Here is a 72,089-nt window from a genome sequence, read left to right on the forward strand (position 1 = left end):
TAGGGGGCGGCAGGTAGCCCATAGGGGGCGGCAGGTAGCCAATAGGGGGCGGCAGGTAGCCAATAGGGGGCGGCAGGTAGCCAATAGTGGGTGGCAGGTAGCCAATAGGGGGCGGCAGGTAGCCAATAGGGGGCGGCAGGTAGCCCTTAGGGGGCGGCAGGTAGCCAATAGGGGGCGGCAGGTAGCCAATAGGGGGCGGCAGGTAGCCAATAGTGGGTGGCAGGTAGCCAATAGGGGGCGGCAGGTAGCCAATAGGGGGCGGCAGGTAGCCAATAGGGGGCGGCAGGTAGCCAATAGGGGCGGCAGGTGGCCTAGTGGTTCGAGCGTTGGGCCGATAACCGAAAGGTTGCTGGATCGAATCCCTGAGCTGACAAAAGTAAAAAATATGTCGTTCTACCCCTGAACAAGGCAGTGAACCCACTGTGTCCCAGCAGGCTGTCATTGTAAATAAGAATTTGTTCTTATTAACTGACTTACCTAGTTAAATAAAGAATTACATTCAAATAGGGCTTGAGTCAAAAGTAGTCTTAATATAGGGAATAGGGTGCGATTTAGGACACAGCCAGCCACGGAGATAGATACACCTGTGATACAGAGCGTAGCCGGAGTGGTTTGTAATTAAAGACAAAGACAGGGGACTTGTGGCTCTCGGTGACACAGTAATTCACTGGCACCTAATTCAACGGTGACTGTAGCCTCTAAATCTGCAGGCCGAACACGTTGTCACGCGTTCCTCTGTTTAATCATGCATGGGCCCTTGGTTCACGACGCACGCACCCACAAGGACAGAGACTCAAACACACATTAGGACAAATTCAGAGAGGAGACATGGAAGACTGATTACTTTGCAATGGATACGCAGCAGGAACACTACTGTAAAATAGCTGGTGTATATTGGATATGCAGCAGGAACACTACTGTAAAATAGCTGGTGTATGTTCGATATGCACTATGGCTGTCCTCTGGCAGTCTCTATGGGGGTGCCACAGGGTTCAATTCTCGGGCCGACTCTTTTCTCTGTATATATCAATGATGTTGCTCTTGCTGCGGGTGATTCCCTGATCCACCTCTACGCAGACAATACCATTCTGTATACTTCCGGCCCTTCCTTGGACACTGTGCTATCTAACCTCCAAACGAGCTTCAAAACTATACAACACTCCTTCCGTGGCCTCCAACTGCTCTTAAACGCTAGTAAAACCAAATGCATGCTTTTCAACCGTTCGCTGCCTGCACACGCACGCCCGACTAGCATCACCACCCTGGATGGTTCCGACCTAGAATATGTGGACATCTATAAGTACCTAGGTTTCTGGCTAGACTGTAAACTCTCCTTCCAGACTCATATCAAACATCTCCAATCTAAAATCAAATCTAGAGTCGGCTTTCTATTCCGCAACAAAGCCTCCTTCACTCACGCCGCCAAAATTACCCTAGTACCTCTAGTGGTTACCATGGTTGTGGTGATACCTCTAGTGGTTACCATGGCTGTGGTGATACCTCTAGTGGTTACTATGGTTGTGGTGATACCTCTAGTGGTTACCATGGTTGTGGTGATACCTCTAGTGGTTACTATGGCTGTAGTGATACCTCTAGTGGTTACCATGGCTGTGGTGATACCTCTAGTGGTTACCATGGTTGTGGTGATACCTCTAATAGTTACTATGGTTGTCGTGATACCTCTAGTGGTTACTATGGTTGTGGTGATACCTCTAGTGGTTACTATGGCTGTGGTGATACCTCTAGTGGTTACCATGGTTACCATGGTTGTGGTGATACCTCTAGTGGTTACCATGGTTGTGGTGATACCTCTAATAGTTACTATGGTTGTTGTGATACCTCTAGTGGTTACTATGGTTGTGGTGATACCTCTAGTGGTTACTATGGCTGTGGTGATACCTCTAGTGGTTACCATGGCTGTGGTGATACCTCTAGTGGTTACCATGGTTGTGGTGATACCTCTAGTGGTTACCATGGCTGTGGTGATACCTCTAGTGGTTACTATGGCTGTGGTGATACCTCTAGTGGTTACCATGGTTGTGGTGATACCTCTAGTGGTTACCATGGTTGTGGTGTGGATGAGAGCAGATGTGAAGAGAGGCAGTTAGAAGATACCTGTTTTATTGGAGATCCAGAGGATGACTTCCGATGATTTGTAAGTCGAATTCCCCACTGCTAAAGTCAGAGGAATCTGCCACTGTAGACTAGAGGGGATAGGTGGGAGGGGATAGGTGGGAGGGGAGAGGATGGAGAGAGAGTGGGGAGAGAGAGAGAGAGAGAGAGAGAGAGAGAGAGAGAGAGAGAGAGAGAGAGAGAGAGAGAGAGAGAGAGAGAGAGAGAGAGAAAGAGAGAATAGTAAAATTCCACAGTGTTCCATCACAGCAGCAAGATGTGTGACCCGTTGCCACAAGAAAAGGTCAACCAGTGAAGAACAAACACCACTGTAAATACAACCCATATTAATGTTTATTTATTTACTTTTGTACTTTAACTATTTGCACATCATTACAACACTGTATATATACAAGATATGACATGTAATATGTCTTAAATCTTTTATAACTTTTGTAAGTGTAATGTTTATTGTACATTTGTAAAGTACGGTACATCAGATAAACTGATGCAGTAACCAGCAGAATAATAATGCTTGGTACTGCTAATAATGCTCACTCTCTCTCCATCCTCTCTCTCTCTCTCTCTCTCTCTCTCTCTCTCTCTCTCTCTCTCTCTCTCTCTCTCTCTCTCTCTCTCTCTCTCTTGCTCTCCCTCTCTCTCTCTCTCTCTCTCACTCTCTCCCTCTCTCTCTTGCTCTCCCTCTATCGCTCTCCCTCTCTCTCCCTCTCTCTTGCTCTCCCTCTCTCACTCTCTCTCTCTCTCCCTGTCTCTCTCTCTCTCCATCCTCTCCCCTCCCTCTCTCTCTCTCTCGCTCTCTCTCCCTCTCCCTCTCTCTCTTGCTCTCCCTCTCTCTCTCTTGCTCCCCCTCTCTCACTCCCCCTCTACCTCTCTCTCTCTCTCTCCCCCTCTCTTTTCCTCTCTCTCTCCATCCAGGGGATTGGATTTTCTCAATCTTAAGGAGCTGTGACACCTCGTTGAATTCTCTCTTCTTCTATTTGTCGGCCACTGGGCCTCCTGATGAGACATATAGAAGATGACTGTTAACTAAGGACTGGCTGGCCTCTCAAATGACATCCTATTCAATATTAGGGCTTCAGACCCATGGTAGGTTACATTAGGGGTTCAGACCCATGGTAGGATACATTAGCGGTTCAGACCCATGGTAGGATACATTAGGGGTTCAGACCCATGGTAGGATACATTAGGGGTTCAGACCCATGGTAGGATACATTAGGGGTTCAGACCCATGGTAGGTTACATTAGGGCTTCAGACCCATGGTAGGATACATTAGGGGTTCAGACCCATGGTAGATACATTAGGGGTTCAGACCCATGGTAGGATACATTAGGGGTTCAGACCCATGGTAGGTTACATTAGGGGTTCAGACCCATGGTAGGACACATTAGGGGTTCAGACCCATGGTAGGTTACATTAGGGGTTCAGACCCATGGTAGGATACATTAGGGGTTCAGACCAATGGTAGGTTACATTAGGGGTTCAGACCCATGGTAGGATACATTAGGGGTTCAGACCAATGGTAGGTTACATTAGGGGTTCAGACCCATGGTAGGATACATTAGGGGTTCAGACCCAGGGTAGGATACATTAGTACATTAGGATTTCAGGATCTGACTGAACACCCCCCCCCCCACCACACCCCCACCCCCACCCCCGGCCGTCCCTCGGCAGGTGAAACTGTCACAATTCACACACACACAATGCTGTCTGACAGCTGTTTCACCGCCCCGCTCCTCCATGACGCCTGCTGGTCTGAATTAATGTCTGTCAAAATCAAAATGGCCGCTGTACACCTGGGTGTGCTGACTGGCTCTTCTGTTAGCTGCCATCTCTGATTACCTCCATCAACAGGACGTCCATGTCAGGGCGGAGTGACGTGATTCGGAGGACCAGAGAGGTGGGACCAACCACTGAGCAATTAACTCCTAAATCTTTCTCTCACACACACACAGACAGACAGAGCGGGAGGACTGAGCAAATTAACTATTTTTGTTATCTAAGAGAAGGAGGGAGGGGAACCTGGTGTGCCTCTGTCTGAAGTATCCATTGTTCTGCTCCTAACAACCTTAATTACGTTGATTTGATTACTTAATTACGTTGATTATCCGGTTTGATGAAACCAGATGCCTGTGGGGTCAGTGCATTCTGAATATCGCAGGGATCATGATCAAGAGAGCAGAATTATCTCTGGATGCAGCCTGGTCTCATAGACGAGATGTAACACAGTAAATGTAAATCCGACACATTCAGATTCGTATGATATGTTACGTTTGGTATTGACACATAAGAAATAACCCATTTAGCTAACACTTCCTAACCTTAACACTTTAACCTAACTCCTAAACTTGACCCTAACTAACGTTAGCCACATTTAGTTTTTGCCGCCAAGCTAATGTTAGCCACAACAAATTGGCATTCGTAACATGACATACATTTGCAAATTGAGACCATATTGTAAATTTAGAAAATTTGTAACATATATGAATTGGAATTCGTAACGAATCAAATATGAAATGGATGACGAACATCCACAAACAAATACATACCATACCAAACGTAAAATATCATTCTCAATGGAGTGTCGGAATTACGTTCCAAATTATACGAAATGCTCTGAGACCAGGTTGGGGAATAAGACCGTCTGTCAAGTCACAGAATGAGAACTGTTGACCTAATACCAACATGTAGTTAATCTATCATCAACCCTAGACCTAATACCAACATGTAGTTAATCTATCATCAACCCTAGACCTAATACCAACATGTAGTTAATCTATCATCAAACCTAGACCTAATACCAACATGTAGTTAATCTATCATCAAACCTAGACCTAATACCAACATGTAGTTAATCTATCATCAAACCTAGACCTAATACCAACATGTAGTTAATCTATCATCAAACCTAGACCTAATACCAACATGTAGTTAATCTATCATCAACTCTTGACCTAATACCAACATGTAGTTAATCTATCATCAAACCTAGACCTAATACCAACATGTAGTTAATCTATCATCAAACCTAGACCTAATACCAACATGTAGTTAATCTATCATCAACCCTAGACCTAATACCAACATGTAGTTAATCTATCATCAAACCTAGACCTAATACCAACATGTAGTTAATCTATCATCAAACCTAGACCTAATACCAACATGTAGTTAATCTATCATCAACTCTTGACCTAATACCAACATGTAGTTAATCTATCATCAAACCTAGACCTAATACCAACATGTAGTTAATCTACCATCAACCCTAGACCTAATACCAACATGTAGTTAATCTATCATCAACCCTAGACCTAATACCAACATGTTGTTAATCTATCATCAAACCTAGACCTAATACCAACATGTAGTTAATCTATCATCAAACCTAGACCTAATACCAACATGTACAGTAGTTAATCTATCATCAAACCTAGACCTAATACCAACATGTACAGTAGTTAATCTACCATTAAACCTAGACCTAATACCAACATGTACAGTAGTTAATCTACCATCAAACCTAGACCTAATACCAACATGTAGTTAATCTATCATCAAACCTAGACCTAATACCAACATGTACAGTAGTTAATCTACCATCACACCTAGACCTAATACCAACATGTAGTTAATCTATCATCAAACCTAGACCTAATACCAACATGTAGTTAATCTATCATCAAACCTAGACCTAATACCAAGATGTAGTTAATCTATCATCAAACCTAGACCTAATACCAACATGTAGTTAATCTATCATCAAACCTAGACCTAATACCAACATGTAGTTAATCTATCATCAACCCTAGACCTAATACCAACATTTAGTTAATCTATCATCAAACCTAGACCTAATACCAACATGTAGTTAATCTACCATCAACCCTAGACCTAATACCAACATGTAGTTAATCTATCATCAACCCTAGACCTAATACCAACATGTAGTTAATCTACCATCAACCCTAGACCTAATACCAACATGTAGTTAATCTATCATCAACCCTAGACCTAATACCAACATGTAGTTAATCTATCATCAAACCTAGACCTAATACCAACATGTATTATCTATCATCAACCCTAGACCTAATACCAACATGTAGTTAATCTATCATCAACCCTAGACCTAATACCAACATGTAGTTAATCTATCATCAACCCTAGACCTAATACCAACATGTAGTTAATCTATCATCAACCCTAGACCTAATACCAACATGTAGTTAATCTATCATCAACCCTAGACCTAATACCAACATGTAGTTAATCTATCATCAACCCTAGACCTAATACCAACATGTAGTTAATCTATCATCAAACCTAGACCTAATACCAACATGTAGTTAATCTACCATCAAACCTAGACCTAATACCAACATGTAGTTAATCTATCATCATCCCTAGAACTAATACCAACATGTAGTTAATCTATCATCAACCCTAGACCTAATACCAACATGTAGTTAATCTATCATCAACCCTAGACCTAATACCAACATGTAGTTAATCTATCATCAACCCTAGACCTAATACCAACATGTAGTTAATCTATCATCAAACCTAGACCTAATACCAACATGTAGTTAATCTATCATCAAACCTAGACCTAATACCAACATGTAGTTAATCTATCATCAACCCTAGACCTAATACCAACATGTAGTTAATCTATCATCAAACCTAGACCTAATACCAACATGTAGTTAATCTATCATCAAACCTAGACCTAATACCAACATGTAGTTAATCTATCATCAAACCTAGACCTAATACCAACATGTAGTTAATCTATCATCAAACCTAGACCTTATACCAACATGTAGTTAATCTACCATCAAACCTAGACCTAATACCAACATGTAGTTAATCTACCATCAAACCTAGACCTAATACCAACATGTAGTTAATCTATCATCAAACCTAGGCCTAATACATACATGTACAGTAGTTAATCTACCATCAAACCTAGACCTAATACCAACATGTAGTTAATATATCATCAAACCTAGACCTAATACCACCATGTAGTTAATCTATCATCAAACCTAGACCTAATACCAACATGTAGTTAATCTATCATCAAACCTAGACCTAATACCAACATGTAGTTAATCTATCATCAAACCTAGACCTAATACCAACATGTAGTTAATCTATCATCAAACCTAGACCTAATACCAACATGTAGTTAATCTATCATCAACCCTAGACCTAATACCAACATGTAGTTAATCTATCATCAAACCTAGACCTAATACCAACATGTAGTTAATCTATCATCAAACCTAGACCTAATACCAACATGTAGTTAATCTATCATCAAACCTAGACCTAATACCAACATGTAGTTAATCTATCATCAAACCTAGACCTAATACCAACATGTAGTTAATCTACCATCAAACCTAGACCTAATACCAACATGTAGTTAATCTACCATCAAACCTAGACCTAATACCAACATGTAGTTAATCTATCATCAAACCTAGGCCTAATACATACATGTACAGTAGTTAATCTACCATCAAACCTAGACCTAATACCAACATGTAGTTAATATATCATCAAACCTAGACCTAATACCAACATGTAGTTAATCTATCATCAAACCTAGACCTAATACCAACATGTAGTTAATCTATCATCAAACCTAGACCTAATACCAACATGTAGTTAATCTATCATCAAACCTAGACCTAATACCAACATGTACAGTAGTTAATCTATCATCAAACCTAGACCTAATACCAACATGTACAGTAGTTAATCTACCATTAAACCTAGACCTAATACCAACATGTACAGTAGTTAATCTACCATCAAACCTAGACCTAATACCAACATGTAGTTAATCTACCATCAAACCTAGACCTAATACCAACATGTAGTTAATCTATCATCAAACCTAGACCTAATACCAACATGTACAGTAGTTAATCTACCATCAAACCTAGACCTAATACCAACATGTAGTTAATCTATCATCAAACCTAGACCTAATACCAACATGTACAGTAGTTAATGTACCATCACACCTAGACCTAATACCAACATGTAGTTAATCTATCATCAAACCTAGACCTAATACCAACATGTAGTTAATCTATCATCAAACCTAGACCTAATACCAACATGTAGTTAATCTATCATCAAACCTAGACCTAATACCAACATATAGTTAATCTATCATCAAGCCTAGACCTAATACCAACATATAATTAATCTATCATCAAACCTAGACCTAATGCCAACATGTACAGTAGTTAATATATTATCAAACCTAGACTTAATACCAACATGTAGTTAATCTATCATCAAACCTAGACCTAATACCAACATGTAGTTAATCTACCATCAAACCTAGACCTAATACCAACATGTAGTTAATCTACCATCAAACCTAGACCTAATACCAACATGTAGTTAATCTATCATCAAACCTAGGCCTAATACATACATGTACAGTAGTTAATCTACCATCAAACCTAGACCTAATACCAACATGTAGTTAATATATCATCAAACCTAGACCTAATACCAACATGTAGTTAATCTATCATCAAACCTAGACCTAATACCAACATGTAGTTAATCTATCATCAAACCTAGACCTAATACCAACATGTAGTTAATCTATCATCAAACCTAGACCTAATACCAACATGTAGTTAATCTACCATCAAACCTAGCCCTAATACAAACATCTAGTTAATCTATTATCAAACCTAGACCTGATACCAACATGTAGTTAATCTATCATCAAACCTAGACCTAATACCAACATGTAGTTAATCTACCATCAAACCTAGACCTAATACCAACATGTAGTTAATCTATCATCAAACCTAGACCTAATACCAACATGTACAGTAGTTAATCTACCATCAAACCTAGACCTAATACCAACATGTAGTTAATCTATCATCAAACCTAGACCTAATACCAACATGTACAGTAGTTAATCTACCATCAAACCTAGACCTAATACCAACATGTAGTTAATCTATCATCAAACCTAGACCTAATACCAAGATGTAGTTAATCTATCATCAAACCTAGACCTAATACCAACATGTAGTTAATCTATCATCAAACCTAGACCTAATACCAACATATAGTTAATCTATCATCAAGCCTAGACCTAATGCCAACATGTACAGTAGTTAATATATTATCAAACCTAGACCTAATACCGACATGTACAATAGTTAATATATTATCAAACCTAGACTTAATACCAACATATAGTTCATTTACATTCAAACCTAGACCTAATACCAACATATAGTTAATCTATAATCAAACCTAGACCTAATACCAACATTTAGGTAATCTACCATCAAACATAGACCTAATACCAACATATAGTTCATCTACCATCAAACCTAGACCTAATACCAACATATAGTTAAACTATCATCAAAACTAGACCTAATACCAACATATAATTAATCTATCATCAAACCTAGACCTAATACCAACATCTAGTTAAATTATCATCAATCCTAGACCTAATATCAACATCTAGTTAAATTATCATCAATCCTAGACCTAAAACCAACATATAGAGAAACAACAATCCTGCATTTCATACATAGTGAGGATGTTATCATTAGAATGAAGGGCAACCATATTACCATAACCAGTCACAGAGTTGGTGGTGATGAAATATTGTTAAAAGAAAAAATAAATACAAATTAAATATGGGTGAATAATTGGGGGGGAAACTGTGAATAGAATGACATAACAGTGTTTGTCGCGAGGATAGAGAGAAAGTGTTGTGCAAGGCAAACACTTACACATTTATCTGGGGCAAAGCCTGCTTTTCTCTTGAAGCAACACATTTCCATTACACAGCTGAGTTAGAGGAAGGACTAAGTACTGTGCTCCAGGCCTGTTCATACCCTCTGAGTACTACATGATTAACCAGGAGGATCAATCCTCTGAGTACTATATGATTAACCAGGAGGATCAATCCTCTGAGTACTATATGATTAACCAGGAGGAACAACCCCCTGAGTACTATATGATTAACCAGGAGGAACAATCCTCTGAGTACTATATGATTAACTAGGAGGAACAACCCCCTGAGTACTATATGATTAACCAGGAGGATCAATCCTCTGAGTACTATATGATTAACCAGGAGGATCAATCCTCTGAGTACTATATGATTAACCAGGAGGATCAATCCTCTGAGTACTATATGATTAACCAGGAGGATCAATCCTCTGAGTACTATATGATTAACCAGGAGGATCAATCCTCTGAGTACTGCATGATTAACCAGGAGGATCAATCCTCTGAGTACTATATGATTAACCAGGAGGAACAATCCTCTGAGTACTATATGATTAACCAGGAGGATCTATCCTCTGAGTACTATATGATTAACCAGGAGGATCAATCCTCTGAGTACTGCATGATTAACCAGGAGGATCAATCCTCTGAGTACTATATGATTAACCAGGAGGATCAATCCTCTGAGTACTATATGATTAACCAGGAGGATCAATCCTCTGAGTACTGCATGATTAACCAGGAGGATCAATCCTCTGAGTACTATATGATTAACCAGGAGGATCTATCCTCTGAGTACTATATGATTAACCAGGAGGATCAATCCTCTGATTACTATATGATTAACCAGGAGGATCAATCCTCTGAGTACTATATGATTAACCAGGAGGATCAATCCTCTGAGTACTGCATGATTAACCAGGAGGATCAATCCTCTGAGTACTATATGATTAACCAGGAGGATCAATCCTCTGATTACTGTATGATTAACCAGGAGGATCAATCCTCTGATTACTGTATGATTAACCAGGAGGAACAATCCTCTGAGTACTATATGATTAACTAGGAGGAACAACCCCTGAGTACTATATGATTAACCAGGAGGATCAATCCTCTGAGTACTATATGATTAACCAGGAGGATCAATCCTCTGAGTACTATATGATTAACCAGGAGGATCAATCCTCTGAGTACTATATGATTAACCAGGAGGATCAATCCTCTGATTACTATATGATTAACCAGGAGCATCAATCCTCTGAGTACTATATGATTAACCAGGAGGATCAATCCTCTGAGTACTGCATGATTAACCAGGAGGATCAATCCTCTGAGTACTATATGATTAACCAGGAGGATCAATCCTCTGATTACTGTATGATTAACCAGGAGGATCAATCCTCTGATTACTGTATGATTAACCAGGAGGAACAATCCTCTGAGTACTATATGATTAACCAGGAGGAACAATCCTCTGAGTACTATATGATTAACCAGGAGGAACAATCCTCTGAGTACTATATGATTAACCAGGAGGAACAATCCTCTGAGTACTATATGATTAACCAGCAGCTGAACTACATAACAGAAAACCATGCGTTCCAAGTGGTGAGTGAAGCTGAGAGGTTTTAGTTCTGAACAGGAACATCAGTGCGGCAGAGAGAAGAGGAGTCAAGCTTTAGTTAACTGTTGAAGCTGTCACACAAATTACTTTGTAATTGTGGCTCTGTGACAAGATCCAGTTGGCGACTCAGCCTGTACTAAACTACCTTGTTTGAACTGCTATGTAGTTAACTGTGATTCTATTTTGTCTGGTCTGGTCCGGTCTGGTCTGTCCCTCTGGTCTGAACTCGTCTGGATTAGTCTAGTCTGGTCTGGTCTGGTCTGTCCCTCTGGTCTAGTCTGGTCTGGTATGTCCCTCTGGTCTAGTCTGGTCTAGTCTGGTCCGGTCTGGTCTGGTCTGGTCTGTCCCTCTGGTCTAGTCTGGTCTGGTTTAGACTGGTCTGGTCTGGTCTGTCCCTCTGGTCTAGTCTGGTCTGGTCTGGTCTAGTCTGGTCTGGTCTGGTCTGGTCTGTCCCTCTGGTCTAGTCTAGTCTGGTCTGGTCTAGTCTAGTCTAGTCTGGTCTGGTCTGGTCTGGTCTGGTCTGTCCCTCTGGTCTAGTCTAGTCTGGTCTGGTCTAGTCTAGTCTGGTCTGGTCCGGTCTAGTCTAGTCTGGTCTGGTCTGGTCTGGTCTGTCCCTCTGGTCTAGTCTACTCTGGTCTGGTCTGGTCTAGTCTAGTCTGGTCTGGTCCGGTCTGGGCTGGTCTGTCCCTCTGGTCTGGACTCGTCTGGATTAGTCTAGTCTGGTCTGGTCTGTCCCTCTGGTCTAGTCTGGTCTGGTCAGTCCCTCTGGTCTAGTCTGGTCTAGTCTGGTCTAGTCTAGTCTGGTCTGGTCTAGTCTAGTCTGGTCTGGTCTAGTCTGGTCTGTCCCTCTGGTCTAGTCTGGTCTGGTCTAGTGTGGTCTGGTCTAGTCTGGTCCGGTCTAGTCTGGTCTGTCCCTCTGGTCTGGTCTGTCTCTCTGGTCTAGTCTGGTCTAGTCTGGTCCGGTCTGGTCTGGTCTGGTCTGGTCTGTCCCTCTGGTCTGGTCTAGTCTGGTCCGGTCTGGTCTGTCCCTCTGGTCTGGTCTGTCCCTCTGGTCTAGTCTGGTCTGGTCTAGTCTGGTCTGGTCTGGTCTAGTCTGGTCCGGTCTGGTCTGTCCCTCTGGTCTGGTCTGTCCCTCTGGTCTAGTCTGGTCTGGTCTGGTCTAGTCTGGTCTGGTCTGGTCTGGTCTGGTCTGGTCTGTCCCTCTGGTCTAGTCTGGTCTGGTCTGGTCTGTCCCTCTGGTCTGCTCTGTCCCTCTGGTCTAGTCTAGTCTAGTCTAGTCTGGTCTGGTCTGGTCTAGTCTGGTCTGGTCTGGTCTGGTCTGGTCTGGTCTGGTCTAGTCTAGTCTGGTCTGGTCTGGTCTGTCCCTCTGGTCTGGACTTGTCTGGATTAGTCTAGTCTGTTCTGGTCTAGTCTAGTCTGGTCTGGTCTGGTCTGGTCTGGTCTGTCCCTCTGGTCTGGACTCGCCTGGATTAGTTTAGTCTGTTCTGGTCTGGTCTAGTCTGATCTGTCCCTCTGGTCTGGTCTGGTCTAGTCTAGTCTGGTCTGGTCTGGTCTGGTCTGTCCCTCTGGTCTGGACTCGCCTGGATTAGTCTAGTCTGGTCTAGTCTAGTCTGGTCTGGTCTGGTATGTCCCTCTGGTCTGGACTCGCCTGGATTAGTCTGGTCTGGTCTAGTCTAGTCTAGTCTGGTCTGGTCTGGTCTGGTCTGGTCTGGTCTGGTCTGGTCTAGCGTGGTCTGGTCTGGTCTGGTCTGGTCTGGTCTAGTGTGGTCTGGTCTAGTCTGGTCTAGTCTAGTCTGGTCTGGTCTAGTGTGGTCTGGTCTAGTCTAGTCTGGTCTGGTCTGGTCTGGTTTAGTGTGGTCTGGTCTGGTCTGGTCTAGTCTAGTCTGGTCTGGTCTAGTGTGGTCTAGTCTGGTCTGTCCCTCTGGTCTGGTCTAGTCTGGTCTGGTCTAGTCTAGTCTAGTCTGGTCTGGTCTAGTGTGGTCTGGTCTGGTCTGGTCTGGTCTGGTCTAGTCTAGTCTGGTCTGGTCTGGTCTGTCCCTCTGGTCTGGACTTGTCTGGATTAGTCTAGTCTGTTCTGGTCTAGTCTAGTCTGGTCTGGTCTGGTCTGGTCTGTCCCTCTGGTCTGGACTCGCCTGGATTAGTCTAGTCTGTTCTGGTCTGGTCTAGTCTGATCTGTCCCTCTGGTCTGGTCTGGTCTAGTCTAGTCTGGTCTGGTCTGGTCTGGTCTGTCCCTCTGGTCTGGACTCGCCTGGATTAGTCTAGTCTGGTCTAGTCTAGTCTGGTCTGGTCTGGTATGTCCCTCTGGTCTGGACTCGCCTGGATTAGTCTGGTCTGGTCTAGTCTAGTCTAGTCTGGTCTGGTCTGGTCTGGTCTGGTCTGGTCTAGTGTGGTCTGGTCTGGTCTGGTCTGGTCTGGTCTGGTCTGGTCTAGTGTGGTCTGGTCTAGTCTGGTCTAGTCTAGTCTGGTCTGGTCTAGTGTGGTCTGGTCTAGTCTAGTCTGGTCTGGTCTGGTCTGGTCTAGTGTGGTCTGGTCTGGTCTGGTCTAGTCTAGTCTGGTCTGGTCTAGTGTGGTCTAGTCTGGTCTGTCCCTCTGGTCTGGTCTAGTCTGGTCTGGTCTAGTCTGGTCTAGTCTAGTCTGGTCTGGTCTGGTCTGGTCTAGTGTGGTCTGGTCTGGTCTGGTCTAGTCTAGTCTGGTCTGGTCTAGTGTGGTCTAGTCTGGTCTGTCCCTCTGGTCTGGTCTAGTCTGGTCTGGTCTAGTCTAGTCTAGTCTGGTCTGGTCTAGTGTGGTCTGGTCTGGTGTGGTCTAGTCTGGTCTGTCCCTCTGGTCTGGTCTAGTCTGGTCTGGTCTAGTGTGGTCTAGTCTGGTCTGTCCCTCTGGTCTGGTCTAGTCTGGTCTGGTCTAGTCTAGTCTAGTCTGGTCTGGTCTAGTGTGGTCTGGTCTGGTCTGGTCTGGTCTAGTCTGGTCTGGTCTAGTCTAGTCTAGTCTAGTCTGGTCTGGTCTAGTGTGGTCTGGTCTAGTCTGGTCTGTCCCTCTGGTCTGGTCTAGTCTGGTCTGGTCTTGTCTAGTCTGGTCTGGTCTAGTGTGGTCTGGTCTAGTCTGGTCTGTCCCTCTGGTCTGGTCTAGTCTGGTCTGGTCTAGTGTGGTCTAGTCTGGTCTGTCCTCTGGTCTGGTCTAGTCTGGTCTGGTCTAGTGTGGTCTGGTCTGGTCTAGTCTGGTCCGGTCTGGTCTGTCCTCTGGTCTGGTCTAGTCTAGTCTGGTCTAGTGTGGTCTGGTCTAGTCTGGTCTAGTGTGGTCTGGTCTGGTCTAGTCTGGTCCGGTCTGGTCTGTCCCTCTGGTCTGGTCTAGTCTAGTCTGGTCTAGTGTGGTCTAGTCTAGTCTGGTCTAGTGTGGTCTGGTCTGGTCTAGTCTGGTCCGGTCTGGTCTGTCCCTCTGGTCTGGTCTAGTCTAGTCTGGTCTAGTGTGGTCTGGTCTGGTCTGGTCTGGTCTAGTCTGGTCTAGTGTGGTCTGGTCTGGTCTGGTCTGGTCTAGTCTGGTCTAGTGTGGTCTGGTCTAGTCTAGTCTGGTCTGTCCCTCTTGCCTCATGAAATGCAGCCTGCTGCTTCATTAAATGAATTCAGAATCCTCTTCAGGAAGAGTCTTTGACCGCTCCTCCCCCCCTCCCCCCTCCTCCCCCTCCCCCTCCTCCTCCTCCCTCCCCCCTCCCCCTCCCCCTCCCCCTCCTCCTCCCCCTCCCCCTCCCCCTCCCCCTCCCCTCCTCCTCCCACTCCCCCTCCCCTCCCCCTCCCCCTCCTCCCCCCCCCCTCCTCCTCCCCTCCCCCCTCCCCCTCCCCCTCCCCCTCCCCCCTCCCCCTCCCCCTCCCCCCCCCTCCCCCCCCCCTCCCCCCCCCTCCCCCTCCCCCTCCCCCTCCCCCCTCCTCCCCCTCCCCCTCCCCCTGGGAAAGAAATGGTACACCTCCACAAGTCTGGTTCTTCCTTGGGAGAAATTTCCAAATGCCTGAAGGCACCACATTCATCTGTACAAACAATAGTACGCAAGTATAAACACCATGTGACCACGCAGCCGTCATACCGCTCAGGAAGGAGTCGTGTTCTGTCTCCTAGAGATGAATATACTTTGGTCTGAAAAGTGCAAATCAATCACAGAACAGCAGCAAAGGACCTTGTGAAGATGCTGGAGGAAACAGATACAAACTAATCTATATCCACAGTAAAACAAGTCCTATATCGAACCCGAAAGGCCACTCAGCAAGGAAGAAGCCACTGCTCCAAAACTGCCATAAAAAAGCCAGACTACAGTTTGCAACTGTACTTTTTGGAGAAATGTTCTCTGGTCTGATGAAACAAATATAGAACTGTTTGGCCATAATGACCATCGTAATGTTTGGAGGAAAAGGGGGAAGGCTTGCAAGCCGAAGAACACCATCCAAACCGTGAAGCACGTAGGTGGCAGCATCATGCTGTGGAGGGGCTTTGCTGCAGGAGGGACTGGTGCACTTCACAAAATAGATGGCATCATGAGGTAGGAATACTATGTGGATTATATTGAAGCAACACTTCAAGAATTCAGTCAGGAAGTTAATGCTTGGTCGCAAATGGGTCTTCCAAATGGACAATGACCCAAGCATACTTTCAAAGTTGTGGCAAAATGGTTTAAGGACAACAACGTCACGGTATTGGAGTGGCCATGACAAAGCCCTGACCTCAATCCTATAGAAAATATATGGGCAGAACTGAAAAAGCGTGTGAGAGCAAGGAGGCCTACAAACCTGATTCAGTTACAGCAGCTCTGTCAGAAGGAATGGGCCAAAATTCACCCAGCTTATTGTGGGAAGCTTGTGGAAGGCTACCCAAAACATTTGACCCAAGTTAAACAACTTACAGGCAATGCTACCAAATACTAGTTGAGTGTATGTAAACTTCTGACCCACTGGGAATGTGATGAAATAAATAAATAGCTGAAATCAATCATTCTCTCTACTATTATTCTGATATTTCACATTCTTTAAATAAAGTGGTGATCCTAACTGACCTAAAACAGGGAATATTTACTCAGATTAAATGTCAGGAATTATGAAAAACTGAGTTTAAATGTTTTTGGCTAAGGTGTATGTAAACTTCCGACTTCAACTGTATATATATATATATATTTATATATATATATATATATATCTGTCTCACTATCTCCCCCCCTCTCTCTCAATCTCTTTATCTCTCTCTCCTCAGGATCGATGTTCCTTGACTATGAGTGGCTGCATCATGTCTCTATCATCACCCCCTAGGTGGGTCCATCGATCTGTCCGGGCGGCCGGAGTCAGCTGAGTGCCACTTCACTGGAGGGTCCGACTGGGACAGACCAGGCTGGTGAGCGTCCCAAATGGAACTCTATTCCCTTTAAAGTGCACTACTTTTGATCAGAGCCCTATGGGGATTAAGTTGCCATTTGGAATGCGCACTGAGGCATGCTGGGGCAGGGCGAGGTGGGCAGCCTGGCTCTTCTTGGGTCAGGGGTGCAATATGAAGGGTAATGAGGTGTGAGGTTGCTGGAGGGACCAGGGATGACGAGCTCCAGGGGAGGTCCACCACAGTCTCTGTCTCTCTCTCTGTCGATGTCGCTCTCTCTCTTCTTCTCTCTCTGTCTCTCTGTCGATGTCGCTCTCTGTCTGTCTCTGTCTCTCTGTCGATGTCGCTCTCTGTCTGTCTCTCTCTGTCTCTCTGTCGATGTCGCTCTCTGTCTCTCTCTCTGTCTCTCTGTCGATGTCGCTCTCTGTCTGTCTCTCTCTGTCTCTCTGTCGATGTCTCTCTCTGTCTCTCTCTGTCTCTCTGTCGATGTCGCTCTCTGTCTTTCTGTCGATGTCGCTCTCTGTCTGTCTCTCTCTGTCTCTCTGTCGATGTCTCTCTCTGTCTCTCTCTGTCTCTCTGTCGATGTCGCTCTCTGTCTTTCTGTCGATGTCGCTCTCTGTCTGTCTCTCTCTATCTCTCTGTCGATGTTGCTCTCTGTCTGTCGCTCTCTGTCTTTCTGTCGATGTCGCTCTCTGTCTGTCTCTCTCTGTCTCTCTGTCGATGTCGCTCTCTGTCTTTCTGTCGATGTCGCTCTCTGTCTGTCTCTCTCTGTCTCTCTGTCGATGTCGCTCTCTGTCTGTCTCTCTCTGTCTTTCTGTCGATGTTGCTCTCTGTCTGTCTCTCTCTGTCTCTCTGTTGATGTCGCTCTCTGTCTTTCTGTCGATGTCGCTCTCTGTCTGTCTCTCTCTGTCTCTCTGTCGATGTCGCTCTCTGTCTTTCTGTCGATGTCGCTCTCTGTCTGTCTCTCTCTGTCTCTCTGTCGATGTCGCTCTCTGTCTGTCTCTGTCTCTCTGTCGATGTCGCTCTCTGTCTGTCTCTCTCTGTCTCTCTGTCGATGTCGCTCTCTGTCTGTCTCTCTCTGTCTCTCTGTCGATGTCACTCTCTGTCTGTCTGTCTCTCTGTCTCTCTCTGTCTGTCTCTCTGTCTCTCTCTGTCTGTCTCTCTCTGTCTCTCTCTGTCTCTCTCTGTCTGTCTCTCTGTCTCTCTCTGTCTGTCTCTCTGTCTCTCTCTGTCTGTCTCTCTCTGTCTCTCTCTGTCTGTCTCTCTGTCTCTCTGTCGATGTCGCTCTCTGTCTCTCTGTCGATGTCGCTCTCTGTCTGTCTCTCTGTCGATGTCGCTCTCTGTCTGTCTCTCTGTCGATGTCGCTCTCTGTCTGTCTCTCTCTGTCGATGTCGCTCTCTCTCTTCCTCTCTCTCTGTCTCTCTGTCAATGTCGCTCTCTGTCTGTCTCTCTCTGTCTTTCTGTCGATGTTGCTCTCTGTCTGTCTCTCTCTGTCTCTCTGTCGATGTCGCTCTCTGTCTGTCTCTCTCCGTCTCTCTGTCGATGTCGCTCTCTCTCTTCCTCTCTCTCTGTCTCTCTGTCGATGTCGCTCTCTGTCTGTCTCTCTCTGTCTTTCTGTCGATGTCGCTCTCTCTCTCTTCCTCTCTGTCTGTCTCTCTGTCGATGTCGCTCTCTCTCTTCTTCTATCTCTCTCTCTCTGTCGATGTCGCTCTCTGTCTGTCTCTCTGTCGATGTCGCTCTCTGTCTGTCTCTCTCTGTCTCTCTGTCGATGTCGCTCTCTGTCTGTCTCTCTCTGTCGATGTCGCTCTCTCTCTTCCTCTCTCTCTGTCTCTCTGTCAATGTCGCTCTCTGTCTGTCTCTCTCTGTCTTTCTGTCGATGTTGCTCTCTGTCTGTCTCTCTCTGTCTCTCTGTCGATGTCGCTCTCTGTCTGTCTCTCTCTGTCTCTCTGTCGATGTCGCTCTCTCTCTTCCTCTCTCTCTGTCTCTCTGTCGATGTCGCTCTCTGTCTGTCTCTCTCTGTCTTTCTGTCGATGTCGCTCTCTCTCTTCCTCTCTGTCTGTCTCTCTGTCGATGTCGCTCTCTGTCTTCCTCTCTCTCTGTCTCTCTGTCGATGTCGCTCTCTGTCTTCCTCTCTCTCTGTCTCTCTGTCGATGTCGCTCTCTCTCTTCTTCTCTCTCTGTCTCTCTCTCGATGTCGCTCTCTCTCTTCCTCTCTCTCTCTCTCTTGATGTCGCTCTCTCGTTCTTTCTCTCGCTCTCTCTCCCTCTCTTTTTCTCTCTCTGAGATGGCTTTATGTCCTTATAGCTTCAGAGACACACTTGAGGCTGAGTCTTGATATAGTCTTTAATCAAACAGTGTGTGTCCAAGTAGCAGCGTAACAGGACCTCAGAGGAGCACTAACATCTATTGCTAAAATATATTTTCTTTCCTCAAAACACAATAAAACAGGCAACCCATACAGCGACACCTGCATGGAATCCATTACGTTCAGATTATAGACGTCTATCGCTGGAGTCCATCACACTGGCAGGTAGTTGCACTGGTGTGTTCATAATATAGTCAGTGGATTTTGTGGTTATATCATTTCCCTCTGCGGTTTTCACTTAATGTCCAGTTTCATACAGAATACTTAAAGGTACTGTTGAAGTAGGTATAACAGAATAATTCAATACTGTGTGTAACCTTTATTTAACTAGGCAAGTCAGTTAAGAACAAATACTTATTTACAATGACGGCCTAGGAACAGTTTGTTAACTGCCTTGTTCAGGGGAAAAATTACAGATGTCGGGGATTCGATCCATCAACCTTTCGGTTACTGGCCCAACGTGCAAACCACTAGGCTATCTGCTGCCTTGAGTTATAACATAAGACTTCAATACTACCTTGAGTTATAACAGAATACTTCAATACTACCTTGAGTTAAAACAGAATACTTCAATACTACCTTGAGTTATAACAGAATACTTAAATACTACATTGAGTCATAACAGAATACTTCAATACTACCTTGAGTTATAACAGAATACTTAAATACTACATTGAGTTATAACAGAATACTTAAATACTACATTGAGTCATAACAGAATACTTCAATACTACCTTGAGTTATAACAGAATACTTCAATACTACCTTGAGTTATAACAGAATACTTCAATACTACCTTGAGTTATAACAGAATACTTCAATACTACCTTGAGTTAAAACAGAATACTTCAATACTACCTTGAGTTATAACAGAATACTTAAATACTACATTGAGTCATAACAGAATACTTCAATACTACCTTGAGTTATAACAGAATACTTCAATACTACCTTGAGTTATAACAGAATACTTCAATACTACCTTGAGTTATAACAGAATACTTCAATACTACCTTGAGTTAAAACAGAATACTTCAATACTACCTTGAGTTATAACAGAATACTTAAATACTACATTGAGTCATAACAGAATACTTCAATACTACCTTGAGTTATAACAGAATACTTAAATACTACATTGAGTTATAACAGAATACTTAAATACTACATTGAGTTATAACAGAATACTTCAATACTACCTTGAGTCATAACAGAATACTTCAATACTACATTGAGTTATAACAGAATACTTAAATACACATTGAGTCATAACAGAATACTTGAGTTATAACAGAATACTTCAATACTACCTTGAGTTATAACAGAATACTTCAATACTACCTTGAGTTAAAACAGAATACTTCAATACTACCTTGAGTTATAACAGAATACTTAAATACTACATTGAGTCATAACAGAATACTTCAATACTACCTTGAGTTATAACAGAATACTTCAATACTACCTTGAGTTATAACAGAATACTTCAATACTACCTTGAGTTATAACAGAATACTTCAATACTACCTTGAGTTATAACAGAATACTTCAATACTACCTTGAGTTATAACAGAATACTTAAATACTACATTGAGTCATAACAGAATACTTCAATACTTCCTTGAGTTATAACAGAATACTTCAATACTACATTGAGTCATAACAGAATACTTCAATACTACCTTGAGTTATAACAGAATACTTCACTACTACCTTGAGTTATAACATAATACTTAAATACTACCTTGAGTTATAACAGAATACTTCACTACTACCTTGAGTTATAACAGAATACTTCACTACTACCTTGAGTTATAACAGAATACTTCACTACTACCTTGAGTTATAACAGAATACTTCACTACTACCTTGAGTTATAACATAATACTTAAATACTACCTTGAGTTATAACAGAATACTTCACTACTACCTTGAGTTATAACAGAATACTTCACTACTACCTTGAGTTATAACAGAATACTTCACTACTACCTTGAGTTATAATAGAATACTTCAATACTACCTTGAGTTATAACAGAATACTTCAATACTACCTTGAGTTATAACAGAATACTTAAATACTACATTGAGTCATAACAGAATACTTCAATACTTCCTTGAGTTATAACAGAATACTTCAATACTACATTGAGTCATAACAGAATACTTCAATACTACCTTGAGTTATAACAGAATACTTCACTACTACCTTGAGTTATAACATAATACTTAAATACTACCTTGAGTTATAACAGAATACTTACAGTTATAACAGAATACTTCACTACTACCTGAGTTATAACAGAATACTTCACTACTACCTTGAGTTATAACAGAATACTTCACTACTACCTTGAGTTATAACATAATACTTAAATACTACCTTGAGTTATAACAGAATACTTCACTACTACCTTGAGTTATAACAGAATACTTCACTACTACCTTGAGTTATAACAGAATACTTCACTACTACCTTGAGTTATAACAGAATACTTAAATACTACATTGAGTCATAACAGAATACTTCAATACTACCTTGAGTTATAACAGAATACTTCAATACTACCTTGAGTTATAACAGAATACTTCAATACTACCTTGAGTTATAACAGAATACTTCAATACTACCTTGAGTTATAACAGAATACTTCAATACTACCTTGAGTTATAACAGAATACTTAAATACTACATTGAGTCATAACAGAATACTTCAATACTTCCTTGAGTTATAACAGAATACTTCAATACTACATTGAGTCATAACAGAATACTTCAATACTACCTTGAGTTATAACAGAATACTTCACTACTACCTTGAGTTATAACATAATACTTAAATACTACCTTGAGTTATAACAGAATACTTCACTACTACCTTGAGTTATAACAGAATACTTCACTACTACCTTGAGTTATAACAGAATACTTCACTACTACCTTGAGTTATAACAGAATACTTCACTACTACCTTGAGTTATAACAGAATACTTCACTACTACCTTGAGTTATAACAGAATACTTCACTACTACCTTGAGTTATAACAGAATACTTCACTACTACCTTGAGTTATAATAGAATACTTCACTACTTCCTTGAGTTATAACAGAATACTTCACTACTACCTTGAGTTATAACAGAATACTTCACTACTACCTTGAGTTATAACATAATACTTCACTACTACCTTGAGTTATAACAGAATACTTCACTACTACCTTGAGTTATAACAGAATACTTCACTACTACCTTGAGTTATAACAGAATACTTCACTACTTCCTTGAGTTATAAAGATAGTTTTCCCCAGCCTACCCGTAGTCGTAGTGATTATTGAGCTGTGAATTCCATCTCATGCTGAACGTTAATTTCATCTTTCAGGTCCTCTGACTGTGCTCACATCTAACCTGAGGCTCCAACATTCCCTATACGAAAGTATCGTTGCCATTCATTTCTAACAGCTCAAGTCAATTCTTCATCCATAAAACCCCCATGATGCACTCTGACAATCTCCCAGACTCGTAGTCAGAATTTCAGACACAATAAACTAGGCCTGTGTCCCAAATGGCGTCCAACGGGCCCTGGTCAAAAGTAGTGCACTATACAGGGAATATGGTATACAGCCTCGGATTAGATGTTCGGGAAACATCCGGGGGGGGAGTAGAAGGTAATTAGCGGGTGTAATTGCAACGCCCCTGTCATAGTCACGCATCACAGTTCTCTGCAGGTGACCAGGAAATCAATTTACCACTAATTTCATTTAGCAATTTATTTTCTCCATGACTGGTATCAGGGAGTGTGGATAGTCGCCTAGAGCAGTCTACATCTATGTTCTGTTGCCATGGGGCGGAGAGAACCTGAGCAGTCTACATCTATGTTTTGTTGCCATGGGGCGGAGAGAACCTGAGCATTCTACATCTATGTTTTGTTGCCATGGGGCAGAGAGAACCTGAGCAGTTTACATCTCTGTTTTGTTGCCATGGGGCGGAGAGAACCTGAGCAGTCTACATCTCTGTTTTGTTGCCATGGGGCAGAGAGAACCTGAGCAGTCTACATCTCTGTTTTGTTGCCATGGGGCAGAGAGAACCTGGGCAGTTTACATCTATGTTTTGTTGCCATGGGGCGGAGAGAACCTGAGCAGTTTTATAGCTAATCTCATGGTATTGTAAACATTTTGCCATGAGGCTGAGAGAAAATCTTACTGTTTTAGAGCTAATTTCCTGCTATTCTACACATGTTACTATTAAACTGAGAGAACATGGGCAGTTTCATTGCACTAAATATATTTTTAGGGGGGTGTTTATGATGAAACCCTCATATTAAACACCAATGGTATTCACAATGTTGGTGGTTTACAGGGCATTCTGGAATGATTCCGACCACTTCCCTTGTTCCACATTTTCTTATGTTACAGCCTTATTCCATAACGGATTAAATATAACCTTTTTTTCTCAGCAATCTACACACAATAACCCATCATGACAAAGCAAAAAACAGGTTTATTTATGTTTTGCAAATTTATTACAAGTAAAATAAAATAAATATCTTATTTACATAAATATTCAGACCCTTTGCTATGAGACTCAAAATGTAGCTCAGGTGCATCCTGTTTCCATCGATCATCCTTGAGATGTTTCTACAACTTGATTGGAGTCCACCTGTGGTAAATTCAATTGATTGGACATGATCTGGAAAGGTACACACCTGTATATATAAGGTCCCACAGTTGACAGTGCATGTCAGAGCAATAACCAAGCCATGAGGTCGAAGGAATTGTCCGTAGAGCTCCGAGACAGGATTGTGTCGAGGTACAGATCTGGGTAAGGGTACCAAAAAATGTCCGCAGCATTGAAGGTCCCCGAGAACACAGCAGCCTCCACCATTCTTAAATGGAAGAAGTTTGGAACGACCAAGACCCTTCTTAGAGCTGGCCACCTGGCCAAACTGAGCAATTGGGGGAGAAGGGCCTTGGTCAGGGAGGTGACCAAGAACCCGATGGCCACTCTGACAGAGCTCTAGAGTTCCTCTGTGGAGATGGGAGAACCTTCCAGAAGGACAACCATCTCTGCAGCACTCCACCAATCAGGCCTTTATGGTAGAGTGGCCAGACGGAAGCCACTCCTCAGTAAAAGGCACATGACAGCCTGCTTGGAGTTTCCCAAAAGGCACCTAAAGACTCTCAGACCATGAGAAACAAGATTCTCTGGTCTGATGTAACCAAGATTGAACTCTTTGTCCTGAATACCAAGCATCACATCTGGAGGAAACCTGGCACCATCCCTATAGTGAAGCATGGTGGTGGCAGCATCATACTGTGGGGATGTTTTTCAGGGGCAGGGACTGGGAGACTAGTCAGGATCAAGGTAAAGATGAATGGAGCAAAGTACAGAGAGATCCTTGATGAGAAAACCTGCTCAGGACCTCAGACTGGTCAAAGGTTCACCTTCCAACAGGACAACGACCCTAAGCACACAGCCAATACAACGCAGGAGTGTCTCCGGGACAAGTCTCTGAATGTCCATCAAATTGCCCAGCCTGAGCCTGGACTTGAACCCAATATAACATCTCTGGAGAAACCTGGAAATAGCAGTGCAGCGACACTCCCCATCCAACCTGACAGAGCTTGAGAGGATCTGCAGAGAAGAATGGGAGAAACTCCCCAAATACAGGTGTGCCAAGCTTGTAGCGTCAAGACTCAAGAGTGGAGGCTGTATTCACCGCAAAAGCTGCTTCAACAAAGTACTGAGAAAAGGGTCTGAATACTTACGTAAATGTGATATTTCCTTTTTTATTTTTCATAAACTAGCAAACTGTCACGAATCTCGCCAAGGATGGTGCCTCTTCCTGTTCGTGCGGGGCTCGGCGGTCGTCGTCTCCGGCCTATTAGCTGCCATCGATTCACTTTCCGTTTGTTTCTGTTTATTGGGTGATTGGGTACACCTGTTTTGTATTAGGGTTTGTTTGTAGGGTATTTAAGGGCACTAGGCCCGCTGGGTATTTGTGCAGGCTTGTTTTTTGTTACTCTGTGTTGGATGGTGTTATTTTGTTCATATCCTTATTCGCCGGACTATTTCTGTCCTATTGTTTGGACTGGCAACTTATATATGCCCTGTGTGTTGGCGTAACCGTTTTTGTTGCGCTGGGGAATAAATTTGACAAAACGACTGAACCCTGCTCTCTGCGCCTGATTCCACCCACCACTCCTAGTTATCGTCACACAAACATTTTCTAAAAACCTGTTTGTTGTTATGGGGTATTGTGTGTAGATTGATGAGGGGGAAAAAAAGATTTAATACATTTTAGAATATGGCTGTAACGTAACAACATGTGGAAAAAGTCAAGGGGTCTGAATACTTTCCACAGGCACTGTATATTTAGAACAATGTTTTACAGCTTCGTCATTCAATTTGTTATTTGTAAATAAACGGATTATTATATATTATTTATATTTGACATGTGATAAGGCCACACAGAGGGACAGATATAATTACGGACCCCTGGGATGATCTGAAGTACCCAAAAGGGCCACTAGATGTCTTGGGATAAATTACATAACATTCTGGTAGTTTACAGGTACTATTTTCCAGTAATACAGCATTACCTCCATTTGTCACCCTAGTGTGGAGTGGGGGACATTCATTTTGTTTTCAACCCAGATGACTCTCCTCTGTGTTACGAAGGCTGTCCTCACTGCCAAAGCGGACTCTCTCTCCTCTGTTCTCATCCTCCTAGATCTATCCTCTGCCTTCGACACCGTGAACCATCAGATGCTCCTCTCCACCCTCTCAGGGCTGGGTGACTCAGGCTCTATCAGATCCTCCTCTCCACCCTCTCAGGGCTGGGTGTCTCAGGCTCTATCAGACCCTCCTCTCCACCCTCTCAGGGCTGGGTGTCTCAGGCTCTATCAGACCCTCCTCTCCACCCTCTCAGGGCTGGGTGTCTCAGGCTCTATCAGACCCTCCTCTCCACCCTCTCAGGGCTGGGTGTCTCAGCCTACCTGGCAGGCCGCTCCTACCATGTATCACTACTGGTGTCCCCCAGGGCTCGGTTCTAGGCCCTCTTCTCTCTCAACACCAAGTCACTCGACTACGTCATATTTTCAGATTAACCTGCCCACCACCTCAAGCTCAACCTCGACAAGACAGAGCAGCTCTTCCTCCTGGGGAAGTGCCTGCCCGCTCCAAGACCTCTCCACAAGGTTGACAACGCCACTGTGTCCCACTCCTAGAGTGTAAAGAACCTTGTTGTGACCCTGCAAAAACACCCTAATGGTAGAACCAACCCCCTCCCCCCCAAAAAAAAAAAGTTAGGACAGAGTCCCTGCCCATCTTCTGAAAACATCTGAAACCTTACATCCTCAAAGAGTATGTTACATAATCCCACAGTACCTCCCACCCACCCTTTCAGGAACTAACACTCAACATTATTTCCCTTTTACTAGCACTGACTTTGCTGAGCTACTTTATTGAGGAGGAATGTACTGGCTGTGATTATCTTACCTAGTTATCTTAAGATTGTTGCACTAATTGTAAATTGCTCCGGATAAGAGTGTCTGCTAAATTACTTTAATGTAATGTAAAATATATATATTTTTTGTTCAAGAGCGACAAACTTGACTTTTAAAAGAACAGATAGTCTATCGCTGGGCAAAAATGAAGGAAAGAAGAATATCAATTGTGGAGTGGAGTCAGAAACTCAACCATCATCCACTTGACTTTCAGAGAGAAGATACTACCCTGCTGGCCTGACGTGCATAGAGCCTGTTCAATGTTTCATGTGTTGTGGAGTAGGGTAGCTATTATTATTTATCTCTGGTAAGTGTGCCTCTAGTCTAGCATGACCAGGAAACACCAAAGGACTCTACCGTCTGTAGTGTCGCACTCTCCCTCTATCTCTCTCTCTCTCTCTCCCCTCTCCTTCTACCTCTCTCCCTCTCTCTCTCTCTCTCTCGCTCTCTCTCTCGCTCTCTCTCTCTCGCTCTCTCTCTCTCTCCATCTCTCCCTCTCTCTCTCCCCTCTCCTTCTACCTCTCCACCTCTCTACCTCTCTCCCGCTCCCTCTCCTTCTACCTCTCCACCTCTCCCTCTCCTTCTACCTCTCCACCTCTCCCTCTCCTTCTACCTCTCCACCTCTCCCTCTCCTTCTACCTATCTACCTCTCCCTCTCCTTCTACCTCTCCACCTCTCCCTCTCCTTCTACCTCTCCACCTCTCCCTCTCCTTCTACCTCTCCACCTCTCCCTCTCCTTCTACCTCTCCACCTCTCTACCTCTCTCTCCCTCTGTCCCTTGCTGGCCTGCATTTAATCAATAATAGGTGACGATACACTGTTGTTCATCCACCCACAGCCTTATGAATATCCTGTAGGACTGTTGATGCTAGTTCAGAATAATCAAAGCACGACTGTAATGTCATGCAAATGGATGCACACGTTAGAATGTATGAACGATGCCGGCACCACCTCCAAGCTTGGCTTGAGACTGTACTGAACAGAGTGAAATAGTTTACAAGTATTTAAATCTTCTCTCTCTCTCTCTCTGGCCTCATCACACCAAGTGAAGCATCAGGCCTCATCACACCAAGTGGAGCATCACACCAAGTGGAGCATCACACTAAGTGGAGCATCGGGCCTCATCACACCAAGTGGAGCATCGGGCTTCATCATACCAAGTGGAGCATCACACCAAGTGGAGCATCAGGCCTCATCACACCAAGTGGAGCATCAGGCCTCATCACACCAATTGGAGCATCTGGCCTCATCACACCAAGTGGAGCATCAGGCTTCATCACACCAAGTGGAGCATCGGGCCTCATCACACCAGTGGAGCATCGGGCTTCATCACACCAAGTGGAGCATCGGGCCTCATCACACCATGTGGAGCATCAGGCCTTATCACAGCAAGTGGAGCATCAGGCCTCATCACACCAAGTGGAGCATCGGGCCTCATCACAACAGTGGAGCATCGGGCTTCATCACACAAAGTGGAGCATCGGGCCTCATCACACCAGTGGAGCATCGGGCCTCATCACACTAGTGGAGCATCACACCAAGTGGAGCATCCGGCCTTATCACACCAGTGGAGCATCACACCAAGTGGAGCATCGGGCCTCATCACACCAAGTGGAGCATCAGGCCTCATCACACCAAGTGGAGCATCAGGCCTCATCACACCAAGTTGAGCATCAGGCCTCATCACACCAAGTTGAGCATCAGGCCTCATCACACCAGTGGAGCATCAGGCCTCATCACACCAAGTGGAGCATCATCACACCAAGTGGAGCATCAGGCCTCATCACACCAAGTGGAGCATCAGGCCTCATCACACCAAGTGGAGCATCATCACACCAAGTGGAGCTTCAGGCCTCATCACACCAAGTGGAGCATCATCACACCAAGTGGAGCATCATCACACCAAGTGGAGCATCGGGCCTCATAAATAGTAACAGTACAATTACATAAAATAACGAGGCTTCTTATTAACAGATTCTACCCCCAACCTATCAGACTCCTGAACAGCTAATCAAACGGCCACCCAGACTATTTGCATTGACCCCCCCCCCCCCCCACACATGTACTGTACACATTACCTCAATGACCTCAACTTACTATTTTATTGTTGCTCTTTCATTAGTTGTTGTTTTTCAATTTTTCTTTTTGATTGATTGATTTTTTTAAATTTTATTCAGTTTATTTTAGTAAATACTTTCTCAACACTTATTTTTTATTTAAACTGCGTTGTTGGTTAAGGGACTGTAACTCAGCATTTCACTGTTGTATTCGGCGCAGGTAAAAAAAAAGAAAGAAAGAAAAAGATTTGATTAAAGAAAAAATCTTTGTCCAGTTCGAGGTGAGTAATCACTGTCCTGATGTCCAGAAGAGTTGGTTCAGAGCATGTAAAACAGCATCTCTCTCTCTGTCTCTCTCTCTCTCTCTCTCTCTCTCTCTTCTCTGTCTCTCTCTCTTTTCTCTCACTCTTCTCTCTCTCTCTTCTCTCTCTCTCTCTCTCTCTCTCTCTCTCTGTCTCTCTCTCTCCTCTCTCTCACTCTTCTCTCTCTCTTCTCTCCCTCTCTCTCTCTGTCTCTCTCTCTCTTCTCTGTCTATCTCTCTCTCTCTCTCTCGCTCTCTGAGAGGAGAAAGAGGGAGAGGTGTGGGGGAGCCTGCTAGCTTACCTATTGATTCCTTAAAAAGCCTTTTCTCATTATTTCCCGGTGCAGGCCAAGGTAGCCAGCCACGATGGGTTGGGGGGGAATGTAAAGGGTTAATGGTGTTTACTAGTTTTAAATGGTAAACTGAGAAAGCTGAGGTGTTTGAGTCACCACCATTAGCAGTTCTGTTTTCTACTTCTTTCTCCAGTAAGCTTTCAGAAGAAGCACGCTAAGACCGAAAACGTGTCGACCAAAAGCAGGTGAGGACGGGAGATAAAGGTTGCCGTTGACAACCGAGAGGGGGTCACGTGCCCTGTCAGTACAGTATGTGCCCTGCAGAAGAGCATTTTAGAAATAGTATGCAGCATCGATTGGACAGGCTATATTAACTACAGCCTTCAGTGGTGTGAGGTTTCCCCTATATTAACTACAGCCTTCAGTGGTGTGAAGTTTCCCCAACATTATCTACAGCCTTCAGTGGTCTGGTGTTTCCCCTACATTATCTACAACCTTCAGTGGTCTGGTGTTTCCCCTACATTATCTACAGCCTTCAGTGGTCTGATGTTTCCCCTTCATTATCTACAGCCTTCAGTGGTCTGAAGTGTCCCCTACATTATCTACAGCCTTCAGTGTTGGGATGTTTCCTCTACATTATCTACAGCCTTCAGTGGTGTCAAGTTTCCCCTACATTATCTACAGCCTTCAGTGGTCTGATGTTTCCCCTTCATTATCTACAGCCTTCAGTGGTCTGATGTTTCCCCTACATTATCTACAGCCTTCAGTGGTCTGATGTTTCCCCTTCATTATCTACAGCCTTCAGTGGTCTGATGTTTCCCCTACATTATCTACAGCCTTCAGTGGTGTGAAGTTTCCCTACATTATCTACAGCCTTCAGTGGTCTGGTGTTTCCCCTACATTAACTACAGCCTTCAGTGGTCTGAAGTGTCCCCTACATTATCTACAGCCTTCAGTGTTGGGATGTTTCCTCTACATTATCTACAGCCTTCAGTGGTGTCAAGTTTCCCCTACATTATCTACAGCCTTCAGTGGTGTCAAGTTTCCCCTACATTATCTACAGCCTTCAGTGGTGTGAAGTTTCCCCTTCATTATCTACAGCCTTCAGTGGTGTGAAGTTCCCCTACATTATCTACAGCCTTCAGTGGTGTGAAGTTTCCCCTACATTAACTACAGCCTTCAGTGGTGTGAAGTTCCCCTACATTATCTACAGCCTTCAGTGGTGTGAAGTTTCCCCTTCATTATCTACAGCCTTCAGTGGTGTGATGTTTCCCCTACATTATCTACAGCCTTCAGTGGTGTGAAGTTTCCTCTACATTATCTACAGCCTTCAGTGGTGTGAAGTTTCCCCTACATTATCTACAGCCTTCAGTGGTATGAAGTTTCCCCTACATTATCTACAGCCTTCAGTGGTGTGAAGTTTCCCCTACATTATCTACAGCCTTCAGTGGTGTCAAGTTTCCGCTACATTATCTACAGCCTTCAGTGGCGTGAAGTTTCCCCTACAATATCTACAGCCTTCAGTGTTGTGAAGTTTCCCCGATTACCCTTTTCCCCTTCCTCCCTCCTCGTCTTCGAAGAAGGGGAGATTTATTTTTGCAAAACATTGAGACAATAGTTTTTTCTTAAGTAAAAATGGGATTTTTGGAGGAAAACTCCTTCCCCAGGGAAGATGTAAAGCATGGAGAGAAGAACAGTATTAGGATGCAGAGACGATGTCCCTCTCCTCTCCTCTCCTCGCCTCGCTAGCGGCCTTGCCGGCCCGAATCAGAGGAACACGAGGGAGGGATACCAGATTGGTTCAGAATGAATTATTAGCCTCACCTTCATGGAAGATTAAACTAATCCATCCACATGTTGCCAGGGCTTCTCCTGAACACTACTGCTTCTAAACACAGTTCTACCCTTCTAAACACAGTTCTACCCTCTGAACACAGCTCTACCCTCTGAACACAGCTCTACCTTCTAAACACAGTTCTACCCTTCTAAACACAGTTCTACCCTTCTAAACACAGCTCTAACCTTCTGAACACAGCTCTACCCTCTGAACACAGCTCTACCCTCTGAACACAGCTCTACCTTCTAAACACAGTTCTACCCTTCTAAACACAGTTCTACCCTTCTAAACACAGTTCTACCCTTCTAAACACAGCTCTAACCTTCTAAACACAGTTCTACCTTCTAAACACAGTTCTAACCCTCTGAACACAGCTCTACCCTCTGAACACAGCTCTACCCTCTGAACACAGCTCTACCTTCTAAACACAGCTCTACCTTCTAAACACAGTTCTAACCCTCTGAACACAGCTCTACCTGTCTGAACACAGCTCTACCCTCTGAACACAGCTCTACCCTCTGAACACAGCTCTACCCTCTGAACACAGCTCTAACCTTCTGAACACAGCTCTACCCTCTGAACACAGCTCTACCCTCTGAACACAGCTCTACCCTCTAAACACAACTCTACCGTTCTGAACACAGCTCTACCGTTCTGAACACAGCTCTACCCTCTGAACACAGCTCTACCCCTCTGAACACAGCTCTACCTTCTAAACACAGTTCTACCCTCTGAACACAGCTCTACCCTCTGAACACAGCTCTACCTTCTAAACACAGTTCTACCCTCTAAACACAGTTCTACCCTCTGAACACAGCTCTACCTTCTAAACACAGTTCTACCCTCTGAACACAGCTCTACCCTCTGAACACAGCTCTACCCCTCTGAACACAGCTCTACCCCTCTGAACACAGTTCTACCCTCTGAACACAGCTCTACCCTCTGAACACAGCTCTACCCTCTGAACACAGCTCTACCCTCTGAACACAGCTCTACCCTCTGAACACAGTTCTACCCTCTGAACACAGCTCTACCCTCTGAACACAGCTCTACCCTCTGAACACAGCTCTACCCTCTGAACACAGTTCTACCCTCTGAACACAGTTCTACCCTCTGAACACAGCTCTACCCTCTGAACACAGCTCTACCCTCTGAACACAGCTCTACCCCTCTGAACACAGCTCTACCCTCTGAACACAGTTCTACCTTCTGAACACAGCTCTACCCTCTGAACACAGCTCTACCCTCTGAACACAGCTCTACCCTCTGAACACAGCTCTACCCTCTGAACACAACTCTACCCTCTGAACACAGCTCTACCTTCTAAACACAGTTCTACCCTCTGAACATAGCTCTACCCTCTGAACACAGCTCTAACCTTCTGAACACAGCTCTACCCTCTGAACACAGCTCTACCCTCTGAACACAGCTCTACCCTCTGAACACAGCTCTAACCTTCTGAACACAGCTCTACCTTCTGAACACAGCTCTACCCTCTGAACACAGCTCTACCCTCTGAACACAGCTCTACCGTTCTGAACACAGCTCTACCCTCTGAACACAGCTCTACCCTCTGAACACAGCTCTAACCTTCTAAACACAGCTCTACCCTCTGAACACAGCTCTACCTTCTGAACACAGTTCTACCCTCTGAACACAGTTCTACCCTCTGAAGACAGCTCTACCTGTCTGAACACAGTTCTACCCTCTGAACACAGCTCTACCCCTCTGAACACAACTCTACCCTCTGAACACAGCTCTACCTGTCTGAACACAGTTCTACCCTCTGAACACAGCTCTACCCCTCTGAACACAACTCTACCCTCTGAACACAGCTCTACCGTTCTGAACACAGCTCTACCTGTCTGAACACAGCTCTACCCTCTGAACACAGCTCTACCCCTCTGAACACAGCTCTACCCTCTGAACACAGCTCTACCCTCTGAACACAGCTCTACCCCTCTGAACACAGCTCTACCTGTCTGAACACAGCTCTACCCCTCTGAACACAGCTCTACCCCTCTGAACACAGCTCTACCCTCTGAACACAGCTCTACCCTCTGAACACAGCTCTACCTGTCTGAACACAGCTCTACCCTCTGAACACAGCTCTACCTGTCTGAACACAGCTCTACCCTCTGAACACAGCTCTGCATAAGCGAGAGAGAGATATTAGATTAGATTGTATTAGTCCCATGAACAGGGACACAGATGTTGGTGCAGTGAAATGCTTCAGCTCCGGCACTGCAGGTGTGAATAACACATGCAAATGAAACAATACAAACTTTAAATAATAATATTTACATATTTACAACGAAAGAGAGAGAGATCATCTGGGAGAGAACAGTTTGGTAATACAGTAGACCTGATCGACAGCTGTATGTTACCTCCACTATGTGGACAGGAGAAGACTAGTTGTCTGTATGTTACCTCCACTGTGTGGACAGGAGAAGACTAGTTGTCTGTCTGTTACCTCCACTGTGTAGACAGGAGAAGACTAGTTGTCTGTTACCTCCACTATGTGGACAGCAGAAGACTAGTTGTCTGTCTGTTATCTCCACTGTGTGGACATGAGAAGACTAGTTGTCTGTTACCTCCACTGTGTAGACAGGAGAAGACTAGTTGTCTGTATGTTACCTCCACTGTGTGGACAGGAGAAGACTAGTTGTCTGTTCCCTCCACTGTGTGGACAGGAGAAGACTAGTTGTCTGTCTGTTCCCTCCACTGTGTAGACAGGAGAAGACTAGTTGTCTGTATGTTACCTCCACTATGTGGACAGGAGAAGACTAGTTGTCTGTATGTTACCTCCAATGTGTAGACAGGAGAAGACTAGTTGTCTGTTACCTCCACTATGTAGACAGGAGAAGACTAGTTGTCTGTTATCTCCACTGTGTGGACAGGAGAAGACTAGTTGTCTGTCTGTTACCTCCACTGTGTGGACATGAGAAGACTAGTTGTCTGTTACCTCCACTGTGTAGACAGGAGAAGACTAGTTGTCTGTATGTTACCTCCACTGTGTGGACAGGAGAAGACTAGTTGTCTGTTCCCTCCACTGTGTGGACAGGAGAAGACTAGTTGTCTGTCTGTTACCTCCACTGTGTGGACAGGAGAAGACTAGTTGTCTGTTACCTCCACTATGTAGACAGGAGAAGACTAGTTGTCTGTTATCTCCACTGTGTGGACAGGAGAAGACTAGTTGTCTGTTACCTCCACTGTGTGGACAGGAGAAGACTAGTTGTCTGTTCCCTCCACTGTGTGGACATGAGAAGACTAGTTGTCTGTTACCTCCACTCTGTAGACAGGAGAAGACTAGTTGTATGTTCCCTCCACTGTGTGGACAGGAGAAGACTAGTTGTCTGTCTGTTACCTCCACTGTGTGGACAGGAGAAGACTAGTTGTCTGTTACCTCCACTGTGTAGACAGGAGAAGACTAGTTGTCTGTCTGTTACCTCCACTGTGTGGACAGGAGAAGACTAGTTGTCTGTTACCTCCACTGTGTGGACAGGAGAAGACTAGTTGTCTGTTACCTCCACTATGTAGACAGGAGAAGACTAGTTGTCTGTTACCTCCACTGTGTAGACAGGAGAAGACTAGTTGTCTGTTACCTCCACTGTGTGGACAGGAGAAGACTAGTTGTCTGTATGTTACCTCCACTGTGTGGACAGGAGAAGACTAGTTGTCTGTCTGTTACCTCCACTCTGTAGACAGGAGAAGACTAGTTGTCTGTTACCTCCACTGTGTGGACAGGAGAAGACTAGTTGTCTGTCTGTTACCTCCACTGTGTGGACAGGAGAAGACTAGTTGTCTGTTACCTCCACTGTGTAGACAGGAGAAGACTAGTTGTCTGTCTGTTACCTCCACTCTGTAGACAGGAGAAGACTAGTTGTCTGTTACCTCCACTCTGTAGACAGGAGAAGACTAGTTGTCTGTTACCTCCACTGTGTAGACAGGAGAAGACTAGTTGTCTGTCTGTTACCTCCACTCTGTAGACAGGAGAAGACTAGTTGTCTGTTACCTCCACTGTGTGGACAGGAGAATACTAGTTGTCTGTCTGTTACCTCCACTCTGTAGACAGGAGAAGACTAGTTGTCTGTCTGTTACCTCCACTGTGTGGACAGGAGAAGACTAGTTGTCTGTATGTTACCTCCACTGTGTAGACAGGAGAAGACTAGTTGTCTGTTACCTCCACTGTGTGGACAGGAGAAGACTAGTTGTATGTATGTTACCTCCACTGTGTAGTCAGGAGAAGACTAGTTGTCTGTTACCTCCACTCTGTAGACAGGAGAAGACTAGTTGTCTGTTACCTCCACTGTGTGGACAGGAGAAGACTAGTTGTCTGTTACCTCCACTGTGTGGACAGGAGAAGACTAGTTGTCTGTATGTTATCTCCACTGTGTAGACAGGAGAAGACTAGTTGTCTGTTACCTCCACTGTGTGGACAGGAGAAGACTAGTTGTCTGTCTGTTACCTCCACTCTGTAGACAGGAGAAGACTAGTTGTCTGTTACCTCCACTGTGTGGACAGGAGAAGACTAGTTGTCTGTCTGTTACCTCCACTCTGTAGACAGGAGAAGACTAGTTGTCTGTCTGTTACCTCCACTGTGTGGACAGGAGAAGACTAGTTGTCTGTATGTTACCTCCACTGTGTAGACAGGAGAAGACTAGTTGTCTGTTACCTCCACTGTGTGGACAGGAGAAGACTAGTTGTCTGTATGTTACCTCCACTGTGTAGACAGGAGAAGACTAGTTGTCTGTTACCTCCACTCTGTAGACAGGAGAAGACTAGTTGTCTGTTACCTCCACTGTGTGGACAGGAGAAGACTAGTTGTCTGTTACCTCCACTGTGTGGACAGGAGAAGACTAGTTGTCTGTATGTTACCTCCACTGTGTAGACAGGAGAAGACTAGTTGTCTGTTACCTCCACTCTGTAGACAGGAGAAGACTAGTTGTCTGTTACCTCCACTGTGTGGACAGGAGAAGACTAGTTGTCTGTTACCTCCACTGTGTGGACAGGAGAAGACTAGTTGTCTGTATGTTATCTCCACTGTGTAGACAGGAGAAGACTAGTTGTCTGGTACCTCCACTGTGTAGACATGAGAAGACTAGTTGTCTGTCTGTTACCTCCACTATGTGGACAGGAGAAGACTAGTTGTCTGTCTGTTACCTCCACTGTGTAGACAGGAGAAGACTAGTTGTCTGTCTGTTACCTCCACTATGTGGACAGGAGAAGACTAGTTGTCTCTCTGTTACCTCCACTGTGTAGACAGGAGAAGACTAGTTGTCTGTCTGTTACCTCCACTGTGTAGACAGGAGAAGACTAGTTGTCTGTCTGTTACCTCCACTATGTGGACAGGAGAAGACTAGTTGTCTGTCTGTTACCTCCACTGTGTAGACAGGAGAAGACTAGTTGTCTGTCTGTTATCTCCACTGTGTAGACAGGAGAAGACTAGTTGTCTGTATGTTACCTCCACTGTGTGGACAGGAGAAGACTAGTTGTCTGTCTGTTACCTCCACTGTGTGGACAGGAGAAGACTAGTTGTCTGTTACCTCCACTGTGTGGACAGGAGAAGACTAGTTGTCTGTATGTTACCTCCACTGTGTGGACAGGAGAAGACTAGTTGTCTGTATGTTACCTCCACTGTGTGGACAGGAGAAGACTAGTTGTCTGTTACCTCCACTATGTAGACAGGAGAAGACTAGTTGTCTGTTACCTCCACTATGTGGACAGGAGAAGACTAGTTGTCTGTCTGTTACCTCCACTGTGTGGACAGGAGAAGACTAGTTGTCTGTTACCTCCACTGTGTGGACAGGAGAAGACTAGTTGTATGTCACCTCCACTGTGTAGACAGGTGAAGACTAGTTGTCTGTTACCTCCACTATGTGGACAGGAGAAGACTAGTTGTCTGTCTGTTACCTCCACTGTGTGGACAGGAGAAGACTAGTTGTCTGTATGTTACCTCCACTGTGTGGACAAGAGAAGACTAGTTGTCTGTCTGTTACCTCCACTGTGTGGACAGGAGAAGACTAGTTGTCTGTTCCCTCCACTGTGTGGACAGGAGAAGACTAGTTGTCTGTTACCTCCACTATGTAGACAGGAGAAGACTAGTTGTCTGTTACCTCCACTGTGTGGACAGGAGAAGACTAGTTGTCTGTCTGTTACCTCCACTGTGTGGACAGGAGAAGACTAGTTGTCTGTCTGTTACCTCCACTATGTAGACAGGAGAAGACTAGTTGTCTGTTCCCTCCACTGTGTGGACAGGAGAAGACTAGTTGTCTGTTATCTCCACTGTGTAGACAAGAGAAGACTAGTTGTCTGTATGTTACCTCCACTGTGTGGACAGGAGAAGACTAGTTGTCTGTTACCTCCACTGTGTAGACAGGAGAAGACTAGTTGTCTGTTACCTCCACTGTGTGGACAGGAGAAGACTAGTTGTCTGTCTGTTACCTCCACTGTGTGGACAGGAGAAGACTAGTTGTCCGTTACCTCCACTGTGTAGACAGGAGAAGACTAGTTGTCTGTTACCTCCACTGTGTGGACAGGAGAAGACTAGTTGTCTGTATGTTACCTCCACTATGTGGACAGGAGAAGACTAGTTGTCTGTCTGTTACCTCCACTGTGTGGACAGGAGAATACTAGTTGTCTGTCTGTTACCTCCACTGTGTAGACAGGAGAAGACTAGTTGTCTGTTACCTCCACTATGTGGACAGGAGAAGACTAGTTGTCTGTCTGTTATCTCCACTGTGTGGACATGAGAAGACTAGTTGTCTGTTACCTCCACTGTGTAGACAGGAGAAGACTAGTTGTCTGTCTGTTACCTCCACTGTGTGGACATGAGAAGACTAGTTGTCTGTTACCTCCACTGTGTAGACAGGAGAAGACTAGTTGTCTGTATGTTACCTCCACTGTGTGGACAGGAGAAGACTAGTTGTCTGTTCCCTCCACTGTGTGGACAGGAGAAGACTAGTTGTCTGTTACCTCCACTATGTAGACAGGAGAAGACTAGTTGTCTGTTATCTCCACTGTGTGGACAGGAGAAGACTAGTTGTCTGTTATCTCCACTGTGTGGACAGGAGAAGACTAGTTGTCTGTTACCTCCACTGTGTAGACAGGAGAAGACTAGTTGTCTGTTATCTCCACTGTGTAGACAAGAGAAGACTAGTTGTCTGTATGTTACCTCCACTGTGTGGACAGGAGAAGACTAGTTGTCTGTTACCTCCACTGTGTAGACAGGAGAAGACTAGTTGTCTGTTACCTCCACTGTGTGGACAGGAGAAGACTAGTTGTCTGTTACCTCCACTGTGTAGACAGGAGAAGACTAGTTGTCTGTTACCTCCACTGTGTGGACAGGAGAAGACTAGTTGTCTGTATGTTACCTCCACTGTGTGGACAGGAGAAGACTAGTTGTCTGTCTGTTACCTCCACTCTGTAGACAGGAGAAGACTAGTTGTCTGTTACCTCCACTGTGTGGACAGGAGAAGACTAGTTGTCTGTCTGTTACCTCCACTCTGTAGACAGGAGAAGACTAGTTGTCTGTCTGTTACCTCCACTGTGTGGACAGGAGAAGACTAGTTGTCTGTATGTTACCTCCACTGTGTAGACAGGAGAAGACTAGTTGTCTGTTACCTCCACTGTGTGGACAGGAGAAGACTAGTTGTCTGTATGTTACCTCCACTGTGTAGACAGGAGAAGACTAGTTGTCTGTTACCTCCACTCTGTAGACAGGAGAAGACTAGTTGTCTGTTACCTCCACTGTGTGGACAGGAGAAGACTAGTTGTCTGTTACCTCCACTGTGTGGACAGGAGAAGACTAGTTGTCTGTATGTTATCTCCACTGTGTAGACAGGAGAAGACTAGTTGTCTGTTACCTCCACTGTGTGGACAGGAGAAGACTAGTTGTCTGTCTGTTACCTCCACTCTGTAGACAGGAGAAGACTAGTTGTCTGTTACCTCCACTGTGTGGACAGGAGAAGACTAGTTGTCTGTCTGTTACCTCCACTCTGTAGACAGGAGAAGACTAGTTGTCTGTCTGTTACCTCCACTGTGTGGACAGGAGAAGACTAGTTGTCTGTATGTTACCTCCACTGTGTAGACAGGAGAAGACTAGTTGTCTGTTACCTCCACTGTGTGGACAGGAGAAGACTAGTTGTCTGTATGTTACCTCCACTGTGTAGACAGGAGAAGACTAGTTGTCTGTTACCTCCACTGTGTAGACAGGAGAAGACTAGTTGTCTGTTACCTCCACTGTGTGGACAGGAGAAGACTAGTTGTCTGTTACCTCCACTGTGTGGACAGGAGAAGACTAGTTGTCTGTATGTTATCTCCACTGTGTAGACAGGAGAAGACTAGTTGTCTGGTACCTCCACTGTGTAGACAGGAGAAGACTAGTTGTCTGTCTGTTACCTCCACTATGTGGACAGGAGAAGACTAGTTGTCTGTCTGTTACCTCCACTGTGTAGACAGGAGAAGACTAGTTGTCTGTCTGTTACCTCCACTATGTGGACAGGAGAAGACTAGTTGTCTGTCTGTTACCTCCACTGTGTAGACAGGAGAAGACTAGTTGTCTGTCTGTTACCTCCACTGTGTAGACAGGAGAAGACTAGTTGTCTGTCTGTTACCTCCACTATGTGGACAGGAGAAGACTAGTTGTCTGTCTGTTACCTCCACTGTGTAGACAGGAGAAGACTAGTTGTCTGTCTGTTATCTCCACTGTGTAGACAGGAGAAGACTAGTTGTCTGTATGTTACCTCCACTGTGTGGACAGGAGAAGACTAGTTGTCTGTCTGTTACCTCCACTGTGTGGACAGGAGAAGACTAGTTGTCTGTTACCTCCACTGTGTGGACAGGAGAAGACTAGTTGTCTGTATGTTACCTCCACTGTGTGGACAGGAGAAGACTAGTTGTCTGTATGTTACCTCCACTGTGTGGACAGGAGAAGACTAGTTGTCTGTTACCTCCACTATGTAGACAGGAGAAGACTAGTTGTCTGTTACCTCCACTATGTGGACAGGAGAAGACTAGTTGTCTGTCTGTTACCTCCACTGTGTGGACAGGAGAAGACTAGTTGTCTGTTACCTCCACTGTGTGGACAGGAGAAGACTAGTTGTATGTCACCTCCACTGTGTAGACAGGTGAAGACTAGTTGTCTGTTACCTCCACTATGTGGACAGGAGAAGACTAGTTGTCTGTCTGTTACCTCCACTGTGTGGACAGGAGAAGACTAGTTGTCTGTATGTTACCTCCACTGTGTGGACAAGAGAAGACTAGTTGTCTGTCTGTTACCTCCACTGTGTGGACAGGAGAAGACTAGTTGTCTGTTCCCTCCACTGTGTGGACAGGAGAAGACTAGTTGTCTGTTACCTCCACTATGTAGACAGGAGAAGACTAGTTGTCTGTTACCTCCACTGTGTGGACAGGAGAAGACTAGTTGTCTGTCTGTTACCTCCACTGTGTAGACAGGAGAAGACTAGTTGTCTGTTACCTCCACTCTGTAGACAGGAGAAGACTAGTTGTCTGTTACCTCCACTGTGTGGACAGGAGAAGACTAGTTGTCTGTTACCTCCACTGTGTGGACAGGAGAAGACTAGTTGTCTGTATGTTATCTCCACTGTGTAGACAGGAGAAGACTAGTTGTCTGTTACCTCCACTGTGTGGACAGGAGAAGACTAGTTGTCTGTCTGTTACCTCCACTCTGTAGACAGGAGAAGACTAGTTGTCTGTTACCTCCACTGTGTGGACAGGAGAAGACTAGTTGTCTGTCTGTTACCTCCACTCTGTAGACAGGAGAAGACTAGTTGTCTGTCTGTTACCTCCACTGTGTGGACAGGAGAAGACTAGTTGTCTGTATGTTACCTCCACTGTGTAGACAGGAGAAGACTAGTTGTCTGTTACCTCCACTGTGTGGACAGGAGAAGACTAGTTGTCTGTATGTTACCTCCACTGTGTAGACAGGAGAAGACTAGTTGTCTGTTACCTCCACTCTGTAGACAGGAGAAGACTAGTTGTCTGTTACCTCCACTGTGTGGACAGGAGAAGACTAGTTGTCTGTTACCTCCACTGTGTGGACAGGAGAAGACTAGTTGTCTGTTTGTTACCTCCACTGTGTGGACAGGAGAAGACTAGTTGTCTGTATGTTACCTCCACTGTGTAGACAGGAAAAGACTAGTTGTCTGTTACCTCCACTCTGTAGACAGGAGAAGACTAGTTGTCTGTTACCTCCACTGTGTGGACAGGAGAAGACTAGTTGTCTGTTACCTCCACTGTGTGGACAGGAGAAGACTAGTTGTCTGTATGTTACCTCCACTGTGTGGACAGGAGAAGACTAGTTGTCTGTATGTTACCTCCACTGTGTGGACAGGAGAAGACTAGTTGTCTGTTACCTCCACTATGTAGACAGGAGAAGACTAGTTGTCTGTTACCTCCACTATGTGGACAGGAGAAGACTAGTTGTCTGTCTGTTACCTCCACTGTGTGGACAGGAGAAGACTAGTTGTCTGTTACCTCCACTGTGTGGACAGGAGAAGACTAGTTGTATGTCACCTCCACTGTGTGGACAGGAGAAGACTAGTTGTCTGTATGTTACCTCCACTGTGTAGACAGGAAAAGACTAGTTGTCTGTTACCTCCACTCTGTAGACAGGAGAAGACTAGTTGTCTGTTACCTCCACTGTGTGGACAGGAGAAGACTAGTTGTCTGTTACCTCCACTGTGTGGACAGGAGAAGACTAGTTGTCTGTATGTTACCTCCACTGTGTGGACAAGAGAAGACTAGTTATCTGTCTGTTACCTCCACTGTGTGGACAGGAGAAGACTAGTTGTCTGTTACCTCCACTGTGTGGACAGGAGAAGACTAGTTGTCTGTTACCTCCACTATGTAGACAGGAGAAGACTAGTTGTCTGTTACCTCCACTGTGTGGACAGGAGAAGACTAGTTGTCTGTCTGTTACCTCCACTGTGTGGACAGGAGAAGACTAGTTGTCTATCTGTTACCTCCACTATGTAGACAGGAGAAGACTAGTTGTCTGTTCCCTCCACTGTGTGGACAGGAGAAGACTAGTTGTCTGTTATCTCCACTGTGTAGACAAGAGAAGACTAGTTGTCTGTATGTTACCTCCACTGTGTGGACAGGAGAAGACTAGTTGTCTGTTACCTCCACTGTGTAGACAGGAGAAGACTAGTTGTCTGTTACCTCCACTGTGTGGACAGGAGAAGACTAGTTGTCTGTCTGTTACCTCCACTGTGTGGACAGGAGAAGACTAGTTGTCCGTTACCTCCACTGTGTAGACAGGAGAAGACTAGTTGTCTGTTACCTCCACTGTGTGGACAGGAGAAGACTAGTTGTCTGTCTGTTACCTCCACTCTGTAGACAGGAGAAGACTAGTTGTCTGTCTGTTACCTCCACTGTGTGGACAGGAGAAGACTAGTTGTCTGTATGTTACCTCCACTGTGTAGACAGGAGAAGACTAGTTGTCTGTTACCTCCACTGTGTGGACAGGAGAAGACTAGTTGTCTGTATGTTACCTCCACTGTGTAGACAGGAAAAGACTAGTTGTCTGTTACCTCCACTCTGTAGACAGGAGAAGACTAGTTGTCTGTTACCTCCACTGTGTGGACAGGAGAAGACTAGTTGTCTGTTACCTCCACTGTGTGGACAGTAGAAGACTAGTTGTCTGTATGTTATCTCCACTGTGTAGACAGGAGAAGACTAGTTGTCTGTTACCTCCACTGTGTAGACAGGAGAAGACTAGTTGTCTGTCTGTTACCTCCACTATGTGGACAGGAGAAGACTAGTTGTCTGTCTGTTACCTCCACTGTGTAGACAGGAGAAGACTAGTTGTCTGTCTGTTACCTCCACTATGTGGACAGGAGAAGACTAGTTGTCTGTCTGTTACCTCCACTGTGTAGACAGGAGAAGACTAGTTGTCTGTCTGTTATCTCCACTGTGTAGACAGGAGAAGACTAGTTGTCTGTATGTTACCTCCACTGTGTGGACAGGAGAAGACTAGTTGTCTGTCTGTTACCTCCACTGTGTGGACAGGAGAAGACTAGTTGTCTGTTACCTCCACTGTGTGGACAGGAGAAGACTAGTTGTCTGTATGTTACCTCCACTGTGTGGACAGGAGAAGACTAGTTGTCTGTATGTTACCTCCACTGTGTGGACAGGAGAAGACTAGTTGTCTGTTACCTCCACTATGTAGACAGGAGAAGACTAGTTGTCTGTTACCTCCACTATGTGGACAGGAGAAGACTAGTTGTCTGTCTGTTACCTCCACTGTGTGGACAGGAGAAGACTAGTTGTCTGTTACCTCCACTGTGTGGACAGGAGAACACTAGTTGTATGTTACCTCCACTGTGTAGACAGGTGAAGACTAGTTGTCTGTTACCTCCACTATGTGGACAGGAGAAGACTAGTTGTCTGTCTGTTACCTCCACTGTGTGGACAGGAGAAGACTAGTTGTCTGTATGTTACCTCCACTGTGTGGACAAGAGAAGACTAGTTGTATGTTACCTCCACTGTGTAGACAGGTGAAGACTAGTTGTCTGTTACCTCCACTATGTGGACAGGAGAAGACTAGTTGTCTGTCTGTTACCTCCACTGTGTGGACAGGAGAAGACTAGTTGTCTGTATGTTACCTCCACTGTGTGGACAAGAGAAGACTAGTTGTATGTTACCTCCACTCTGTAGACAGGTGAAGACTAGTTGTCTGTTACCTCCACTATGTGGACAGGAGAAGACTAGTTGTCTGTCTGTTACCTCCACTGTGTGGACAGGAGAAGACTAGTTGTCTGTTACCTCCACTATGTGGACAGGAGAAGACTAGTTGTCTGTCTGTTACCTCCACTGTGTGGACAGGAGAAGACTAGTTGTCTGTATGTTACCTCCACTGTGTGGACAAGAGAAGACTAGTTGTATGTTACCTCCACTGTGTAGACAGGTGAAGACTAGTTGTCTGTTACCTCCACTATGTGGACAGGAGAAGACTAGTTGTCTGTCTGTTACCTCCACTGTGTGGACAGGAGAAGACTAGTTGTCTGTTACCTCCACTGTGTGGACAGGAGAAGACTAGATGTCTGTCTGTTACCTCCACTATGTGGACAAGAGAAGACTAGTTGTCTGTATGTTACCTCCACTGTGTGGACAAGAGAAGACTAGTTGTCTGTATGTTACCTCCACTGTGTGGACAGTAGAAGACTAGTTGTCTGTCTGTTACCTCCACTATGTGGACAGGAGAAGACTAGTTGTCTGTATGTTACCTCCACTGTGTGGACAAGAGAAGACTAGTTGTCTGTATGTTACCTCCACTGTGTGGACAGGAGAAGACTAGTTGTCTGTATGTTACCTCCACTATGTGGACAGGAGAAGACTAGTTGTCTGTTACCTCCACTATGTGGACAGGAGAAGACTAGTTGTCTGTATGTTACCTCCACTGTGTGGACAGGAGAAGACTAGTTGTCTGTATGTTACCTCCACTGTGTGGACAGGAGAAGACTAGTTGTCTGTATGTTACCTCCACTGTGTGGACAGGAGAAGACTAGTTGTCTGTTACCTCCACTGTGTAGACAGGAGAAGACTAGTTGTCTGTATGTTCCCTCCACTGTGTGGACAAGAGAAGACTAGTTTCTTCATACATGGTATTAGCTTCTCGCTTTGCACTCTTTGTTGTTGTGGAAGTGAGACCAATAAAAGAAGAAGAACATTAATAAGATAAAGAAGGGTTAAAAACCAGAATAAAAAGGTCTGCAGGCCTCAGCTGACAGTACCTACCTTCTGTTGGAAAGGTCAGAGTCTCTGAACTTGGCGTCCCTGTCGTAGACAAAGTGTTCCTGTGTGATGGTGACGCTGTGGTCCAGACTGTAGTTCTTGCTGATGGTCACAACAGGATAACCCATCTGGAGGGTCCAGCAGTCCATCACCTCCTTAATGTTGATGTCCTTCCCTTCCTTCTGCATGGCCTGGGGGGGATATGGGGAATCAATTAACCAATTCACCAGTTAATCAGTCAGACATCGGTCTGTCGGTCAAATCATATCAAATGTTATTGGTCACTTTCACATATCTTACAGATATCGCAGGTGCAGCGAAATGCTTGTGTTTATAGCTCCAACAGTACAGTAATACATAATGCTTGTGTTTATAGCTCCAACAGTACAGTACGGTAATACATAATGCTTGTGTTTATAGCTCCAACAGTACAGTAATACATAATGCTTGTGTTTATAGCCCCAACAGTACAGTACGGTAATACATAATGCTTGTGTTTATAGCTCCAACAGTACAGTAATACATAATGCTTGTGTTTATAGCTCCAACAGTACAGTAATACATAATGCTTATGTTTATAGCTCCAACAGTACAGTAATACATAATGCTTGTGTTTATAGCTCCTACAGTACAGTAATACATAACGCTTGTGTTTATAGCTCCAACAGTACAGTAATACATAATGCTTGTGTTTATAGCTCCAACAGTACAGTAATACATAATGCTTGTGTTTATAGCTCCAACAGTACAGTAATACATAATGCTTGTGTTTATAGCTCCAACAGTACAGTAATACATAATGCTTGTGTTTATAGCTCCAACAGTACAGTAATACATAATGCTTGTGTTTATAGCTCCAACAGTACAGTAATACATAATGCTTGTGTTTATAGCTCCAACAGTACAGTAATACATAATGCTTGTGTTTATAGCTCCAACAGTACAGTACGGTAATACATAATGCTTGTGTTTATAGCCCCAACAGTACAGTACGGTAATACATAATGCTTGTGTTTATAGCTCCAACAGTACAGTAATACATAATGCTTGTGTTTATAGCTCCAACAGTACAGTAATACATAATGCTTGTGTTTATAGCTCCAACAGTACAGTAATACATAATGCTTGTGTTTATAGCTCCTACAGTACAGTAATACATAACGCTTGTGTTTATAGCTCCAACAGTACAGTAATACATAATGCTTGTGTTTATAGCTCCAACAGTACAGTAATACATAATGCTTGTGTTTATAGCTCCAACAGTACAGTAATACATAATGCTTGTGTTTATAGCTCCAACAGTACAGTAATACATAATGCTTGTGTTTATAGCTCCAACAGTACAGTAATACATAATGCTTGTGTTTATAGCTCCAACAGTACAGTAATACATAATGCTTGTGTTTATAGCTCCAACACTACAGTACAGTAATACATAATTCTTGTGTTTATAGCTCCAACAGTACAGCAATACATAATGCTTGTGTTTATAGCTCCAACAGTACAGTAATACATAATGCTTGTGTTTATAGCTCCAACAGTACAGTAATACATAATGCTTGTGTTTAAAGCTCCAACAGTACAGTACAGTAATACATAATGCTTGTGTTTATAGCTTCAACAGTACAGTAATACATAATGCTTGTGTTTATAGCTCCAACACTACAGTACAGTAATACATAATGCTTGTGTTTATAGCTCCAACAGTACAGTAATACATAATGCTTGTGTTTATAGCTCCAACAGTACAGTAATACATAATGCTTGTGTTTATAGCTCCAACAGTACAGTAATACATAATGCTTGTGTTTATAGCTCCAACAGTACAGTACAGTAATACATAATGTTTGTGTTTATAGCTCCAACAGTACAGTAATACATAATGCTTGTGTTTATAGCTCCAACAGTACAGTAATACATAATGCTTGTGTTTATAGCTCCAACAGTACAGTAATACATAATGCTTGTGTTTATAGCTCCAACAGTACAGTACAGTAATACATAATGCTTGTGTTTATAGCTCCAACAGTACAGTAATACATAATGCTTGTGTTTATAGCTCCAACAGTACAGTAATACATAATGCTTGTGTTTATAGCTCCAACAGTACAGTAATACATAATGCTTGTGTTTATACCTCCAACAGTACAGTAATACATAAGCTTGTGTTTATAGCTCCAACAGTACAGTAATACATAATGCTTGTGTTTATAGCTCCAACAGTACAGTAATACATAATGCTTGTGTTTATAGCTCCAACACTACAGTACAGTAATACATAATGCTTGTGTTTATAGCTCCAACAGTACAGTAATACATAATGCTTGTGTTTATAGCTCCAACAGTACAGTAATACATAATGCTTGTGTTTATAGCTCCAACAGTACAGTACAGTAATACATAATGTTTGTGTTTATAGCTCCAACAGTACAGTAATACATAATGCTTGTGTTTATAGCTCCAACAGTACAGTAATACATAATGCTTGTGTTTATAGCTCCAACAGTACAGTACAGTAATAATTTGTAAGTCGCTCTGGATAAGAGCGTCTGCTAAATGACTTAAATGTAAATGTAAATGTGTTTATAGCTCCAACAGTACAGTAATACATAATGCTTGTGTTTATAGCTCCAACAGTACAGTAATACATAATGCTTGTGTTTATAGCTTCAACAGTACAGTAATACATAATGCTTGTGTTTATAGCTCCAACAGTACAGTAATACATAATGCTTGTGTTTATAGCTCCAACAGTACAGTAATACATAATGCTTGTGTTTATAGCTCCAACAGTACAGTAATACATAATGCTTGTGTTTATACCTCCAACAGTACAGTAATACATAATGCTTGTGTTTATACCTCCAACAGTACAGTAATACATAATGCTTGTGTTTATAGCTCCAACAGTACAGTAATACATAATGCTTGTGTTTATAGCTCCAACAGTACAGTACAGTAATACATAATGCTTGTGTTTATAGCTCCAAACAGTACAGTAATACATAATGTTTGTGTTTATAGCTCCAACAGTACAGTACAGTAATACATAATGCTTGTGTTTATAGCTCCAACAGTACAGTAATACATAATGCTTGTGTTTATAGCGCCAACAGTACAGTAATACATAATGCTTGTGTTTATAGCTCCAACAGTACAGTACAGTAATACATAATGCTTGTGTTTATAGCTCCAACAGTACAGTAATACATAATGCTTGTGTTTATAGCTCCAACAGTACAGTACAGTAATACATAATGCTTGTGTTTATAGCGCCAACAGTACAGTAATACATAATGCTTGTGTTTATAGCTCCAACAGTACAGTGATACATAATGCTTGGGTTTATAGCTCCAACAGTACAGTAATACATAATGCTTGTGTTTATAGCTCCAACAGTACAGTAATACATAATGCTTGTGTTTATAGCTCCAACAGTACAGTAATACAATACATAATGCTTGTGTTTATAGCTCCAACAGTACAGTAATACATAATGCTTGTGTTTATAGCTCCAACAGTACAGTAATACATAATGCTTGTGTTTATAGCTCCAACAGTACAGTAATACATAATGCTTGTGTTTATAGCTCCAACAGTACAGTAATACATAATGCTTGTGTTTATAGCTCCAACAGTACAGTAATACATAATGCTTGTGTTTATAGCTCCAACACTACAGTACAGTAATACATAATGCTTGTGTTTATAGCTCCAACAGTACAGTAATACATAATGCTTGTGTTTATAGCTCCAACAGTACAGTAATACATAATGCTTGTGTTTATAGCTCCAACAGTACAGTAATACATAATGCTTGTGTTTATAGCTCCAACAGTACAGTAATACATAATGCTTGTGTTTATAGCTTCAACAGTACAGTAATACATAATGCTTGTGTTTATAGCTCCAACACTACAGTACAGTAATACATAATGCTTGTGTTTATAGCTCCAACAGTACAGTAATACATAATGCTTGTGTTTATAGCTCCAACAGTACAGTAATACATAATGCTTGTGTTTATAGCTCCAACAGTACAGTAATACATAATGCTTGTGTTTATAGCTCCAACAGTACAGTACAGTAATACATAATGTTTGTGTTTATAGCTCCAACAGTACAGTAATACATAATGCTTGTGTTTATAGCTCCAACAGTACAGTAATACATAATGCTTGTGTTTATAGCTCCAACAATACAGTAATACATAATGCTTGTGTTTATAGCTCCAACAGTACAGTACAGTAATACATAATGCTTGAGTTTATAGCTCCAACAGTACAGTAATACATAATGCTTGTGTTTATAGCTCCAACAGTACAGTAATACATAATGCTTGTGTTTATAGCTCCAACAATACAGTAATACATAATGCTTGTGTTTATAGCTCCAACAGTACAGTACAGTAATACATAATGCTTGTGTTTATAGCTCCAACAGTACAGTAATATATAATGCTTGTGTTTATACCTCCAACAGTACAGTAATACATAATGCTTGTGTTTATAGCTCCAACAGTACAGTAATACATAATGCTTGTGTTTATAGCTCCAACAGTACAGTAATACATAATGCTTGTGTTTATAGCTCCAACACTACAGTACAGTAATACATAATGCTTGTGTTTATAGCTCCAACAGTACAGTAATACATAATGCTTGTGTTTATAGCTCCAACAGTACAGTAATACATAATGCTTGTGTTTATAGCTCCAACAGTACAGTAATACATAATGCTTGTGTTTATAGCTCCAACAGTACAGTACAGTAATACATAATGTTTGTGTTTATAGCTCCAACAGTACAGTAATACATAATGCTTGTGTTTATAGCTCCAACAGTACAGTAATACATAATGCTTGTGTTTATAGCTCCAACAGTACAGTAATACATAATGCTTGTGTTTATAGCTCCAACAGTACAGTACAGTAATAATTTGTAAGTCGCTCTGGATAAGAGCGTCTGCTAAATGACTTAAATGTAAATGTAAATGTGTTTATAGCTCCAACAGTACAGTAATACATAATGCTTGTGTTTATAGCTCCAACAGTACAGTAATACATAATGCTTGTGTTTATAGCTTCAACAGTACAGTAATACATAATGCTTGTGTTTATAGCTCCAACAGTACAGTAATACATAATGCTTGTGTTTATAGCTCCAACAGTACAGTAATACATAATGCTTGTGTTTATACCTCCAACAGTACAGTAATACATAATGCTTGTGTTTATACCTCCAACAGTACAGTAATACATAATGCTTGTGTTTATAGCTCCAACAGTACAGTAATACATAATGCTTGTGTTTATAGCTCCAACAGTACAGTACAGTAATACATAATGCTTGTGTTTATAGCTCCAACAGTACAGTAATACATAATGCTTGTGTTTATAGCGCCAACAGTACAGTAATACATAATGCTTGTGTTTATAGCTCCAACAGTACAGTACAGTAATACATAATGCTTGTGTTTATAGCTCAAACAGTACAGTAATACATAATGCTTGTGTTTATAGCTCCAACAGTACAGTACAGTAATACATAATGCTTGTGTTTATAGCGCCAACAGTACAGTAATACATAATGCTTGTGTTTATAGCTCCAACAGTACAGTGATACATAATGCTTGGGTTTATAGCTCCAACAGTACAGTAATACATAATGCTTGTGTTTATAGCTCCAACAGTACAGTAATACATAATGCTTGTGTTTATAGCTCCAACAGTACAGTAATACATAATGCTTGTGTTTATAGCTCCAACAGTACAGTAACACATAATGCTTGTGTTTATAGCTCCAACAGTACAGTACAGTAATACATAATGCTTGTGTTTATAGCGCCAACAGTACAGTAATACATAATGCTTGTGTTTATAGCTCCAACCCTACAGTACAGTAATACATAATGGTTGTGTTTATAGCTCCAACAGTACAGTACAGTAATACATAATGCTTGTGTTTATAGCTCCAACAGTACAGTAATACATAATGCTTGTGTTTATAGCGCCAACAGTACAGTAATACATAATGCTTGTGTTTATAGCTCCAACAGTACAGTACAGTAATACATAATGCTTGTGTTTATAGCCCCAACAGTACAGTAATACATAATGCTTGTGTTTATAGCTCCAACAGTACAGTAATACATAATGCTTGTGTTTATAGCTCCAACAGTACAGTAATACATAATGCTTGTGTTTATAGCTCCTACAGTACAGTAATACATAATGCTTGTGTTTATAGCTCCAACAGTACAGTAATACATAATGCTTGTGTTTATAGCTCCAACAGTACAGTACAGTAAACCATAATGCTTGTGTTTATAGCTCCAACAGTACAGTACAGTAATACATAATGCTTGTGTTTATAGCTCCAACAGTACAGTAATACATAATGCTTGTGTTTATAGCTCCAACACTACAGTACAGTAATACATAATGCTTGTGTTTATAGCTCCAACAGTACAGTAATACATAATGCTTGTGTTTATAGCTCCAACAGTACAGTACAGTAAACCATAATGCTTGTGTTTATAGCTCCAACAGTACAGTACAGTAATACATAATGCTTGTGTTTATAGCTTCAACAGTACAGTAATACATAATGCTTGTGTTTATAGCTCCAACTGTACAGTACAGTAAACCATAATGCTTGTGTTTATAGCTCCAACAGTACAGTACAGTAATACATAATGCTTGTGTTTATAGCTCCAACAGTACAGTACAGTAATACATAATGCTTGTGTTTATAGCTCCAACAGTACAGTAATACATAATGCTTGTGTTTATAGCTCCAACACTACAGTACAGTAATACATAATGCTTGTGTTTATAGCTCCAACAGTACAGTAATACATAATGCTTGTGTTTATAGCTCCAACAGTACAGTACAGTAAACCATAATGCTTGTGTTTATAGCTCCAACAGTACAGTACAGTAATACATAATGCTTGTGTTTATAGCTCCAACAGTACAGTAATACATAATGCTTGTGTTTATAGCTCCAACAGTACAGTAACACATAATGCTTGTGTTTATAGCTCCAACAGTAAAGTACAGTAATACATAATACAAGTTTTCAATCTTGGTTTCATCAGACCAGAGAATGTTGTTTCTCATGTTCTGAGAGTCTTTATTTAGTATTGTTATTTAACCTTATTTAACTATGCAAGTCAGCTAAGAACAAATTATTATTTACAATGACGGCCTACACAGTCGGTTTGTCATTTTAAGGTATTCAGTGTAGATTGCTGAGGATTTTATATTTTTATCCATTTTAGATGTAACATAACAAAATGTGGAAAAAGTCAAGGGGTCTGAATACTTTCCGAAGGCCCTGCATCTGTTGGTCACAGATACCTTAAAAGCAATGTAGGGCCATGGATTATAAAACCAGCCAGTATCTGGTGTGGCCACCATTTACCACATGCAGAGCGACACATCTTTGAATAGATTTGATCAGGCTGTTGATTGGTGGCCGTGGAATGTTGTCCCACTCCTCTTCAATGGCTGTGTGTTGCTGGATATTGGCGAGAACTGGAACACTCTGTCGTATACGTCGATCCAGAGCATCCCAAACATGCTCAATGGGTCACATGTCTGATAAGTATGCAGGCCATGGAAGAACTGGGACATTTTCAGCTTCCAGGAATTGTGTTCAGATACTTGCGACATGGAGACGTCCATTATCATACTGAAACATGAGGTGATGGCGTTGAATTAATAGTACAACAATGGACCTCAAGGTTCTCGTCATGCGCATTCAAATTGCCAAAATACAATTGTGTTCGTTGTCCGTAGCTTATGCCTGCCCATACCATAACACCACAACACCACCACCACCATGGCGCACCCTGTTCACAACGTTGACATCATCAAACCGTTCGCCCACACGACGCCATACACAGTCTGCCATCTTCCTGATACAGTTGAAACCCGGGATTCATTTGTGAAGAGTACACTTCTTCAGCGTGCCAGTGGCCATCGACGGTGAGCATTTGCCCAGTGAATTCAGTTTCGATGCCGAACTGCAATCATGTCAAGACCCTGGTGAGTAAGCACTTAGATGAGTTTCTCTGATAGGGTTCTGACAGTTTGTGCACAAATTCTTTCTGTTGTGCAAACCCTCATCAGCTGTCCGGGTGGATAGTCTCAGATGATCCCGCAGGTGAAGAAGCCAGATGTAAAAGTCATGGGCTGGCATTGGTTTTACTATCCCCAGCACAAGGTGCACCTGCGTAATGATCATGCTGTTTAATCAGCTTCTTCATTTGCCACACCTGTCAGGTGGATGGATTATCTTGCAAAGGAGAAATGCTCACTAACAGGGATGTAAACAAATGTGTGCACAACATTTTAGAGGAATAAGCTTTTTGTGCGTATGGAACGTTTCTGGGATCTTTTATTTCAGCTCATGAAGGCAGCAGGGCAGCCTAGTGGTAAGAGCGTTGGACTAGTAACCGGAAGGTTGGAAGTTCAAATCCCAGAGCTGACAAGGTACAAATCTCTTGTTCTGCCCCTGAACGGGCAGTTGAACCACTGTCATTGAAAATAAGAATTTGTTCTTAACTGACTTGCCTAGTTAAATAAAGGAAAAAAAGCATGGGACCAACACTTTACATGTTGCGTTTATATTTTTGTTCAGTATATCACAGGAGATTGGTGGCATCTTAATTGGGGAGGACGGGTTCGTGGTAATGGCTGGAGCAGAATGTGTGGAGTGGTATCAAATACATCAAACACTTGGTTTCCGGGTGTTTAATGCCGTTCCATCTGCTCCGTCCCAGTCGTTGTTATGAGCCGTCCTCCCCTCATTATCCTCCACTGATACAGATGTATATAATGGTGTGAAATAGACAGTATGGAGAGTATATATTTCCGTGACCAAGCTACTTTGATGTTTTGTCGAGTGATCGATAAACTTACACAAACGCGTGTATTGCTTTCGCTGTAAAACATATTTTCAAAATCTGAGACGACAGGTGGATTAACAAAAGACTAAACTGTGTTTTGCAATATTGCACTTGCGATTTCATGAATATAAATATTTTTAGTAATATTATTTGAATGTGGCTATGCTATTCAGCGGTTGTTGATGACTATTATCCCACTAAAGAGATGGGTAGCGTCAAGAAATTAATAGAAAAGCCTTTATAATGTACACATGTAGGTGTTTAGCTTTTTCGGCAGGCGAGGATATGAAGGTGTTTAGCTTGTCGGGAGGCGAGGATATGATGTTTGTTAGCTTGTCGGGAGGCGAGGATATGAAGGTGTTTAGCTTGTCGGGATGCGAGGATATGAAGTTGGTTAGCTTGTCGGGAGGCGAGGATATGAAGGTGGTTAGTTTGTCGGGAGGCGAGGATATGAAGGTGTTTAGCTTGTCGGGAGGCGAGGATATGAAGGTGTTTAGCTTTTTCGGGAGGCGAGGATATGAAGGTGGTTAGCTTGTCGGGAGGCGAGGATAGGAAGTTGGTTAGCTTGTCGGGAGGCGAGGATATGAAGGTGTTTAGCTTGTCGGGAGCGAGGATATGAAGGTGGTTAGCTTGTCGGGAGGCGAGGATATGAAGGTGGTTAGCTTGTCGGGAGGCGAGGATATGAAGGTGTTTAGCTTGTCGGGAGGCAAGGATATGAAGGTGTTTAGCTTGTCGGGAGGCGAGGATATGAAGTTTGTTAGCTTGTCGGCTGGAGAGGATATGAAGGTGGTTAGCTTGTCGGGAGCCGAGGATATGAAGGTGGTTAGCTTGTCGGGAGGCGAGGATATGAAGGTGGTTAGCTTGTCGGGAGGCGAGGATATGAAGTTTGTTAGCTTGTCGGGAGGAGAGGATATGAAGGTGTTTAGCTTGTCGGGAGGCGAGGATATGAAGGTGGTTAGCTTGTCGGAAGGCGAGGATATGAAGGTGTTTAGCTTGTCGGGAGCGAGGATATGAAGGTGTTTAGCTTGTCGGGAGGCGAGGATATGAAGGTGTTTAGCTTGTCGGGAGGCGAGGATATGACGTTTGTTAGCTTGTCGGGAGGCGAGGATATGAAGTTGGTTAGCTTGTCGGGAGGCGAGGATAGGAAGTTGGTTAGCTTGTCGGGAGTCGAGGATATGAAGGTGGTTAGCTTGTCGGGAGGCGAGGATATGAAGTTGGTTAGCTTGTCGGGAGGCGAGGATATGAAGGTGTTTAGCTTGTCGGGAGGCGAGGATATGACGTTTGTTAGCTTGTCGGGAGGCGAGGATATGAAGTTGGTTAGCTTGTCGGGAGCGAGGATAGGAAGTTGGTTAGCTTGTCGGGAGTCGAGGATATGAAGGTGGTTAGTTGTCGGGAGGCGAGGATATGAAGTTGGTTAGCTTGTCGGGAGGCGAGGATATGAAGGTGTTTAGCTTGTCGGGAGGCGAGGATATGACGTTTATTAGCTTGTCGGGAGGCGAGGATACGAAGGTGTTTAGCTTGTCGGGAGGCGAGGATATGACGTTTGTTAGCTTGTCGGGAGGCGAGGATATGAAGTTGGTTAGCTTGTCGGGAGGCGAGGATATGAAGGTGGTTAGCTTGTCGGGAGGCGAGGATATGAAGGTGGTTAGCTTGTCGGGAGGCGAGGATATGTAGGTGGTTAGCTTGTCGGGAGGCGAGGTGTCGGTGTCTGCGACGTGGCTGGTTTTCCCTTTATAATCCTTGATTGTCTGGAGTCCCTGCCACATACGTCTCGAGTCTGAGTCGTTGAATTGCGACTCCACTTCGTCCATGTACTGTCGTTTTGCCTGTTTTTTTGCGTTACAGAGGGCATAGCTGGTCAGTTTGTTCACGTTCATGTTCGAGGTCAAATTGACGTTGTTAAATGCGGTGGTTCGTGCTTTCAGATTTGGGCAAATGATGTCATCTATCCATGGTTTATGGTTTGGCCGGGGGAGGGCCGTGTAGCCACCATAGAACTATGGTTGCTTTTTTTCTCCAATTTCCTCCAATTTCCTTTATTAAAGTCCCCAGCTACAGTCAATGCGGCTTCAGGATATGTGGTTTCCATCTTTCAGTGTAGTTCTTTGAGAGCCAAGGGAGTGTTGGCTTGGGGGGGGCGGGGGACATACACGGCCGTGAAGATGACCGAAGGAAAATGATCTTAGGAGGTAATGAGGTCGCCATTTGATGGTGATGTATTCCAGTTTCGGAGAACAAAAGGACTTCCTGTACCTTACCACCATGAGTAGTTCATCATGAAACATACAACTCCATCTTTTCTTTTTCCCGGAGAGTTCTTTCTTCCTGTCCGCGTGATATATGGAGAACCCCACAGGCTGACTGTATGGGGATGGTATATCCGGAGAGAGCCATGGTTCCACAAAACAGAGTACGTTACAGTCCCTGATGTTTCTCTGGAAGGAGATCCTCGTCTGCTTTATTGTACAGGGACGGAACGTAAGGACAATAATACACCCGGAAGCGATGGATGGTATGCAGGCCTCCTGACTCTGACTAAGAGCCCTCTCCTTGTTCTTCTTCTGCAGTGACGGTGTCTTGGAGCAACCCCCAGGATGAATGGAACTGCCTCAGGGAGTATAAACAAAGGATCCAATACAGGGAAATTGAATCTAAACGCTGGTGAGTGACCGCCGATCTAATATCCAAAAGTTATTTACGGCTGTAGGTTAATTGTGCAAGAAACGTTTTGAGCACATAATGTAAGAAATAACACAGAAAAAATATAATATATTGCAAAGTTGGCTAGGAGCTAGAAACAGGACGACCATGTCTGTTGCCACAATCTCGTACTATCATTCAGTCTGTCATTACCATCAGTACTATCATTCAGTCTGCCATTATCATCAGTACTATCATTCAGTCTGCCATTACCATCAGTACTATCATTCAGTCTGTCATTATCATCAATACTATCATTCAGTCTGTCATTATCATCAGTACTATCATTCAGTCTGTCATTACCATCTAGTACTATCATTCAGTCTGTCATTACCATCAGTACTATCATTCAGTCTGTCATTACCATCTAGTACTATCATTCAGTCTGTCATTACCATCTAGTACTATCATTCAGTCTGTCATTACCATCAGTACTATCATTCAGTCTGTCATTACCATCAGTACTATCATTCAGTCTGTCATTACCATCAGTACTATCATTCAGTCTGTCATTATCATCAGTACTATCATTCAGTCTGCCATTACCATCAGTACTATCATTCAGTATGTCATTACCATCAGTACTATCATTCAGTCTGCCATTACCATCAGTACTATTTTTCAGTCTGTCATTATCATCAGTAATATCATTCAGTCTGCCATTACCATCAGTACTATCATTCAGTCTGTCATTACCATCAGTACTATCATTCAGTCTGTCATTACCATCAGTACTATCATTCAGTCTGTCATTATCATCAGTACTATCATTCAGTCTGTCATTACCATCAGTACTATCATTCAGTCTGTCATTACCATCTAGTACTATCATTCAGTCTGTCATTACCATCAGTACTATCAATCAGTCTGTCATTACCATCAGTACTATCATTCAGTCTGTCATTATCATCAGTACTATCATTCAGTCTGTCATTACCATCAATACTATCATTCAGTCTGTCATTACCATCAGTACTATCATTCAGTCTGTCATTAACCTCAGTACTATCATTCAGTCTGTCATTAACCTCAGTACTATCATTCAGTCTGTCATTAACCATCAGTACTATCATTCAGTCTGTCATTACCATCAGTACTATCATTCAGTCTGTCATTACCATCAGTACTATCATTCAGTCTGTCATTATTATCATTCAGTCATTGTCAGCCAGTCAGCCAGTCAGTCAGTCAGTCAGTCAGCCAGTCAGCCAGCCAGCCAGCCAGTCAGTCAGTCAGTCAGTCAGTCAGCCAGTCAGCCAGTCAGCCAATCAGTCAGTCAGTCAGTCAGTCAGCCAGTCAGCCAGTCAGCCAGCCAGTCAGCCAGTCAGGTACATTTCTAATGTCTGGGAAACCATGAGAGCTCACTGCTAAATGTGTTGAAACAGCATCGATGGAGTGGACTGAGGGGGAGAGGAGGAGAAGGGGAGGAGGGGAGAGGTAGGAGCTAATCAGGAACTTGGGGAACGCAGTCAGAGCGACTCGCTTTGACAGCTCACCACAGCAGCACTCGAAATCAGAGTGGTAAATATGCAGCCTGCCGCCAATGCAGCACCTAGCCCGAGGAAAGAACCTCAGGCCAGGACCAAACTACAGAACCTCAGCCCGGCTCCCCCTGAATCCCAATACATACCCTAGGCTACTGTGTTCTCTCTCTCTCTCTCTCTCTCTCTCTCTCTCTCTCTCTCTCTCTCTCTCTCTCTCTCTCTCTCTCTCCCACTCTCTCTCTCTCTCTCTTTCTCTCTCTCTCTCTCCTCCCTCTCTAATTTAGTGAACAGTTCAATGTGGATGGCTAAAGTAGTGCTGAAAGGAAGTAGATGGACATCCTATAGGAAGTAGATGGACATCCTATAGGAAGTAGATGGACATCCTATAGGAAGTAGATGGACATCCTATAGGAGGTAGATGGACATCCTATAGGAAGTAGATGGACATCCTGTAGGAAGTAGATGGACATCCTATAGGAAGTAGATGGACATCCTATAGGAAGTAGATGGACATCCTATAGGAAGTAGATGGACATCCTATAGGAAGTAGATGGACATCCTATAGGAAGTAGATGGACATCCTATAGGAAGTAGATGGACATCCTATAGGAAGTAGATGGACATCCTTAAGGAAGTAGATGGACATCCTTAAGGAAGTAGATGGACATCCTATAGGATGTAGATGGACATCCTATAGGAAGTAGATGGACATCCTGTAGGAAGTAGATGGACATCCTATAGGAAGTAGATGGACATCCTATAGGAAGTAGATGGACATCCTATAGGAAGTAGATGGACATCCTATAGGAAGTAGATGGACATCCTATAGGAAGTAGATGGACATCCTATAGGAAGTAGATGGACATCCTATAGGAAATAGATGGACATCCTATAGGAAGTAGATGGACATCCTTAAGGAAGTAGATGGACATCCTATAGGAAGTAGATGGACATCCTATAGGAAGTAGATGGACATCCTATAGGAAGTAGATGGACATCCTCGGTATAAAGTGCAGGGGGAATTCTAAACGTAACAAGAAAGCGAGGACAAGAGAAACGTAAGACCTTAATTAAAAACGTGCGATTCAGAATCAGTTAGTTGGGTTATAAAACTCCTCTGATGTTTTAAAAAAGGAGAATTTATACATCAAAGACTGGACAGTTTGTAAAAATGTTTTCCAGGTGGGTGGTGTTGTGTAATATTGGCGAAAACTATGCAGAGGTGCCACCCTGAATAGTAAACTCAGCTTCTATATCTTCTCCCGTGTTGGTCAGACTATAATAATAATAATAATAGAGTTTGTTCAGTGCAGCGTAATCTCTAATCCCTGATCTGTAATCCAGGACCACCAAGGACCACGCGTTAAATACAAGGTAAGGGATTAGTAGTATTATTATTGACGCTGGCAATTCAGTCTGCTTTACAAATAGGACATTTTGTTCATGCTTCACCTGCTTTAGGATGACTAGATTAGCAGAATAAATATTTTTTTTGGGGGGAGGGCAATAATAATGTGGGGGGACAATAATGATGGGGGGGACATTAATGATGGGGGGGACATTAATGATGGGGGGGACATTAATGATGGGGGGGACAATAATGATGGGGGGACAATAATGATGGGGGGACAACAATAATGGGGGAGACAATAATGGGGGGGACAATAATGATGGGGGAGGGGACAATAATGATGGGGGGACAATAATGATGGGGGGCAATAATGATGGGGGGGACAACAATAATGGGGGGGGACAATAATGGGGGGGACAATAATGATGGGGGAGGGGACAATAATGATGGGGGAGGGGACAATAATGATGGGGGGGACAATAATGATGGGGGGACAATAATGATGGGGGGCAATAATAATGGGGGGGACAATAATGATGGGGGGACAATAATGGGGGGGGACAATAATGATGGGGAGGGGACAATAATGATGGGGGGGACAATAATGATGGGGGGGACAATAATGATGGGGGGCAATAATAATGGGGGGGGACAATAATGGGGGGGGACAATAATGATGGGGGGGGGACAATAATGGGGGGGGACAATAATGGGGGGGACAATAATGATGGGGGGGCAATAATAATGGGGGGACAATAATGGGGGGGACAATAATGATGGGGGAGGGGACAATAATGGGGGGACAATAATGATGGGGGAGGGGACAATAATGATGGGGGGTCAATAATGTCCGTCTGTGGTGAATAATGTTGTCTGTACCGGTCGTAGTTTCACAGGTTCTCTAGTCAGATGAAGCACCGTCAGTTGTCTGGAAATCAGCCATCCTGCGGCTCCCGTTTTTTAAATGACGTTCAGCTTATGAAGCCTTCATAATGCCTTCATGAGCACTACATAAATGTGTTTGTTACAGAGCATCTATGACCGTATGTCATGCTTTATAAAAAGGGTTCACAAATGTGGCGCAACTTTGTGACATAATCACCCATGTCAAATGTGACATAATCACCCATGTCAAATGTGACATAATCACCCATGTCAAATATGACATAACCCACTATGGCAAATATGATATAAACATGTGCTTTGTAAAGGGTGACATATTGTGCTGCAGGATTCCAACACTCTCTAAAGTGAAGTCCCGTTAGTCACATTTACACCAAATCTCATTCCCCGGACACTTCATTGCCAAATGTGCAGAAGGTCGAAAACTACTGTGATTATTATTATTGGACCATGCTGGTCATTTATGAACATTTGAACATCTTGGCCATGTTCTGTTATAATCTCCACCCAGCACAGCCAGAAGAGGACTGGCCACCCCTCAGAGCCTGGTTCCTCTCTAGGTTTCTTCCTAGGTTTTGGCCTTTCTAGGGAGTTTTTCCAAGGCCCCGTGCTTCAACATCTGCATAGCTTGCTGTTTGGGGTTTTAGGCTGGGTTTCTGTACAGCACTTTGTGACATCAGCTGATGTACGAAGGGCTTTATAAATACATTTGATTTGATTTGATGACCCAACACATCAAATGTGTCCTTCATTAGTTTGGGTTAAATTGTGGAAATGTTGAGCCATAATTATAACTTTGTGGCTGTGTTAAACAGTGACGACCAGAGGGAACGTTTTTGCTAGCTAAGGATGACACATACTTTACTCAGTGAGGCCACTCCCATGTAATTCTATGGTCCCTCCCACTCAGGCCAACTCTAAATGGTTGCTATGCCAGGTTTCTATGTGCTGTGTGTCCAATAGTCTTCCAGAGGCAAGTCACATGTTCCTCCGTACACATACACAACAATACATCGAATCACACCGCGTGGTGCTGGGCCCGGTCGGGTCTTTGACACATAATCCTCGCCACCCCCCCCCCCCCCCCCCACTGAAAGATTAGCCATTAAAATGTGGGCACCATTGTAACAGGTTGTAATCAAACCCTGGTCTCCATGGGAACAGAGGAGGAATACCTGGTGAGGTAGTCTCAGGTTGGACTAGTCCAAATCATCTTGGTTCTGACACACACACACACACTCACACGCACACACACACACACACACACACACACACACACACACACACACACACACACACACTCGCATGTCCATCAACCGATTTAAATACCTCTCACACTCTCCAGTAACCTGTGGATCATGAGAGAACCTTCATAGATCAGCAGAACATAAATAACCAGTTTATTGACCCTTTATGTCTCCTGTAATACTTTATTTGAAGTGAGACACCCTCGGTCATGTATAACACATCTATAAAGACTCTATGTCGCATGTCGCAGAACTTACTTTGAAGTCAGACCCCTTTGGTCATGTATAACACATCTATAAAGACTCTATATCGCATGTCGCAGAACTTACTTTGAAGTGAGACACCCTCGGTCATGTATAACACATCTATAAAGACTCTATATCGCATGTCGCAGAACTTACTTTGAAGTCAGACCCCTTTGGTAAACATTTTAATATTTTTAAAAAAACAATATAAAACATTACGTTTCAAAAAAGTCCAGCAACGTAATTTACATGGAACAGTACGCCGGGCCCTGAATAACGTCGCTTTTCCCTGAGCGGCGGAGGAATGGTCCGTGCCTCCCTGCCTGCTGGAGGTACTGAAGGGTGGGTTCCAACTTTAAAAGTAACAACAAAGAAAGTTAGCAGGTCTGTGAGTAAAGGCCTTTGTCACTCCATCTGGAAATAAAACATTTCTGAGTTTTATTATTTTATTTCTTGAACCTTTATTTAACTGGGAAAGTTAGTTAAGAACAAATAGTTATTTAGAATGACGGCCTACCCCGGCCAAACCTTCCCCTACCCCCGGACGACGCTGGGACAATTGTGCTGCGCCAGAAAAACTCTGAAAGGGAAATGGGAAACTCCATTCGATTTGTATTATATTCATCTTTTATTTACAAAACTCATGATGTAAGTCGCTCTGGATAAGAGCGTCTGCTAAATGACTTAAATGTAAATGTAAATGTAAATGATGTGACTATGAGACATGGCTGTATCTATTATTTGAAATAACGATTGCGATATAGCTACAGTATGTAATCTAACTCAACACGTAACTACTACAAATTCATTTAAATGACAATAAAATAAAGCTTAACTGACTGGTTTCTGGTGGTGTCACGCCCTGGTCGAATTATATGATGTTTATTCTTCATTTATTCGGTCAGACCTGGGTGTGACATGGGTTATTGTGGTGTGTTTTTGTCTTGGGGTTTTGTGGGATGTCTAGCGTTAGTCTATGGCTGCCTGAGGCGGTTCTCAATCAGAGTCAGGTGATTATCGTTGTCTCTGATTGGGAACCATATTTAGGTAGCCATATTCTTTGTGTGTTTCGTGGGTGATTGTCCTTAGTGTCCTTGTTCCTGCCTCTGTGTTAGTTTACACTAGTATAGGCTGTTTCGGTTTTCGTTTCGTTCTTTTGTTTTTGTAGTATTTGTATTGATTCGTGGCTACGTTTGTTCATTAAACATGGATCGCAATCTACACGCTGCATTTTGGTCCGACTCTCTTTCACCGCATGAAAACCGTTGCAGGTGGCACTACAAATGAGCATTTGATTATTTGCGAACTTACATCGCTACAGAAACACCGCTCACCAAACAACACAGTTCAGGGCGGACTGAATTAAAGGGCACTCAAAAATCTAAGTTTCTTAGAGAACTCTGAAGTCATTCCCAACGTGGTTCAAGCATTGTTGTAAACACAGAATATCCAATTTTGTTGTTTTTCTATTTAAAAAATTGTGGGGGAAAATGGGGGAAATCTGAAACCTGGAAAACCAATAACAGAGAACAGAATTTGGAGAATAAATATTGAGTTAGGCAAAAAAATATAACCAATTTTAAAAGGGACTGTCAAACAGGTTTTTGCTGTGTATGACTGCACTTTAGAGTGTGTCCTCCTGCAGCACAGCATTTTGGGGGAAGTTGAAGTCAGGTCCAATATTGGCTCTGCACCCAGGAGGGAAAGAGGTTGGGTTATCCTGGAAATTTTTTACAGAAATATAATATCATTTACGCAATTTACCAGAAGCTTCTATCCAAAAGAGCCTTTCAGTCATGAGCGCGTACATTGTTTTTTAACGTGTGGGTAGTCATGACAACATAACCCACTGCCCCGGTGCTGCGATGCTCTACCGAGATGCATGACGAGGTTATAATGCTTTGTGAATCCTTCATATGATGTATACGAACCTTTATGAAGCTGTGATCCTGCCACCCACTATAAAGCACAGCTTCATTTTTGACATAGTGGATTATGTCACATTTGACATTGCTGGTTATGTCACACAGTTACGACACATTTATGAAGCCTATTATAGAGCATGACATACGGTTATAGATCATTTGTGACACGTGTATGTTGTGTTTATGAAGGCTTTATGAAGCCTGTTATAGAGCATGACATACGGTTATAGATCATTTGTGACACGTGTATGTTGTGTTTATGAAGGCTTTATGAAGCCTGTTATAGAGCATGACATACGGTTACAGATCATTTGTGACACGTGTATGTTGTGTTTATGAAGGCTTTATGAAGCCTGTTATAGAGCATGACATACGGTTACAGATCATTTGTGACACATGTATGTTGTGTTTAGGAAGGCTTTATGAAGCCTGTTATAGAGCATGACATACGGTTACAGATCATTTGTGACACGTGTATGTTGTGTTTATGAAGGCTTTATGAAGCCTGTTATAGAGCATGACATACGGTTATAGATCATTTGTGACACGTGTATGTTGTGTTTATGAAGGCTTTATGAAGCCTGTTACAGAGCATGACATACGGTTACAGATCATTTGTGACACGTGTATGTTGTGTTTATGAAGGCTTTATGAAGCCTGTTATAGAGCATGACATACGGTTACAGATCATTTGTGACACGTGTATGTTGTGTTTATGAAGGCTTTATGAAGCCTGTTATAGAGCATGACATACGGTTACAGATCATTTGTGACACGTGTATGTTGTGTTTATGAAGGCTTTATGAAGCCTGTTATAAGCTGTACGTCATTTAAAAAGGGGACCGTTGATCATGGCTTTGAACACACAATACACACACCTTCTGTATCCCCTGAGACATATTGACAGGGGGAGTAAAGCCAGGATAGACCAGCCATGCTGCCAGTGATCCTGGGCTTCCCTTCACTAAAGGCTTTGTGCCTGCTTCACGTGGCAGATTGCTGATGCAAATTGGTTCTCATGAATAACCCGATGGAAAGCTGTGAATATCAGCATTCATTGAATTAATTGGTCGTCACAGACGATTGATGAGGCGTTAGATGTGTCTAAGGGGACAAACAGAGTGAGAAGTGAAATCCTCTTCATCAGTCAAAGGTGTGCCTATTGCATGTCTTTAGTGCTCATAGTACTTCCAGTACTTACCCCTATAGGGGCAGACAGACAGATCATGACCTATTCATAGGGATACAATGGGTGATTGAAGTGGTGACAACAACAGTGGAATATCTGGGCTGCATGTTGCAGGGGATTTCGGCAGAGAGTATCGTTTCAAATGGCCAAGTATTGCACATCGTTGTAGTTCTAAATTATGCATTATTACCATTGAATTCAGCTCCCAGGGCTTTGTCTAGAGATATCATTACAGTAGTGGAGATGTGAGGAGAGAACTGAGGATGCTGGGTCCTTCATGGACAGTGGAGGTGTCAGGAGAGAACTGAGGATGCTGGGTCCTTCATGGACAGTGGAGATGTGAGGAGAGAACTGAGGATGCTGGGTCCTTCATGGACAGGGGAGGTGTCAGGAGAGAACTGAGGATGCTTGGTCCTTCATGGACAGTGGAGGTGTCAGGAGAGAACTGAGGATGCTTGGTCCTTCATGGAGAGTGGAGGTGTGAGGAGAGAACTGAGGATGCTGGGTCCTTCATGGACAGTGGAGGTGTCAGGAGAGAACTGAGGATGCTTGGTCCTTCATGGAGAGTGGAGGTGTGAGGAGAGAACTGAGGATGCTGGGTCCTTCATGGACAGGGGAGGTGTGAGGAGAGAACTGAGGGTGCTGGGTCCTTCATGGAGAGTGGAGGTGTGAGGAGAGAACTGAGGATGCTGGGTCCTTCATGGACAGGGGAGGTGTGAGGAGAGAACTGAGGGTGCTGGGTCCTTCATGGAGAGTGGAGGTGTGAGGAGAGAACTGAGGATGCTGGGTCCTTCATGGACAGGGGAGGTGTGAGGAGAGAACTGAGGATGCTGGGTCCTTCATGGAGAGTGGAGGTGTGAGGAGAGAACTGAGGATGCTGGGTCCTTCATGGAGAGTGGAGGTGTGAGGAGAGAACTGAGGATGCTGGGTCCTTCGTGGAGAGTGGATATGTGAGGAGAGAACTGAGGATGCTTGGTCCTTCATGGAGAGTGGAGGTGTGAGGAGAAAAATAAGACTGCTTGATGCTTCATGGAGAGTTGAGGTGTGAGGAGAGAACTGAGGATGCTGGGTCCTTCATGGAGAGTGGAGGTGTGAGGAGAAAAATAAGACTGCTTGATGCTTCATGGAGAGTTGAGGTGTGAGGAGAGAACTGAGGATGCTCAGATTGAATGCTTTGACAACAAGGACGCCCACCTCAACAATTCTACGTGACTGATGGAAAGGTAGTCAAATGTGTGTCATGCAGATTCCAGTGATGTGGAGAGCAGCACAAAGCAATAAGACTGTTTTTTACCAGACAGAACCCAGGTCTTGACTCTGTTATTTACCAGACAGAACCCAGGTCCTGACTCTGTTATTTACCAGACAGAACCCAGGTCCTGACTCTCTGTTATTTACCAGACAGAACCCAGGTCCTGACTCTCTGTCATTTACCAGACAGAACCCAGGTCCTGACTCTGTTATTTACCAGACAGAACCCAGATCCTGACTCTCTGTTATTTACCAGACAGAACCCAGGTCCTGACTCTCTGTTATTTACCAGACAGAACCCAGGTCCTGACTCTGTTATTTACCAGACAGAACCCAGGTCCTGACTCTGTTATTTACCAGACAGAACCCAGGTCCTGACTCTGTTATTTACCAGACAGAACCCAGATCCTGACTCTCTGTTATTTACCAGACAGAACCCAGGTCCTGACTCTCTGTTATTTACCAGACAGAACCCAGATCCTGACTCTCTGTTATTTACCAGACAGAACCCAGATCCTGACTCTCTGTTATTTACCAGACAGAACCCAGGTCCTGACTCTCTGTTATTTACCAGACAGAACCCAGGTCCTGACTCTGTTATTTACCAGACAGAACCCAGGTCCTGACTCTGTTATTTACCAGACAGAACCCAGGTCCTGACTCTGTTATTTAAAAGGCAGAACCCAGGTCCTGACTCTCTGTCATTTACCAGACAGAACCCAGGTCCCTAATCTGTTATTTACCAGACAGAACCCAGGTCCTGACTCTGTTATTTACTAGACAGAACCCAGGTCCTGACTCTCTGTTATTTACCAGACAGAACCCAGGTCCTGACTCTGTTATTTACCAGACAGAACCCAGGTCCTGACTCTCCCAGGTCCTGACTCTGTTATTTACCAGACAGAACCCAGGTCCTGACTCTCCCAGGTCCTGACTCTGTTATTTACCAGACAGAACCCAGGTCCTGACTCTCTGTTATTTACCAGACAGAACCCAGGTCCTGATTCTCTGTTATTTACCAGACAGAACCCAGGTCCTGACTCTGTTATTTACCAGACAGAACCCAGGTCCTGATTCTCTGTTATTTACCAGACAGAACCCAGGTCCTGACTCTGTTATTTACCAGACAGAACTCAGGTCCTGACTCTGTTATTTACCAGACAGAACCCAGATCCTGACTCTGTTATTTACCAGACAGAACCCAGGTCCTGACTCTCTGTTATTTACCAGACAGAACCCAGATCCTGACTCTGTTATTTACCAGACAGAACCCAGGTCCTGACTCTGTTATTTACCAGACAGAACCCAGGTCCTGACTCTGTTATTTACCAGACAGAACCCAGGTCCTGACTCTGTTATTTACCAGACAGAACCCAGGTCCTGACTCTCTGTTATTTACCAGACAGAACCCAGGTCCTGACTCTGTTATTTACCAGACAGAACCCAGGTCCTGACTCTCTGTTATTTACCAGACAGAACCCAGGTCCTGACTCTGTTATTTACCAGACAGAACCCAGATCCTGACTCTCTGTTATTTACCAGACAGAACCCAGGTCCTGACTCTCTGTTATTTACCAGACAGAACCCAGGTCCTGACTCTCTGTTATTTACCAGACAGAACCCAGGTCCTGACTCTCTGTTATTTACCAGACAGAACCCAGGTCCTGACTCTGTTATTTACCAGACAGAACCCAGGTCCTGACTCTGTTATTTACCAGACAGAACCCAGGTCCTGACTCTCTGTTATTTACCAGACAGAACCCAGGTCCTGACTCTGTTATTTACCAGACAGAACCCAGGTCCTGACTCTCTGTTATTTACCAGACAGAACCCAGGTCCTGACTCTGTTATTTACCAGACAGAACCCAGGTCCTGACTCTCTGTTATTTACCAGACAGAACCCAGGTCCTGACTCTCTGTTATTTACCAGACAGAACCCAGGTCCTGACTCTGTTATTTACCAGACAGAACCCAGGTCCTGACTCTCTGTTATTTACCAGACAGAACCCAGGTCCTGACTCTGTTATTTACCAGACAGAACCCAGATCCTGACTCTCTGTTATTTACCAGACAGAACCCAGGTCCTGACTCTGTTATTTACCAGACAGAACCCAGGTCCTGACTCTCTGTTATTTACCAGACAGAACCCAGGTCCTGACTCTGTTATTTACCAGACAGAACCCAGGTCCTGACTCTGTTATTTACCAGACAGAACCCAGGTCCTGACTCTCTGTTATTTACCAGACAGAACCCAGGTCCTGACTCTGTTATTTACCAGACAGAACCCAGGTCCTGACTCTGTTATTTACCAGACAGAACCCAGGTCCTGACTCTCTGTTATTTACCAGACAGAACCCAGGTCCTGACTCTGTTATTTACCAGACAGAACCCAGGTCTTGACTCTGTTATTTAAAAGGCAGAACCCTGGTCCTGACTCTGTTATTTACCAGACAGAACCCAGGTCCTGACTCTCTGTTATTTACCAGACAGAACCCAGGTCCTGACTCTGTTATTTACCAGACAGAACCCAGGTCCTGACTCTCTGTTATTTACCAGACAGAACCCAGGTCCTGACTCTCTGTTATTTACCAGACAGAACCCAGGTCCTGACTCTCTGTTATTTACCAGACAGAACCCAGATCCTGACTCTGTTATTTACCAGACAGAACTCAGGTCCTGACTCTGTTATTTACCAGACAGAACCCAGGTCCTGACTCTGTTATTTACCAGACAGAACCCAGGTCCTGACTCTGTTATTTACCAGACAGAACCCAGGTCCTGACTCTGTTATTTACCAGACAGAACCCAGGTCCTGACTCTCTGTTATTTACCAGACAGAACCCAGGTCCTGACTCTCTGTTATTTACCAGACAGAACCCAGGTCCTGACTCTGTTATTTACCAGACAGAACCCAGGTCCTGACTCTCTGTTATTTACCAGACAGAACCCAGGTCCTGACTCTCTGTTATTTACCAGACAGAACCCAGGTCCTGACTCTGTTATTTACCAGACAGAACTCAGGTCCTGACTCTGTTATTTACCAGACAGAACCCAGGTCCTGACTCTGTTATTTACCAGACAGAACCCAGGTCCTGACTCTGTTATTTACCAGACAGAACCCAGGTCCTGACTCTGTTATTTACCAGACAGAACCCAGGTCCTGACTCTCTGTTATTTACCAGACAGAACCCAGGTCCCTAATCTGTTATTTAGCAGACAGAACCCAGGTCCTGACTCTGTTATTTACCAGACAGAACCCAGGTCCTGACTCTCTGTTATTTACCAGACAGAACCCAGGTCCTGACTCTCTGTTATTTACCAGACAGAACCCAGGTCCTGACTCTCTGTTATTTACCAGACAGAACCCAGGTCCCTAATCTGTTATTTACCAGACAGAACCCAGGTCCTGACTCTCTGTTATTTACCAGACAGAACCCAGGTCCCTAATCTGTTATTTAGCAGACAGAACCCAGGTCCTGACGCTCTGTTATTTAAAAGGCAGAACCCAGGTCCTGACTCTCTGTTATTTACCAAACAGAACCCAGGTCCTGATTCTTTAAATAGCCACCTTGCTCACAGCTTTGCAAACTCTTGGCATTCTCTCACCAGCTTCACCTGGAATGATTTTCCAACAGTCTTGTAGGAGTTCCCACATATACTGAGCACTTGCTGGCTACTTTTCCGTCACTCTGCGGTCCAATTCATGCCAAACCATCTCAATTTGGTTGAGGTCGAGGGATTGTGGAGGCCAGGTCATCTGATGCAGCACTCTCCTTCTTGGTAAAATAGCCCTTACACAGCCTGGAGGTGTGTTGGGTCATTGTCTTGTTGAAAACATTTTTTAGTCCAACTATGTCCAAACCAGATGGGATGGCGTATTAGTGCAGAATGCTGTGGTAGCCATGCTGGTTAAGTATGCCTTGAATTCTAAATAAATCACAGACAGTGTCACCAGCAAAGCACCCCCGACCCATAACACCTCCTCCTCCGTGCTTCACGGTGGGAAATGCACATGTGCAGATCATCCGTTCACCCACACAGAGTCTCAAAAAGACACAGCGGTTGGAACCAAAATTCTCCCATTTGGACCAGTCTAATGTCCTTTGCTCATGTTTCTTGGACCAAGCAAGTCTCTTCTTATTATTGGTGTCCTTTAGTAGTGGTTTCGTTGCAGCAATTCAACCATGAAGGCCTGATTAACACAGTCTCCTCTGAACAGTTGATATTGAGATGTGTCTGTTACTTCTACTATGTGAAGCATTTATTTGGGCTGCAAATTCTGAGGTTGGTAACTCTAATGAACTTATCCTCTGCAGCAGAGGTAACTCTGGGTCTTCCTTTGCTGTGGTGGTCCTCATGAGAGCCAGTTTCATCATAGCGCTTGATGGTTTTTGCGACCGCACATGAAGAAACGTTCAAAGTTATGAAAATGTTCCGTATTGACTGACCTTCATGTCTTAAAGTAATGATGGACTGTCATTTCTCTTTGCTTATTTCAGCTATTCTTGCCACAATATGGACTTGGCCTTTTACCAAATAGGGCTATCTTCTGTATACAACCCCTACCTTGTCACAACACAACTGATTGGCTCAAACACACTAAGCAGGAAAGAAATTCCACAAATGTACTTTTGTTAATTGGCACACCTGTTAATTGAAATGCATTCCGGGTGACTATGTCATGAAGCTAGTTGAGAGAGTGTTTAAAGCTGTCACCAAGGCAAAGGGTGGCTATTAACACTTGTTTTGTTACTACATGATTCAATATGTGTTATTTCATAGTATCAATGTCTTCACTATTATTCTACAATGTAGAAAGAAAGGAAAGAGGAGATGTTCTAAAACGTTTGACCAGTTGTGTGTGTATATACACAGTGCCTTGCAAAAGTATTCGGCCCCCTTGAACTTTGCGACCTTTTGCCACATTTCAGGCTTCAAACATAAAGATATAAAACTTTTTTGTGAAGAATCAACAACAAGTGGGACACAATCATGAAGTGGAACGACATTTATTGGATATTTCAAACTTTTTTAACAAATCAAAAACTGAAAAAGTGGGCGTGCAAAATTATTCAGCCCCCTTAAGTTAATACTTTGTAGCGCCACCTTTTGCTGCGATTACAGCTGTAAGTCGCTTGGGGTATGTCTCTATCAGTTTTGCACATCGACAGACTGAAATGTTTTCCCATTCCTCCTTGCAAAACAGACTCCATCAGGTTTACTTTCACAAGGCACTGTATACAGTTGAAGTCTGACGTTTGCATTTAAACTCAGTTTTTCACAATTCCTGACATTTAATTCAAGTTAAAAAATCCTTTCTTAGGTCAGTTAGGATCATAACTTTATCTTAAGAATGTGAAATGTCAGTATAATAGTAGAGAAAATGATTCATTTCAGCTTTTAGTGACTTCATCACGTTCCCAGTGGGTCAGAAGTTTACATACACTCAATTAGTATTTGGTAGCATTGCGTTTACATTGTTTAACTTGGGTCAAACGTCCCACAATAAGCTGGGTGAATGTTGGCCCATTCCTCCTGACAGAGCTGCTGTAACTGAATCAGCTTTGTAGGCCTCCTTGCTCTCACACGCTTTTTCAGTTCTGCCCACAAATTTTCTATAGGATTGAGGTCAGGGCTTTGTGATTGCGAGTAAAATACCTTGACTTTGTTGTCCTTAAGCCATTTTGCCACAACTTTGGAAGTATGCTTGGGGTCATTGTCCATTTGGAAGACCCATTTGCAACCAAGCTTCAACTTCCTGACTGATGTCTTGAGATGTTCCTTCAATATATCCACATCATTTTTCCTTTCTCATGATGCCATCTATTTTGTGAAGTGCACCAGTCCCTCCTGCAGCAA

At 43.5% G+C, this 72,089-nt stretch overlaps 1 protein-coding gene across 1 annotated transcript in view; it reads right to left on the minus strand.

The window, feature by feature from the left end:
- Positions 1-2,164, minus strand: part of LOC135515264 (thyrotropin-releasing hormone-degrading ectoenzyme-like) — a 74,019-nt gene extending 71,855 nt beyond the window's left edge. Inside the window, exon 1 of the mRNA XM_064938961.1 lies at positions 2,116-2,164. The gene's annotated coding sequence lies outside the window, so the exon portion shown is untranslated. The remainder of the gene's footprint in view (positions 1-2,115) is intronic.
- Between the last annotated feature and the right edge of the window lie 69,925 nt (positions 2,165-72,089).

Source organism: Oncorhynchus masou, chromosome 27 (genome assembly GCF_036934945.1).
Source record: "Oncorhynchus masou masou isolate Uvic2021 chromosome 27, UVic_Omas_1.1, whole genome shotgun sequence".
In the NCBI taxonomy this organism is placed as follows: Eukaryota; Metazoa; Chordata; class Actinopteri; order Salmoniformes; family Salmonidae; genus Oncorhynchus; species Oncorhynchus masou.